Below are 72,089 nucleotides of genomic sequence, written 5' to 3'. Positions count from 1 at the left end.
GATACTGTGAATGAGTTCAAGACTATAACAGAAAACACGAAAACAGTTGCACTCTCATTCAGTGAAATTGTTGGTAGCGTAACTTCCTATCTTCAATTTAGTTAAATGATCAGGTATTTGTTATTTGATCAGTAAGACATCTTTCTAGATTTCCGAATGAAGTATACGAAAATATATGCAACACTTTCCATTCACAAACGACTTCACATAGATCAACAGAGTAGCTACAATATACATATGACTATTATTATTATATAAAGAAAGAAACACGTAAATATTAAGAACAGAAAAGGTAGCAGAGGCTGTACATTGGTGGCGCTCCATATGTGGAATATAAGTTCTAAGTTGTGTACAATGAAATACACGATTTGATAAAATTGTCAACTAACAGAAGGACGCCACAGGCAGTTCATTTCAAACACTACAGTATTCCATCAAATATCGCTGCAGGGCAGATGGTGAATTGAATTGTATAAATAGAAGCAATTCTGAAATGCAGCGTGCTTTGTGAAAGAGTTAGTCTTTACAGTCTCTCCAACAAATTGTGACAACAGACATCATGGAGACTGATTTTACTGAAAATTGTGAAAAGTGTTACTGGCTAGCTTGCTGTTGTATTTACGCCTTAGAATGATTCATTCATTACAGCTGAAGTGAGTGTTATACAAAAAAAAAAAAACCTTGCTAAATTATTGAACACTATTTGTGAATCTACTTTTATAGTTCTTCGGCACATATAAATCATGTTTCTGTGATTTGATGATTATTAATTATACTGAGGGTATATGCGAAAAATAAGATGCCAACGTTTACAATAAGTGCCCATTATCTTTTTTATAATCTTGGGGTAGAAATGTACCTATGGCGCATACCAAACTGGAGGCTGCTGTTACTGTGTCTCAGCATAAATGGCTAGGAAATTGTTTCGACATACTTTTCTGGTTGTGCAATCACCTCTAGCACCTGTATGTAATCTGGAAGGGGAAGTAACCAGAGGCCTGGCACCTTCACTGTGTTCTTTTCTTGTCATCTCAGCTTAGAACTGTCAGTTTGGCTTTCAGAATAAAAATTCTTGTTCTCAAATGTGAAAGAATTAGCAGTGTTGGGGATGGTGCTGCTTCGAAAGTACCTTGACAAGAAGCAGAGACGGGAGAAAGAACTGTATTGACCAAAAAAGGATCACAAAGCTCAAAATTAGAATTAGAAAATAAAAATTAATACAAATGATTTCAGAATAAAAATATGCTAATCCATATACATTTGAATATTTTATTTTAATTACACCAGACAGCTGAAATAGTTAAATAACTGTCTCTTGTGCATGTTGCACAGTATCATACACATCATTTTAATAATCATGCTGGCTGTCCCCTTGCCAATACCAATATTTAGTGTCTGTAGTAGCTGGTTCTTTGTTAGGACAGAATCATTTCTGAAAGAAAGAAAAGAATGCCATGAGACAGTTAAAGAGAAATTTAAAAACATAATTTTCAGCCACTCCTTCCACTGTTATGATTATTTAGAGCCAATAGCTGACTGAAAAGTGCCTATGGCCTAGTCACACAGAGATAATTACTTTATGATAAATATGTATGTGGATATGTGAATAATAATAATAACTGAGAAATACAACAGCTATCTGCTATAGCTTTCTTTTTTTAAAAGTTACTTCCTTATTAATTTTACTGTGTTTGACTTAGCTTGAGTAAACACAAATAATTTACTTGTTTATGGAATAAAGGTAGATGATGGACTATTTTGTTGCTCTGAAGCATTCACTAAAAGAGGAAAAGTTATTGTCCCAATTGGATAAAAGAGTGAACAATATTTTCTGCCTCAGATTTCGCTGAGCTAACTAGGGAAATTAGTGTGCTATCATAATAAATAATAAACCACCAATTTCAGAAAAATGGTACTTCATACAAGTACAATAGAAAATATTTAAGATACCTACAACTACCTACAGTTTGACATAAAAGAGAACAAGTAAAATACACTCCTGGAAATGGAAAAAAGAACACATTGACACCTGTGCGTCAGACCCACCATACTTGCTCCGGACACTGCGAGAGGGCTGTACAAGCAATCATCACACGCACGGCACAGCGGACACACCAGTAACCGCGGTGTTGGCCGTCGAATGGCGCTAGCTGCGCAGCATTTGTGCACCGCCGCCGTCAGTGTCAGCCAGTTTGCCGTGGAATACGGAACTCCATCGCAGTCTTTAACACTGGTAGCATGCCGCGACAGCGTGGACGTGAACCGTATGTGCAGTTGACGGACTTTGAGCGAGGGCGTATAGTGGGCATGCGGGAGGCCGGGTGGACGTACCGCCGAATTGCTCAACACGTGGGGCGTGAGGTCTCCACAGTACATCGATGTTGTCGCCAGTGGTCGGCGGAAGGTGCAAGTGCCCGTCGACCTGGGACCGGACCGCAGCGACGCACGGATGCACGCTAAGACCGTAGGATCCGACGCAGTGCCGTAGGGGACCGCACCGCCACTTCCCAGCAAATTAGGGACACTGTTGCTCCTGGGGTATCGGCGAGGACCATTCGCAACCGTCTCCATGAAGCTGGGCTACGGTCCCGCACACCGTTAGGCCGTCTTCCGCTCACGCCCCAACATCGTGCAGCCCGCCTCCAGTGGTGTCGCGACAGGCGTGAATGGAGGGACGAATGGAGACGTGTCGTCTTCAGCGATGAGAGTCGCTTCTGCCTTGGTGCCAATGATGGTCGTATGCGTGTTTGGCGCTGTGCAGGTGAGCGCCACAATCAGGACTGCATACGACCGAGGCACACAGGGCCAACACCCAGCATCATGGTGTGGGGAGCGATCTCCTACACTGGCCGTACACCTCTGGTGATCGTCGAGGGGACACTGAATAGTGCACGGTACATCCAAACCGTCATCGAACCCATCGTTTTACCATTCCTAGACCGGCAAGGGAACTTGCTGTTCCAACAGGACAATGCACGTCCGCATATATCCCGTGCCACCCAACGTGCTCTAGAAGGTGTAAGTCAACTACCCTGGCCAGCAAGATCTCCGGATCTGTCCCCCATTGAGCATGTTTGGGACTGGATGAAGCGTCTTCTCACACCGTCTGCACGTTCAGCACGAACGCTGGTCCAACTGAGGCGCCAGGTGGAAATGGCATGGCAAGCCGTTCCACAGGACTACATCCAGCATCTCTACCATCGTCTCCATGGGAGAATTGCAGCCTGCATTGCTGCGAAAGGTGGATATACACTGTACTAGTGCCGACATTGTGCATGCTCTGTTGCCTGTGTCTATGTGCCTGTGGTTCTGTTAGTGTGATCATGTGATTTATCTGACCCCAGGAATGTGTCAATAAAGTTTCCCCTTCCTGGGACAATGAATTCACGCTGTTCTTATTTCAATTTCCAGGAGTGTAACTTGATTTTCAAGGAAATTTAAAAACATAGCATTCCAGGCACTCCTTTCACATGCTACAACTACGCTGATAACTAGATTCCTGTTCTGTTTTTATAGCATACAAATACAGCTATTTGTTCTTATCACACAGAGATAATTATTTCATGATAAATATGGGTGGGAGTATGTGGATAATACTAATAACGGTGAAACAACAACTACATTCTATAGCTGGGGAACCATTACTTTAAAAAAATAATAATCTTAGTTTCCTCTTAAACTTACTGCGTTAAACTTAGATTAAGTATGGGTAAATAGTTCACTGGCTTCACTGAGTATCGGTACGTGGCAGACAACATTCTTGTTCTGAAACATTAGTGGGTGGAAAGTTGTTTTGAAAGTGCTGTAGTGTTTAAAAAAAAGGGACATTCGTAATAGAAAACTGAGTGGAACAATGTTTTCTGATATTGACGAAATTGGACACTACTGTTTTGTCAAAAAGTTTGGCAACATGAAAAAATCGTTGTTTCGTCAAAAATAGAAAAAGCTGTCAATGCAAATTATGCACATAAGTGGTCTGGTTTTTCGATTTGATTAAGTCTATCATGGCACTGTCTGTTAAACAAAACGAAATATTCCTTTCCACTTCTGCAGCAATTGTAACACACATCAGATAAACAAGACTATTGTTGTACAAATCATCATTTTAATGTACCTGATTTACATAAAGTACGGGACGAAATTCACGAGTAACTAAAATCGAATGCATATTACTACAAATAAACAGTATTATTTAAGAAAACAAGGAAATATTCTCACCACTCTGTCATATGCTCCACTTTCTCACGAACAAGACTGACGAGACGAAGTACGACTTCCTCTGATAAACAAAATCTGGATATAAATTCGGAATCGGCGTCGTCACTCTTTCTTTTCCTTCCTCATTCTCGTGAACAGTTCAGTCAAAGTCTCGTTGTCGCCGGCTACATCTGTCACTACCCCTGCCATCTTGAAAAGTTATTCCCCGCTTAAGCGGGCAAACCGACCAGAAATCGCCGGTTAAATTATCTCGAGTTCATTCTCATGTTGGGCCTTATTCCGAGTTCGTACAACGCGTTTCTCGTGCTATTCCGAGAATGAACTTAACCGGCTGCTAACCGGAAATTTGTACCCCTGACCCTGGGACAAAGACGAATGAGCGCTCTGAATCAGTAGTGAATAAGAACTATGACTCTGTGCTTAGTTTTACCTGTGGTTCTCTTCCTGGTCAGTTGTGTTTCGCTGGGTCATTCTTATTTGAGGAGCAGTAGCGAAGAACAAGTTGCGTTATTTGTGAATCTGAGACGAAATATCTGGAATATTTTATTATAGAGATGAAAACTTGTTTATACAACTATTTCATTCTTCATATCAATGAAGAAGGTTTTTGGAGGAATTTTTAAAGGTAACCTATGGATGGAAGAGGATGTAGATGAAGATGAAATGCGAGATATGATACTGCGTGAAGAGTTGACAGAGCACTGAAAGACCTGAATCGAAACAAGGCCCCCTGAGTAGCCAACGTACCATTAGAACTACTGACAGCCTTGGGAGAGCAACTCCTGACAAAACTCTACCATCTGGTGAGCAAGATGTATGAAACAGGCGAAATACCCTCAGACTTCAAGAAGAATGCAATAATTCCAATCCCAAAGAAAGCAGGTGTTGACAGATGTGAAAATTGCCGAACAATCAGTTTAATAAGTCACAGCTCCAAAATACTAACTCAAATTCTTTACAGCCGAATGGAAAAACTGATAGATGTCGACCTCGGGGAAGAAAAGTTCGGAGTAGGTATTAAAATCCATGGAAAAGAAATAAAAACATTGAGGTTCGCCGATGACATTGTAATTCTTCAGAGACAGCAAAGGACTTGGAAGAGCAGCTGAACGGAATGGACAGTGTCTTGAAAGGAGGGTATAATAAGAACATCAACAAAAGCAAAACGAGGATAATGGAATGTAGTCGAATTAAGTCGGGTCATGCTGAGGGAATTAGATTAGGAAATGAGACACTTACAGTAGTAAAGGAGTTTTGCTATTTGGGGAGCAAAATAACTGATGATGGTCGAATTAGAGAGGATATAAAATGTAGATTGGCAATGGCAAGAAGAAAAATTTGTTAACATCGAGTATAGATTTAAGTGTCAATAAGTCGTTTCTGAAAGTATTTGTGTGGAGTGTAGCCATGTATGGAAGTGAAACGTGGACGATAAATAGTTTACACAAGAAGCGAGTAGAAGGTTTCGAAATGTGGTGCCACGTAAGAGTGCTGAAGATTAGATGGGTAGATCACATAACTAATGAGGAGGTATTGAATAGAATTGGGGAGAAGTGGAGCTTGTGGCATAATTTGACTAGAAGAAGGGATCGGTTGGTAGGACATGTTCTGAGACATCGAGGGATCACCATTTTAGTATTGGAGGGCAGTGTGGAGGGTAAAAATCGTAGAGGGAGACCAAGAGATGAATACACTAAGCAGATTCAGAAGGATGTAGGCTGCAGTAGGTACTGGGAGATGAAGAAGCTTGCACAGGATATAGTGGCATGGAGAGCTGCATCATACCAGTCCCAGGACTGAAGACCACAACAACAACAACAATAGATGCGCAAGAATAAGATGTTTGTTTGTCAGAGCTATTAATTGAAGGAAATATTTGTCCCTCAGATAACTCATAATATTTATGATTAGTGTTAATTTGATCTCTTTGTTTTTATTATGCCACAAATTACGCAATTGGTTGAGAGGTCCGTAATTTTTATGATGAGGTAAGTCCCCAATTGTCTTCCTACATCGTACTGTCCTATTCGTCAATAATCAGAGTTTAATTTATCAAGAACAATGAGCCGTACTCTGGCTCGCGTTTGTGCCGTTGACAGATTGGCGTCCTGTATTCGGATTGCGACCTCTCGTTTTCTTAGTGCGTTCACTGGCGCCACTACGTTAGCTCGCTTTGTCTGTCCGTGAGTGGCAGCAGTGGCCTTTATCGATAGCATACTGTGGTACTATCTTTGGAGCGACACAAGTATTTCCGGGTCGTCGTGTGTCGGACGGCGCAGCAATGAGGTCGGCATAGCGCCAGTACTCGCCGGGACAGCTGGCGATACATGCACTGCTCGATGGAAGGATGTGGTCGCCAGGTCGAGGTCCGGATTCAGCGAGTTTAAGTAGAATGTATCGTTATATTCGAGTAGTGCAACCTTCACTGGTGTGTGTGTGTGTGTGTGTGTGTGTGTGTGTGTGTGTGTGTGTGTGTCAATCCGTCAAAGTGACTTCATGGAATAGGCTATCAGTCGACAATTCATACTGGGACGTTGGCCTTGCCTGACTTGATCGAGATCGACCGTTGGTTGGTCGGTCGGTCGGTCGCCTCAACGGACGACGTGTATTTGGTCTTCCGACGTCTTCTGGATTCTCTGTGTTTGAGTCGACTTGTAATTCGCCCTTGTTGCTCTACAGTGACTGGTTTTCGTATTGTTTCAGTTTGTGGAATTGTTTTTGCTGATACGTGTGTATTTAGTGTGGTTTTGAATGAGCAGTCATTTTAACGCTGTCTGCGTACTGGATTCGTGGATGCAACTTGTTGTGATTACCTCGGATTATTCTTCCGATTGAACATGTTCTCTTGTATAATGTTTGTCGTTTTACAATGTCAAGAGTGTAGGCCGCCCGTTTTCCTGGTATGGGTTATCCTATCGTGTATTGGGCATCGGACGTTAGGTAGATTTTGCGAGAGGTTGGTCTTGCGTTTAACTGTGACTGGTTTGAGTTGCCATCCTGTTAAATGAGTATAGCACTGGGCTGCCTGTCTCACCTAACTTACGTTTGAGGGAGTTTCCCAGGTCGACCCTTGGAGTACGGTGTGTGGATCACTCCCTTTATTTGGTCTGACTGTGTCAGTTGTTTAAAAATATTTTGTTTAAATTATTCCTATTGCTTGTGGCCTTCAGGCGTCAAATAATTAGAATTCTTCTTAATAACGTCTTCAGCCGTCAATGTTAGTCAATGTTAGTCAATTTTTAAAAAATGATTCTTTTAAAAAATTATTTTGGTATTTTCAACGTGTAGTTGTCTTCCTCACTTGTAACTCAGGCCTTCAGCCGCTAATTGTTCTGAGGTATTGCTTGTGGCCTTCAGCCGACAAATAATTTTGAATTCTTCCGTAATAAGGCCTTCAGCCGTCAGTGTGGCTTGTGTTAGTCAATTTTTTGAAAATGATTGTCTTTAAAAAAATATTTCCTTAAATAAAGTGTACGTGTCTACTGTCCAGCAAACGGTAACTGATTAGACTCCGTCCACACCATTTCCTGCTTTCCCTACGTTTCACGTTTCAAACGACTTTCTTTAAAGTAAAACCCATCACCATCATTGTTAGTAAAGTTTTGAATATTTTGTCGTGTGTGCACACACAGCAGCCAGCCAGTGTGGCCGAGCGGTTCTAGGTGCTTCAGTCTGAACCGCGCGACCGCTGCGGTATCCTTGGGTTCGTTAGGTTTAAGTAGTTCTAAGATCTAGGGGACTGATGCCCTCAGATGTTGAGTCCCATAGTGCTCAGACCCACAGCAACAGATTGTTTCTGACAAACAAAGAAGAAAATTAGAGTATATTGTTTTTCTTTGTCTGCTGCATCTGCTGATTTTGTATTTGCTTTCGAGAACGTCAGTACTTCAGAAGCAATATAGCTCGCTTATATCAGGGCAGACCTCACGTTGCATTCTTACGAGGAAACAGTGCGTAGTTAGAATTATCAGATGTTGTGCTAAGCAAGCAGATTAATTTTTGGTTACAACGTTGGTAATTTTAAATTGTTATTTTTTTCTGGATAGAGCAGTTATTTATTTTTATGGTTACTTCAAGTCAAACATTGTACTTCACATCACGCAACTTTCATAATGCACAGTGGTACTGAGTTTCAGTTATATAGTTTTCACTCCGGACACGCTTTCCGTTGGCAATTTATTGGATGCATCTTCATTACTGAAACTTCTGACTTTCATTAAGTTTAAAGTTTTGTTTCACAGTACTGTTCACATGCGCAACGCAGGGCTAACCGACACCAATTTTTGCTCAGAAGTTGAACTCGATATCTAAAGCAAACGTTACACGAAGAGGAAGTTTTGGAAAACAAAATATTCAGTATTTACACATACGGACAAAATTTATATACACTCACGTTCAATTAAGGATAATTGCAGAATGTAGTGCCACACAACGTGGCACTACACACAACTGGCACTAATAGCATAGGCACATAGGAAACACCCATGACACAGATCTGTAAGTCCACGATATTGGTGATAAGTTGAGAAAACAGTCCCGAAACACATGTGCTACAAAACGCCACTGTTTCCTGCGCATGTACCCCAACATCAATATGTGATATGATCACCATGCACACGTACACAGGCCACACAACGGGTTGGCATACTCTGGATCAGGTGGTCGAGCAGCTGCTGGCGTGTAGCCTCCCATTCTTGCACCAGTGCCTGGCGCAGCTCCTTAGGTGTCCTAAGGGTTTGAAGCGATACGTCGACCGAGAGCATCCCAGACGTGCTCAATGGGGTTTAGGTCTGGAGAACAGGGAGGCCATTCGCCTGATTTCTTCTGTTTCAAGGTACTCCTCCACGATGGCAGCGCGGTGGGGCCGTGTGTTATCATCCATCAGGTGGAAGGTGGGTCCCACTGCACTCCTGAAAAGGTGGACATACTGGTGAAAAATGACGTCCCGATACACCTATTACAGTTCCTCTGTCAAAGACATGCAGGGGTGTCCGTGCACCAATCATAAACCCACCCCACACCATCAAACCACCACCTCCATACAGGTCCCTTTCAAGGACATTAAGGAGTTGGTATCTGGTTCCTGGTACACGCCAGATGAAAACCCGGTGTGAACCACTGTTCATACTTCACCTGGACTAGTCCATGAACATCACCTGGAACTACTGATCCAAAGACCATGTACTGTGTTCTTGACACCAGGCTTTACGGGCTCTCCTGTGACCAGAGGTCAGTGGAATGCACCTTGCAGGTCTCCGGGCGAATAAACCACGTCTGTTCAGTCGTCTACACTGTGTGATTGGAGACAACTGTTCCAGTGGCTGCGGTAAGGTCCCGAGCAAGACTACCTGCAGTACTCCGTGGCCGTCTGCGGGCACTGATGGTGAGATATCGGCCTTCTTGTGGTATTTTACACCGTGGACGTCCCGTACTGTAGCGCCTGGACACGTTTCTTATCTGCTGGATTCGTTGCCATAATCTTGAGATCACACTTTGTGGCACACTGTTGGCCCTAGTATTCTATTCCTCGTAAAGTCATCAATATGTGATCTTTGAGCTATTTTCAACACACAGTCACCATTAGCACGTCTGAAAACGTCTGCACACTTACTCGCTGCACCGTACTCTGACATGCACCAATACGCCTCTGCGTATGTGTACTACTGCCAGCAGGTCAAATGCACCACATGGTCATAGAGGTGATTTAAACCCGCAAACCGCCCACCAGAAACTTGTTTCATCATGTACCAGCATTAGTTTAAATTTATGAGCATGAGCGTATGAAGCTTAGGCTTTCAAGGACCACAAGCGACGAAACTGTGCACCTGTGACATTTGTGTACATAAGAAATGTCTCTCTTTATCTACTGTAACATCTCTACAAATTTGTATACATAAAGAGAAGTGCGTTAGAAATATTTAAAGCTAGATTTTCACAGGGGCGGGGACTGTCATTAATTTTTCAGACATTCATAAAGAAACTAACGACACTGTTGCCACCTGGCGTGTCCGAGGAAAAGTTGTAGTAATGAAGGATGGTAAGAATATAAATGCAGGTGAGAGGCAAGAGTAACTACAGCATTACTCAAGGTACGCAAATAATTTACTTAGCAGGTGAATGACAAAAGGTCAGACAGCCCTTGGACAGTCGAGACAACAACAAAATAAAGACTTAAAGCTGCAGTACCTACGTTCTGTAGAAGGTAAGGTCTCAGTGTTAACACACGATACACATGAAAGTAAGAGGTACAAGTGAAGCTTCGAACTCACGCTGTGTCTTTGTCCCTTCATCGTGTGTAACGGATACGACCAAATTCGGGTTTCCAGAGGGTCTGCAGCAATGTTACTTCTTTGTTAAGTTGCGAAGTACTGTGCCCTTTCCGTTTGACCTGATAAATCATTGTAGGTTAAAGGTAAAATCGGTACACAATTTGCTATTCACGACCGTAATTGACGTTCAGAGTATCTGACAACCACGTGGAGGACTGTCTTCCAGTCCCATACTAGGGTAACTTTTCTCAGGAGACGACAGAATACTCTCAGCGGCGTGAGTACAACTGAGGACCTGGTTAATGACGACGTATTGGCTGCAGATTCGATATACGGCATAACTGCCTCAACAATAATAGTCACCCACATTTTCAGCTTCCAACAAATAATCGGTATGCATGCGACACAATGCGCTACCTAACATACTGACGCAAAAAGGTATTTCAATACTATGGAGCTGTGCGACATAAACAAAAGTTGGCAGGCGTTTTTCTAGATTTGAAAGGTAATGCCTATTTCAATTTCGGTCCAGTCACATAAGAGTGGCGCTAGGAATGCCACTATCAGGATGCAAATCAGGTTTGCTGTTTATACACGCCGTAACGGTCGTGAGCGTTAGTTACCTTTGGGATTGGACGTGGTGAGTTGCTTTTCGTCAGGAGCGCCTTTGACGCTACAAAGACGTCATTATCAAGACCTGACTGAGTCTGAACGAGGTCGTGTAATATGGCTACGGGAAACTACAGGGTGGCGCACGAAATGTGTTACCATTTTGTTTTTGAATATAAACTTTATTGTCAATACAATCTGAAAGGATTTGTTCTAACTTCCTTCAAACGAACACTGAAGTTAGTGATTACCCTACTGCACATGTCTTCCGTAATTTCACTGCAAGCTTGAAGAATAAGTCTTCTGAGCTTCATTAAATCACGTGGACGTTACGGGAAGATTTTTTCCTTTAGGTACCCCCAAAGAAAAAAGTCACATGGATTGAGGTCTGGACTATTGGGGGGCCAATTAGGTCCGTCATTGAAGCGACTTGGAGACCTGAGTGAAATGATCCGCATGTCGAAATTTTCGTGTAAAAACTCCAGCACAGTGTTTGCAGTATGTGGCCTTGCTCCATCTTGCATGAAGCACTGCGTGTTGAAGGGCAGTAGCAAGAAGCTGTGAAAGGAAGATATTGCGAAGCATGCTCACAAATTCTTCAAAGAAAAAGGGCCCAATAAGTCCGTGACTGAAAATTTGCTGCCCACGCTGTAATCCTCGGAGCATAATGTTGTCGTTCATGAAGCACTTGTGGGTTTTCAGTGGCTCAAAAGCGTACATTTTGTTTAACCACACCGTCTAAATGAAAATGCGCCTCGTCTGAAAACCAAACGTTGTTGAGAGTTTCTTCCCTATACTCCGCCCACTGAGCAAACAGTAGTCTCTGCTGCTTGTGTTCTTCAGCGAGCTTCTGTGTACAGGTCATCTTGTATGGGTACATATGGATGTCACTTTGAACGGAGCGTCTGGATATTCCCAGTTGCACTGCTGCCTTCCTACACGATTTGCTGGGACTTCTCTGTACAGCAACTCGTACCGCTTCAAAATTCTCCGGCGAACAAACAGCCTTAGACCGAGGTCGCTTCGCTTCCAATACTGTTCCTTCCTGTACAAATTTATCGTACAACCTGTGGATGGTCTTCTTGCAAGAGACCGATCGTGTGTTTAACTGTTGTCGAAAACGCCTCTGAGTCACAACAAGGCATTTCGTTTCATGAAAAAGTAACACAATTGCCGATCGTTGCTGTGTCGTCAGTTTTTCATTGTCATCCATTGCTGCTTACTAGTCCCCTAGCGGCAGTATCCTGAATTACACGTCAATTCGTAACTCATTTGTTTTTGCAAGCTCTGCTGGTACTGCTGCAGAGATCCCAGCGAGATATCTACTGCGTGTCGTAAATTGTGGAAGAAACAATTGGTAACACGTTTAGTGCGCCACCATGTAGATGCTACTTCTGCTATATTGCCGAAAGACTTGACAGGAATGTAGCCACTGTACATGATTGCTGACAGCTGTGCTCACGAGAATGCACGGTCGCAAGAAGTATATGTTCCGGACGACGACATGGCACTACCGAGAGAGAACACCCTCGTGTTCGGAGTATGGCTAGGTCGCAGCGCAGTGCATCCGCACCGGTTTGAGCAACAGTTGTCACCGCAGTGACACAACGAACTGTTAACAAACCGGTTACTTCAATGACAGCTCCGAACCAGACGCCCCGTAGCGTGCATTCCACTGCCCCCAAACTACCACCATTTGCGATTGCAGTTGTGTGAAGCGAGAGCTTACTGGAGGGCAGGGTTTAGGTCTGTTGTGTTTCTGATGAAATCTGGTTGAGCCTCGGTGCCAGTGACTGCCGTGTGTAGGATACAAGACCAGCTGAGGGCGTGCAACCAACCTGTCGGCGTGCTGGACACACTGGACCCACACCTGGAGTTATGGTCTGGGGTGCGATTCCGTATAAGAGCAGGAGCACTCTCGCGGCTATCCAACGCACTCTGACTGCAAATCAGTTCGTCAGTCTGGTGATCAGACCTGCTGTGCTAGCAATCCTTGAACAGCACAATGATCGCTCACATACCGCTGTTGTGACCCAACGTGCTCTCCACAGTGTCGACATGTTGCCTTGGCCTACTTTGTCACTCCATCTCGCAAGTGACATTCGGCACCTGTACAACACAATGCATACATGTCCGCATGCTTGCACTCGACATTCTGGCTTGCTACTGGTTATTGGTTCAAATGGCTCTGAGCACTATGGGACTCAACATCTATGGTCATCAGTCCCCTAGAACTTAGAACTACTTAAACCTAACTAACCTAAGGACATCACACAACACCCAGCCATCACGAGGCAGAGAAAATCCCTGACCCCGCCGGGAATCGAACCCGGGAATCCGGTCGCGGGAAGCGAGACGCTGCCGCACGACCACGAGCTGCGGGCACTGGTTATTAATGCACCAGCATTTCACGTTTGTAATGGGTTACCTCGTGCTTACATTAAACTGTGATTTTACGACATTAATCACTTAAAAATGTTACCCATTGTATTGTATGTTAACCAGGGCCTAGAAACGAAGGAGAGGATCCGTCCCCGGCGCAGCCGCAGTGATCCACAACCCCACCCCACGACGACTACCTCAGTCCGATCCACCCCTCCGCCGACCCACACCGAACCAGTCTTCCAGGTCTATTATGCGATTCGTCCCCCGGTGCCGACCCCCCCCCCCCCCCCCCCCCCACCGCGAATGTCACACACCAGACGAATGTAACCCATATGTTAGCATGATGGAGTAATGGTGGTGTACGCGTACGTGGAGAACTTGTTTGCGCAGCAATCACCAACATAGTGGAACTGAGGCGGAGTAAGGGGAACCAGCCCGCATTCGCCGAGGCAGATGGTAAACCGCCTAAAAACCATCCACAAGCTGGCCGGTTCACCGGACTTCGACACAAGTCCTCCGGGCGGATTCGCGCCAGGGACCAGGCGCTCCTTCCCACCCGGAAAGCCGTAAATGTTACCCATACAAATATATTTGAGAAATTTCGTTACTCTACATTAATTATTTTTTTGTGTTGCGATTGTTTTTCCTGCAGAGTACGTCGCACATAAAAAGGGGATTCTTTCGCGGCTCATAGCTCGGGTTCTATTGGTGATAGCAGGATGGGGTCAGGTAGTTTGGATAGCCCTTGAGCTAGGGAGCATTTGTGTACGCAACAGAACAATCGTCTTACAGTTGCGATCTTGGCAGTACACTATCAAAGTATAAATATTACACATTTACTCCTTAGGCAAATGGAGCAAATCGGCTGGATCTTAGTGGGCCTTACGGAGCTTATGGAGGCACCATTATATCATGGGCGGTTCGTAAGAAAAGACAAAAAAATTTATTTACCATTTTTCAGTACCAGAACCGAGTCCAGGATTCCAAAAGGCGGCTAGGAACAGCACATTACTGGAATTATTACTATGTGTTCGTAAGATCCCGACTTCGAACAGTCCTGTAACTTTTATTGATATCTTTATACGTTTACGAGATGAAAAGGCTTGAATTTACCGTACATGTACACATAAAATACGCAAGTAAAATCTGGTACGAGGGGAATTCTAAATACACTACTGGCCACTAAAATTGCTACACCAATAAGAAATGAAGATGATAAACGGGTATTCATTGGACAAATACATTATACTAGAACTGACATGTGATTACATTTTCACGCAATTTCGGTGCATAGATCCTGAGAAATCAGTTCCAAGAACGACCACCTCTGGCCGTAATAACAGCCTTGATACGCCTGGGCATTGTGTTATACAGAGCTTGGATGGCGTGTACAGGTACAGCTGCCCATGCAGCTTCAACGCGATACCACCGTTCATCAAGAGTAGTGACTGGCGTATTGTGACGAGCCAGTTGCTCGGCCACCATTGACCAGACGTTTTCAATTTGAGAGATATCTATAGAATGTGCTGGCCAGGGCAGCAGTCGAACATTTTCTTTATCCAAAAAGACCCGTACAGGACCTGTAACATGTGGTCGTGCATTATCCTGCTGAAATGTAGGGTTTCGCAGGGGTCGAACGAAGTGTAGTGCCACGGGTCGTAACACATCTGAAATGTAACGTCCACTGTTCAAAGTGCCGTCAATGCGAACAAGAGGTGAGCGAGACGTGTAACCGATGGCACCTCATACCATCGCTCCGGTGATACGCCAGTATGGCGATGACAAATACACTCTTCAAATGATTCAAATGGCTCTGAGCACTATGGGTCTTAACATCTGTGGTCATCAGTCCCATAGAACTTAGAACTACTTAAACCTAACTAACCTAAGGGCATCACACACATCCATGCCCGAGGCAGGATTCGAACCTGCGACCGTAGCAGTCGCGCGGTTCCGGACTGAAATACACGCTTCCCATGTGCGTTCACCACGATGTCGCCAAACACGGATGCGACCATCATGATGCTGTAAACAGAACCTGGATTCATCCTGTTTGCCATTCGTGCACCCAGGTTCATCGTTGAGTACACCATCGCAGGCGCTCCTGTCTGTGATGCAGCGTTAAGGGTAACCGCAGCCATGGTCTCCAAGCTGATAGCCCATGCTGCTGTAAACGTCGTCGAACTGTTCGTGCAGATGGTTGTTGTCTTGCAAACGACCACATCTGTTGACTGAGGGATCGAGATGTGGCTGCCCGATCCATTACAGCGATGCGGATAAGATGCCTGTCTTCTCGACTGCTAGTGATACGAGGCAGCTGGGATCCCGCACGGCGTTCCGTATTACCCTCCTGGACCCACCGATTCCATATTCTGCTAACAGTCATTGGATCTAGCTAGACCAACGTGAGCAGCAACGTCGCGATACGATAAACCGCAATCGCGATAGGCTACAATCCGACCTTTATCAAAGTCGGAAACGTGATGGTACACATTTCTCCTCCTTACACGAGGCATCACAACAACGTTTCACAAGGCAACGCCGGTCATCTGCGGTTTGTGTATGAGAAATCGGTTGGAAACTTTCCTCATGGCACCGGCGCCAACCTTGTGTGAATGCTCTGAAAAGTTAATAATTTACATATCACAGCATCTTCTTCCTATCGATTAAATTTCGCGTCTGTAGCACGTTATTTTCGTAGTGTAGCAATTTTAATGGCCAGTAGTGTAATAAATAACGGCAGGAAATTGATCAGTATTCTCTAGGTATTTATCCAGAACTGCCATATCCCCATTTTTAAAATTGTGTACTCATTATCGAGAAACGCCCCTAAACCGTGGTTTTCTGGTACAAAAATCGTGCCACAGAGACAGAGGCTACAGGAATGACAACGAGAAGGAGAGAGGTAGTGACGGTGAGAAGATACAGCAGCAGTAGGAAGGAATGAATGAGATAGCAACAGTAAGATAATGCAAGAGGGAGACAGCGACAAGGAGAGGAGACTTCACTAGTAGGACAGAACGAAGGAGACTGTGGCAGTGAGACAGGAGACAGTGACAGACAGAGAGAGACAGAGAGATAGTGACTATCAGTTGGGCTGCATACGTGAGTGAGAATGGGTAAGTGGGAGTGGATGGGTATGTGCGAGGTGACAGCAAATGGACTAGGAGGTATGAGCGAGATACAGTTAGAGCAGCTTGAGGGTGTGAGAGATGAGTTGCTTGTTAAAAAGACCGCGAGTATGTCGTTATGACAAAAATTTTGGGAGAAATTTTAAAAGGTGCTGATTAAGGTAGAACGAGGCTATTTTTCCGTTGGTACTTCATTCAGTAGGTGAAGAAGCTGCTTGCCGACAACACAGCGTGATCCGCTAGGATACCGCGTGGACTTGCATTACATTTTATGCAGTCTCAGTTGTTACAAGATCAGGACCGATACAGTTCTAGGAACATTTTGGAAACCTTAGGACTGGAGACACATAGTCACAGAAAGTACACTAGTATTGCATAGGTTTGTCACATACTGCACCGTAACTAATCAGCTAACGGTCCCATGACACAACTGATCACATATTCCTCGATGGCAGTGCTTGATATTGCATGATACTTGCTCTCCGCAAAGCCTTGGCAGGCATCCTCAATTTGAAATTGGCACCTGTCTTTTGTGGAAGACGCCTACGACCGTTCGTGTGAGCAAACATCACCACAAAAATTTCTGCTTATTGATTAACTTTAAGTTGAAAGTTTGAATCACTTAATTGGAATGGTAACGGAAACACGGTGTTGCTGTGAGAAACAAAGTTACAAATTTTCTATAAGAACAACATTTATTTCCTAAAATTCATGAAAATACTTCTTAGTCACTTATTTAGTACAGTTATGGAATGCTGGCTCTTCATCCGTGTAATACAAAACCGAAATAGCAATTTTATCCAATGGAAGGGCATCCAGGTGTGTTCTGAGTATAAAACTACTGCGTGAAGCCATGTAGCGGCTCACATGGAGCCGTTACAATATGTAAAAAGAGAGGTGTCGATACTGTGATCTTGTGGGGGAAGTTTTTGAAATTTAGACCTCTTAAGACGTCATTTTAACGCTTATATCAGCATTTTAGACGTGGAAATACAACATTTGTTTCACATCGTTTCAACCATAGCAAAAGGTGTATCACATCTCAAAATGTGCGGTTCTGATTTTTTTTTCATCAGGGGTATCGGCACGGCGTACCAGACTACTGGTGCGTATCGTCACAAATCAAGCACTGCTTGACGGCATCCCATCAAGTTACCAACGAAACAGCGTATAAAGGTGTCAGTAAATGGTGGAATGGAGTTACAGATAGTAACAGTAATCAGAAAAAAAGGTTTCCCTTGTCTGTGCACAGATAAAAATTGCGATTATGGGAAGCACTCCATACGATTCCACTGAGCAATTGATGTTTGCGTAAGTTATGTCTGTAATGTTCGGCTATTTTAGCGTGTTAGCCTTAGGCTCGATTCGGGCGTACGCGACTTGGTTAATCTGATCAGGTTAAACAAATAAATAAAACATTAGTACTACCTAAAACCACATCAGTAAATATGCGTCTCACAATGAGCAATTATGTAACCCAAGCGAATCCGGCAATGCTTCACAATTGCTAAATATGTATGGGAGTCGGATATACGTCCTCATGTCTTTTCCCCTCATCTCTCTGTCTCTCTCCTCCTTTCCCTTACCTCTCTTCAACCCCCCCCCCCCCTCCCCCGTCTTTCTTACGATCTTCTCCTCCCTCATCTGTATGTCTGTTTCCCCGTCCCTCCTCTCTCACCGGCCGCTGTGGCCGAGCGGTTCTAGGCGCTTCAGTCTGGAACCGCTTGACCGCTACGGTCGCAGGTTCGAATCCTGCCTCGGATATGGATGTGTGTGATGTCGTTAGGTTAGTTACATTTAAGTGAATAATGACCTTTTGCTATTGTGAGCTACTCCCCATATTCCGTAATGGTCCAACGTCTGGAGCAATATTTTGTGATCAACACAATCAGATGCCTTAGCTAAATCAAAAAATATGCCAAGGCCATTATTCACAATGTTGATAATGGCTGTGATGTGGGGTATGACTGGGGTACAGTCAAGTGGGGGGAGGGGGGGGGGGTGCCCCAGGGATCAGTGTTGGGGCCACTACTGTTCCTTACTTACATAAATGATATGCCCTGTAGTATTACGGGTAACTCTAAAATATTTCTGTTTGCTGATGACACTAGCTTGATAGTAAAGGATGTTGTGTGCAACATTGGCTCGGTTTCAAATAGTGCAGTACATGAACTCACTTCATGGCTTGTAGTAAGTAAACTAACGCTAAATCACAGTAAGACTCAGTTTTTACAGCTTCTAAGACACAATTAAACAAAATCTGACATTTCAATTTCTCCGAATGGGCACATGATTAATGAAACTGAACAGTTCAAATTTCTAGGTGTTCAGATAGTAAGCTGTCGTGGAAAGCCCACGTTCAGGATCTTGTTCAAAGACTTAATACTGTCATTTTTACTATTCGAACGGTATCAGAAGTGAGTGATCGTTCGACACGAAAGTTAATCTACTTTGCTTGTTTTCATTTGCTATTGTCGCATGGTATTATATTTTGGGGTAACTCTTCTCATTCTAAAAGGATATTTTTGGGCCAGAAACGGGCGGTTCGGGCAATAAGTGGTGTTAGTTCACGAACCTCTTGTCGACCTCTGTTCACGAGTCTGGGTATTATGACATTGGCCTCTCAACACGAATATTCCTTATTGTCGTTTCTTGTTATCAATATTAGTTTATTCTTGGAAATAAACTAAAGCAGCTTTCACTTGATTAATACTCGGCAGAAATCAAATCTGCATCTCGATAGGACTTCCATAACTCTTGAGCAAAAATGTGTGCAGTATACTGCTGCATCCCTTTTCAATAAGCTGCCACTCGAATTCAAGAATCTTAGCAGTAATCCGCGGGCTTCCAAATCGAAACTGGAGAGGTTCCTCATGGGTCACTCCTTCTATTCTGCCGACGACTTCCTTGAAAAATTAAGATGATTATTATTTTACTGCTGATCGCGTTTACTTAACCTCATGGACTGACTTTTTTAAAGTTCATGAACATTTATTTTTATCTGTTATTACGTTTATGTTGTAATTTCATGTACTGACACGTTCCATGACCTTGCAGATTTGCTCCTCAATTAGGTCCTACGGAACTTGACGAGTAAATAAAAAAAAATAGTTCTATGCTCTAGAGGCCTGATGACCTCAGATGTTAAGTCCCATAGTGCTCAGAGCCTCCTCTCTCTCCATTTCCTCGCCCCCCCCCCCTCCACCCTTTTCCCCATCGCTCTGGCCTTGAGACTAGTTTATTGTTTTTGCCAACGAAAACTTGATTGGAACTTGAAGTCGCTTAAAATGAATGTGTAAACTGGTTGCGATCGTTGTGTTGTAGGGTATGAGAGACCTCGCGAGCTGCTGGATTTTTGAGAATAGTAGCTTCAGAGACAGTATTTCGCATAGTTTAAATCTGCAACCGCTTTGCATTACAAAGTTTCGAACAATTCACATTCAACAGTAGTGTTCTAATCCTAAGCCGACAAGAAAAGTCATAAATACAGCCTTCCTGTTTTCTATTAAAACAAATTGCGAGGAACAAAACAGTATAGGACCTAGCTCCATGTGCAGTTTTTGTTTAAATTTATATACAGGGTGTTTCAAAAATGACCGGTATATTTGAAACGGCAATAAAAACTAAACGAGCAGCGATAGAAATACACCATTTGTTGCAATATGCTTGGGACAACAGTACATTTTCAGGCGGACAAACTTTCGAAATTACAGTAGTTACAATTTTCAACAACGGATGGCGCTGCAAGTGATGTGAAAGATATAGAAGACAACGCAGTCTGTGGGTGCGCCATTCTGTACGTCGTCTTTCTGCTGTAAGCGTGTGCTGTTCACAACGTGCAAGTGTGCTGTGGACAACATGGTTTATTCCTTAGAACAGAGGATTTTTCTGGTGTTGGAATTCCACCGCCTAGAACACAGTGTCGTTGCAACAAGACGAAGTTTTCAACGGAGGTTTAATGTAACTAAAGGATCGAAAAGCGATACAATAAAGGATCTGTTTGAAAAATTTCAACGGACTGGGAACGTGACGGATGAACGCGCGGGAAAGGTAGGGCGACCGCGTGCGGCAACCACAGAGGGCAACGAGCAGCTAGTGCAGCAGGTGATCCAACAGCGGCCTCGGGTTTCCGTTCGTCGTGTTGCAGCTGCGGTCCAAATGACGCCAATGTCCACGTATCGTCCCATGCGCCAGAGTTTACACCTCTATCCATACAAAATTCAAACGCGGTAACCCCTCAACGCCGCTACTATTGCTGCACGAGAGACATTCGCTAACGATATAGTGCACAGGATTGATGACGGCGATATGCATGTGGGCAGCATTTGGTTCACTGCCGAAGCTTATTTTTACCTGGACGGCTTCGTCAATAAACAGAACTGGCGCATATGGGGAGCCGAAAAGCCCCATGTTGCAGTCCCATCGTTCCTGCATCCTCAAAAAGTACTGGTCTGGGCCGCCATTTCTTCCAAAGGAATCATTGCCCCATTTTTCAGATCCGAAACGATTACTGCATCACGCTATCTGGACATTCTTCGTGAATTTGTGGCGGTACAAACTGCCTTAGACGACACTGCGAAAACCTCGTGGTTTATGCAAGATGGTGCCTGGCCACATCGCACGGCCGACGTCTTTAATTTCCTGAATGAATATTTCGATGATCGTGTGATTGCTTTGGGCTGTCCGAAACATACAGGAGGCGGCGTGGATTGGCGTCCCTATTCGCCAGACATGAACCCCTGTGACTTCTTTCTGTGGGGACACTTGAAAGACCAGGTGTACCGCCAGAATCCAGAAACAATTTAACAGCTGAAGCAGTACATCTCATCTGCATGTGAAGCCATTCCGCCAGACACGTTGTCAAAGGTTTCGGGTAATTGCATTCAGAGACTACGCCATATTATTGTTACGCATGGTGGATATGTGGAAAATATCGTACTATAGAGTTTCCCGGACCGCAGCGCCGTCTGTTGTTGACAATTGTAACTACTGTAATTTCGAAAGTTTGTCTGCCTGAAAATGTACTGTTGTCCCAAGCATATTGCAACAAACGGTGTATTTCTATCGCTGCTTGTTTAGTTTGTATTGACGTTTCAAATATACCGGTCATTTTTGAAACAGCCTGTATAAGGAGAAAGAATATATAGACCGATTAGCCAAAACAGTATGATCACCTGTTCAATGGCGTTGAAACGTCCCCTTAGAAAAATTAATGAATTACTGTGCAGATAAACCTCTTACATTATTTGATTTTCAAACAGCTGAGCAGAAATGAACATACTCAGACATTTCGCTCTTTACCTATTCTGATCAACACTAAACTGACACAAAATATTTTTAGCGCAACGCATCTGACTTTCAATAATCCCTACAAAAGAATGGCCCTGACTAAAATTAACCTATACGTTTCACAAAAACACTTACCTCACAAAAATCTTCGTTACTCGAACTACTGCAATACAACGAGCGCCACTACTACCAGCTAAATAAAAGATTCAAACTACTGAACCACTAACTACTGATAGGCATAGTTAGCAAATGAAAGATTTTGATAGAGGACAAGCAATGTATTTACCTTAATAGTGTTCAAAAGTCATAATATATATAGCAGTTCATGGCATCCAGTCTTACAAATTTACTGTCTCTGATGGACACACGTCCAGATCACCCGCTCTCAATACTCCGCCATCTCACTCCCCACATCCACCACTGCTGGCGGCTCACCTCCAACTGCGTAACGCTTCGCGCTGTTAACATCCAGCTGCCCAACACTGCAATAGCGACTATTCCAACAATGCCACCCAGTCACAGACTGCACACAGCACAGCCAGTGACTTTCATACAGAGCGCTACGTGACGTTACCAATATAAAAACCTAAACAGCCTACTTACAGCGTGTTGTTCTACTTTTCAAACACAGTACGACATAGGTTCTGTTAGGCATGGATTCTACAAGTCCTTGACAGGGTTCCAGAAGTATCTGGCACTAGACGTGTACGCACAGGTCAAACATTTGCCGCTAATTACACGATGGTGGTTTAGGGCCACGCAACATACGCACCATACGTGTTCCAGTTGGTACAGCTCAGGCGCACTTGCTGGCCAAGACATCAATGTGCGTTCACCGTAATGCCCCTCAAACCACTGTAGCACGATTCTGACCTTGCAACACAGACACTTATTCTGATGGAAGATGTCACTGTCGTACACGGAGACTTCAAGAATGAAGCGATGCAGGTGTTACGCAATAATATTCACGTAGTTCAGTGCTGTCGTGATGCCTTCGGTTACCACCACGGGTCCCGTGGAAGCCCAACTCAATGCAATCCGTATCATAACTAGGCCCTCACTAGCGGGCATCTGTGGTGCGGTGCATGTTTCGTGCAGCCACTCGCCTGGATGGCGGTGCGTAAGGACCCAAACATCGACCAGGTGTAACAAGAAACGCGATTCATTCGACAGGCGACACCTTTCTATTGATCCACGGTGAAAACTCAGTAATGCTGTGCCCACTACAGTCACAACTGACGAAGTCGTTGGGTGGACACAGGAACACATAGGGGTCGTGTGATGTGAAGCTACGTCGCCTTTGAACGGTGTGCTCCGAAGCACTTGTGGCTGCAACGATATTGTACTCTTTCGTCAAATCTGCCACAGATCGCTGCCTATCCGGGATTACGCAGGGGGGCACCTCCGGCCTCTACTTTTTGTGATGAGACGTGGTCGTCCAATAACATACAGCCTACTCGTTATTTCACCATCCTTTAACCACTTTCTTCTCACTACAGTAGTACGCCAACAGGCGATCTGCTTCACCGTTTCAGAGATTGTCGCTTCCAGCCGCAACGACACAACGTCAAAGCCGCTTGTGTCCGTGGATTTCCGCTTTTGTGGCCCGTATCTTCGCTGTAATGACTGCATATTCGTCTCTTCAGCTTACATTTTTTCCTTATTGCGTCAAATGCACGCAACGTCATCAAGAGGCAATGAACCTCGCGGTAGACAGTGGTCATAGTGTCTTGGTGTATCGGCGTATGGCAGAAACAATCTAATGTTTGAATGCCCTGCCAAAGCAGAGAATGAAAACGAAACCGCACTTTGTTTTCTGCACAGTATTTTCTTTCTACAGTCAGTCTTAACAGAAAACATTTAAATTGTTGTATAAAAAACGTATAGCCGTCTGAATGTTTATTAGACTATCGTCAAAATTTGAAGTAAGTCGGTCAAGAAATTTCGAGATTTTTTCTTATGAGTATTCCCTATTATAAGTTACATATATATTTATACAGGGTGTTCATTTTAACTGAAAAAATTGAAATATCTCGGAAACTACACATCGAATCAAAAAAAAGTTGTAATTCCAATTTCTTTGTCTCGGAAAGGGGACACCCAATGATACCACACTCGACCCCCGACCACATCCCGTGCGTGGTTGCTGGGAGAAATTTTAAAATCTTCAATGGGAAGTCCTGTTTTTTTTATTGCAGACTCCGATTCTACGGCAAAATCTACATAAGTCTTGTCTGAAGCATTTTCTTCGTTTCGCCACAGATGGCGCTTTAATTGGAGGAGTAGAAATCGGTGCACAATCATAATTTACGACATGCTACTCAATGGCCCTTGAATACCCAGTGGCACGTGGGACCCCACCTCTATGCTGTGAGGTAAAACAGGCCAGTATTTCATAACTTCTAACTGGAAACCTCATTCTCAACGTTGTGTTCCTCCGACTTATCGAACAGGGGACTACTCGACATGCCACTGTGGTCGCGACTCGAGGCGAACGCTACTTGCTTTTCCAATTGGAGTAAATATTCGAAAGTAGTACGGACAACTTCAATACACTTAGTGCCTCAAATGGTTCAAATGGCTCTTAGCACTATGGGACTTACCATCTGAGGTCATCAGTCCCAAATAAAATGTTCAAATGTACCTACGTTCTGTATATTAACTTAAAAAACCTACCTGTTACCAACTGTTCGTCTAAAATTGTGTCATGTTTGTGACTATTACAAAGCCATCTATCACAAAGCGAAAAAAGAGGTCCAACTAAAACATTCATATTTCTTTACGTACTACACGAATATGTAACAAAAAACGGGGTTCCTATTAAAAAAAAAAACCGCAGTTGATATCCGTTTGACTTATGGCAGCACCACCTAGCGGGCCAACCATACCTCCATCTGGTGTCCCCCTTCAAGCTAGACAAGTTACATTCTTTGTGGTTTTTTCGTTTGACGCTTATTTCGTGAGATATTTGGCCCGGTCACTATTAATGGACCACCCAGTATATATATCGATGTCCATCCGAACTTCTGTTACAATATTGTGTAAATATTTGGGCAGTTATTTACGGGACAGGTCAATTTTTTTTCAAGCGGAAAGCAGGTCTCATAATGACTGTTATTTCCCTCAGCCTTCAGGCCCAGCAAAAAGGCGATGAAGGTAAAAATCTTCACATAGCTTCTTGGTGCCAGGGCGAACCGTGGAACACTTTGATCCGTTCAAAGCAGGGATGCCGGCAAAGGCAGTCATCCTCCGTCTGGGCCACAGCTACAACAGCGACATGGATTTCAAAACAATCTAAGACCGGCGACTGTCCTACTTCACAAACGATAGTGAGAGTCCAATTTTAAATCTGACCCCTTCGCTCTATCTCTCTCTCTCTCTCTCTCTCTCTCTCTCTCTCTCTCTATCACACACACACACACACACACACACACACACACACACACACACACAGGCACGCACTCACACGCAGTTGCCTTGATTCTTGGAGTCAGCTCTACAGAGGCCCAGCGGCAGTCCAACATTCTACTAACGGTTCCCGACGCCCAACCTGTACTCCAGAGGAACGCCAACCTTGGCCGAAAGGATCACAGCTCGGTGCTGACGCCGCGTGAAGCCGGGGATTTCCGTTCGTGAGACCTTGCAGCAGCTTTCTTTGTTAAGGTCGCGCCGGACACCTGCAAGCGTGGCCGGAGAAGGATCGGACGCTCGGTATAACATTGCCGATCGTTAAAATTACACGCCCAAGGAGGATAACAAATGTTACTTACACAGTGTAGTTGAAGGAGAACATGATTAAATTTGCACGTGATTTGGGGGAAAACAGGGTGCAGAATTTGGAAGAGAGGGTAGCCATCACCGGCATTTACCCGGCTGCACATCGAGCCGATCTGAGCTTAAATGAAACAACAAGTTCACTGTTACCAGTCACCGTTTAATTTATTTCCACGACACGTTACGAAGGTTTAAACCTCCATCATCGGGTGGATTTACGTTAGTAAGTATTACATTTGTGTGTGTGTGTGTGTGTTGTGTTACGATTTTTGGAGGAACTTGTGACACTGACTAGTGGAGGAAACAAGACACTATTTCACAATATGGTTTAGGATTATTTTTGACAAAAAAATTAAACTGATATCTAATGGTAAACATTAAATAAGTAAAGTACAGTACCTTCAGTGGTCACAGGTTCCTTTTGCTGTCGTAACACATCACATGTATACTGCCACATTTGTAAACAAATATGGCGTCAGGAATCATCTGGGTGTAAGGATCGTATAGCAGAAGAGAAGACATAATCGCAAAGTGCAAAGAGTATACATCGTAACAATATTATTACAGAATAATTGCTTTAAGCATTTGGCGGTGTTTGTTTTGAGGTGTCAAATATATGTGTGTGTACGTCAGGTGGTATATAAATCCAATTCTGACAAGTTAAAACCGCTAAACATTCGTACTCGTTTATACAATCAGGTGAAATGTTAAAATGGCTTAAACTTCATACTTGTTGATAACAATTAGATGAAATGTTACAGACTTAAATTACAATGATCATATTGGCTACAACAGTAAAGTCATACATACATTACACTCTTTGATTGGGATTAATAAACAGATGTGAAGTGAGGGGCTGGAGGCAGAAGGAGAGGTAGAGAGAGAGAAAAAGTGTGTGTGTGTGTGTGTGTGTGTGTGTGTGCGTGTGTGTCTGTGTGTGTATAGGAGGGAGAGGGAGAAAGAGAGAGAGAGAGAGAGAGAGAGAGAGAGAGAGAGAGGGAGAGGGAGAGGGAGAGAAAGAAAGAAAGAGAGAGAGAGAGAGAGAGAGAGAGAGAGGAAAGAGTGATTATGAGAGCAAACATTTACATGGCAAGGAGTCTTAAGATTGCATGTAGCATATATTAGCTGCCTAAAGGTTGGGGTAATACATCGGTTAATGCTATAAAATATGCAGATAGATATATACTTGTGCCAGTAGTTGATGTACATACAGTTTTTAGCTGACAAGGGGTACAAGCTGTTGGTGTGATGAATTATCTATGAATGAGGTCAATCTCTTGTGCTCTTGGTAGCTGTCAATATTTATGGTAAATATTAGGTGTGTGTGTGTGTGTGTGTGTGTGTGTGTGTGTGTGTGTGTGTGTGTGTGTGTGCATTTTTAAGAGTGTAGGCAGTTGCTGAAAACGGAGATGATACTATTGTAAATATTGTCATTTTTGTCATTTAAGATGGATTCTGGTTGTTTCATTTGATGTTTCTATATTTGGAGTGTTTCAAGGATGTCTAGTTTTCTGCCTTTTGGTTGGATGTGTAGGATGCTAATATTGGTGTTGTTAACATGGTGTTTTGTTTCATGCACGTGGGTAGCTATTGCTGATGTGTGATATTTTTTGTTTTTTAGTGCTGCCATGTGTTCCTTGAACCTAATGTCAAATGATCTGCCTGTCTGGCCTATGTAGAAGCAGTCACAGTCCAAACATGCAATTTTGTACACACCTGTGTGATGAAGTGGGTTTCGTGTGCCGATGTTGTGGGGTAATTTCTGTCCAATCTTGTTGTCTGTTGTAAAGGATATGCTTATGCCTTTCCGTTTGAATACATTGGCAATCTGGTATGAAATGTTACCCAGAAAGGGGATTGTCTGGAAGATGTTATTTTCTTTTTGTTTTTTGTGTTGTGATTCCTTTGCCATTATTGAGTGTTTTAGGGTGTCTACTATGGAACTGTTATAACCATTTTCAATAGCTGTTTGTTTTGTTTTCTGAGCTTGGTTGACAGATACAACTACGGTATTCCACGTAGCTTCAATTCTCTGCCAGAGTCCGTCAAGCTGTGTCGTGCCAGTCGCTCAGCAACTCGGGAACAGACTGGTGTACTCGAACTTGGTAATTATTGCTTTAGTGGGTATTAGACTGTGGTGCAAGGCATATTTCTGTCCCTAACGTTTGGACTTCTAACGCTGGAAACATAATGAGAAATCTCACGGCGTCTGGAACTAGTTACGAATGCCTCTGTTCGTTGTAGCTTGTTCTTCGACTCTTTGGTCACATTTCGTCATCATACGCACAGCTATTCTGGCCGTGTACAGGCAAGCACGGAGATATCTTCTCTACTGTCCTATCAACGTACATGGCCCTTCAAATTTCACCTCGATTTCAACGCTCTTGTCTGAACAAAATGGCAGAAATGCCCGTTCCTATCACATCAAAACCTTTTGTGTCCCAATCCATCGTTCAGCCACGTTTTCAAAATCTTCCTCAGTAGCAGGGTCTCGACTCTGAAATAACCTCCGGTATTATATTAGAGAACTAAATAACATGTCCAGCATCAGAAGACAGTTGGTGACACATCGGTATCTACTAAAGCAACAATGATTACCATTGGTCCTGTACGCATTCGTTACCCTTGTACATCCCTCTTTTCAACCAGATCTTTCTCATTTCCCAATATTCTTAGCTCTCGCAGTTCCCTTTAATTTCCTTCCCCCAGATCTCGCTGTATCAGAAAACATCTATTCTTCTACACCTGCGAATTATTTTTATATGTGCCACTATCATTACTGTTATTGTTGTGATTTCTGTTATAATTACTGTTATCAGTATTAGTGACAGCAACAGCCGTAATAGTACAAGTACTGCCAGTGTTAGTTTTAATAGCCGGCCGTTGTGGCCGTGCGGTTCTAGGCGCTCAGTCTGGAACCACATGACCGCTACGGTCGCAGGTTCGAATCCTGTCTCGGGCATGGATGTGTGTGATGTCCTTAGGTTAGTTAGGTTTAAGTAGTTCTAAGTTCTAGGGGACTGATGACCTCAGAATTTAAGTTCCACAGTGCTCATAGCCATTTGAACCATTTTGATTAGCTTTAATAGATCATAGTCAGTTTTATTTACTCGCATTGCCAATATAGACACTCAAATCATTTTAATACTATTTGTCATATCAAAATTCTTATTTATTAGGCTACTATGATGTAAAAACCATTGTATAAAACCCTTGTCTGATGTAAGAGAGGGCCCTGACGGTCCTAATCACATCAGTTTAAATAAATAAATATAACGACTCAGAAAGCGCTTGTAATCTCAAACAAGCTCAACAAGCTGAACAATTTATATGTTACATGTAAACTGAAGGTGGACGGGAGAGAAAGGAAAGGAACGACAGTACTGATGTCAGCTACATTTGGACATTATGCGGAGTCAGCAGCGACGAGTGAAAACGTGCAGCGGACCGGAATTCTAACCCAGGATCTTCTACTTACTAGGCGTTACTGTGTTAACCATTGCGCCATCTGGGGCACAGTTTTATCGCATCTGTACAGACCATCCCGGCACGCCTCACGGCCTATCGACACAGTAGTCCCTGCCTGTTTCCACCATGTTCGCTACTCTGAGCTTCCCACAGCAGGTCGGATGCATCTGAACATCCGCAAGAGCCAAAGAAACTGGTACCTCTGCCTAATATCCTGTAGAGCCCCCACGAGCACGCAGAAGTGTCGCACCACGACGTGGCAGGGACTCGACTAATGTCTGAAGTAGTTCTAGAGGGAAGTGACACCACGAATCCTGCACGGCTCTCCATAACACCATAAGAGTAAGAGGGGCTGGAGATCCCTTCTGACAAGCACGTTACAAGGCATCCCAGATATACTTGTGTCTGTGGAGTTTGGTCGCCAGCGGAAGTGTTTAAACTCAGAAGACTGTTCCTGGAGCCATTCTACAGAAATTCTGGACGTATGGGGTGTCTCATTGTCCTGCTTGAATTACCCAAGTCTGTCGGAATGCACAATGGACATGAGCGGATGCATTTTATCAGACAGGATACTTACGTACGTGTGACCTGTCAGTCACATCTAGACATATCAGGGGTCTTCTATCACTGCAGCTGCACACGCCCCACACAAATACAGAGCCTCCACCAGCTTGAACAGTTCCCTGCAGACATGCAGGGTCCATGGATTCCTGAGGTCGTCTCCACACCCGTACACGTCCATCCGCTCGACACATTTTGAAAAGAACTCGTCCGACCAGGCAACATGTTTGCAGTCAACAGTTCAATGTCGATGTCGACGGGCCCAGGCGAGGCGTAAAGCTTTGTGTCGTCATCATGGGTACTTCAGTGGACCTCCCGCTCCGAAAGCCCATATCGACGGTGTTTCGTTGAATGGTTCGCACGCACGCACTTGTTGATGGCCCAGCACTAAAATCTGCTGCGGGGCTGCGGGGGGGGGGGGGGGGGGGGGGGGGGGGGGGGTTTGCGCTTCTCTCGCGTTGAACGATTCTCTTCAGTCGCGAATTGTCCCGTTCTTGAAGGATCTTCTTCCGGTCGCAGCGATGTCGATGATATAATTTTTTTACGGATCCCTGATATTCACGGTACCCTCGTGAAATGGTCTTACGGGAAGATCCCCACTTCATCGCTACCTCGAAGATGATGTGTCCCAGCGCTTGTGCGCCGATTATAACACCACGTTCAAACTCATTTAAATCTTAATCACGTGCCATTGTAGCAACAATAACCGATCTAAAAACCCACCAGACACTTGTTGTCTTACATAGGCGTTGCCTACCGCAGCATCGTATTCTACCTGTTTGTATATGTCAGTATTTGAATAAGCATGACTATACCAGTTTCTTTGGCGCTTCACTGTGTATGTATCCACAGGGCCAGCAAGAGGACATTTTTCCACACAAGCGACACATCATTTGAGGCCCCCGTCCTCCTCTCAGAAAGTAGTTGCCATTTCTTGGTCTCTTTCCTAAATCTAGATGTAACGTTCGTGGGAATGAGTTTTATCCTCTTTTAATACAAGGGGCAATCCTCCGCAACTGACCCACCTATCTATTAAACTGAGCTGAAGGAATCAAAATATTATACTTCCTTTTTTTTAGTTTAACAATGGAATTTTTTACCTCTGTAATTTACCAATTATTTCATTCTCCACAGGTAAAACTAGTACAAAAATACTATCTGATTTTATACTTACCCGTTAAACATGAGAGATTGAGACACATTATCTAAATTTTAATTCTACATCTACATCTAGATTTATGCTCCACAAGCCACCAAACGATGTGTGGCGGAGGGCCCTTTACGTGCCACTGTCATTACCTGCCATTCCTGTTCCAGTCGCGTGTGGTTTGCGGGAAGAACGGCTGCCAGAAAGCCTCCGTGCGCGCTCGAATCTCTCAAATTTTACATTCGTGATCTCCTCTGGAGGTATAAGTTGGAGGAAGCAATACATTCGATACCTCATCCAGAAACTTACCCTCTCGAAACCTGGCGAGCAAGCTACACCGCGATGCAGAGCGCCCCTCTTGCAGAGTCTGGCATTTGAGTTTGCTAAACATCTCCGTAACGCTATCACGCTTACCAAATAACCCTGTGACGAAACGCGCCGCTCTTCTTTGGATCTTCTCTATCTCCTCTGTCAACGCGACCTGGTACGGATCCCACACTGATGAGCAATACACAAGTATAGGTCGAACGAGTGTTTTGTAAGCTACCTCCTACCGACTACATTCCCAATGAATCTGAACCTGGCACCCGCCTTATCAACAACTAATTTTATATGATCATTCCACTTCAAATCGTTCCGTACGCATACTCCCAGATATTTTACAGAAGTAACTGGTACCAGTGTTTGTTCCGCTATCATATAATCATACAATAAAGCATCCTTCTTTCTATGTATTCGCAATACTATACATTTGTCTATGTTAAGGGTCAGTTGCCACTCCCTGCACCAAGTGCCTATCCGCTGCAGATCTTCCTGCATTTCGTTGTAGCTGAGAAAGAAAGCACAAATAAGCGTATGTTTAGAAAGATAAGTATCCTATACATAAATTCATCTCAGGACGACACATGGAACACAAGTTGTAAAATGTAATGTTTTACAGCAGTCTCTACATAAAACGGACGGGCTGACAGGCCGTGTTCGATAATAAAAGTTTCCCGTATCGTTTCGTCTCTGGCAGGGGGAGACATCCTAGGAGATGAAGCGGAGAACTGCACTCAGAACTCGAGGGAACACCAGATGTACACTGAGGTGACAAATGTCCTGGGATACCTCCTAATATCGTGTCGGACCTCCTTTTTCCCAGTGCAGCAACTCGATGTGTCCTGGACTCAACAAGGCGCTGGAAGTCCCCTACAGAATCATTGAGTTATGCTCCCTCTACAGCTGACCATCGTCGCGGAAGTGTTATGGGTGCAGGATTTTGTGCGTGAACGGATCTCCCGATTATGTCCCATAAATGTTCTGTGGGATTCATTTCTGGTGGCCAAATAGTTCGCTCGAATTGTCCAGAATGTTCTTCAAACCAATCACAAACAATTGTGGCCCGGTGACATGGCGCCATTGTTTTCCACAACATTTCCATCGTTTTTTAGCAACATGAAGTCCATGAATGGCTGCAAGTAGTCTCCAAGTAGCCGGATAACCGGGACTCAGTCCATTACGTGTCAACACAGCCCACACCATTATGGAAGCACCATCAGCTTTGCGCAATGCCTTGTTGACAATTTGGCTCCATGGCTTCGTTGGGTCTGCGCCACACTCGAACCCTACCATCAGCTGTTACGAAATGAAAGCGGGATGCATTTGACTAGGCCACGGTTTTCCAGCAGTCTAGGGTCAAGCGATATTGTCACGAGCCAAAGCAGGCGATGGCCTCTGTTAGCAAAGGCACTCCCGTCGGTCGTTGCTGCCACAGCCCATTAATGCCAAATTTCGTCGCACTGTTCTAACGGATAAGTTCGTCGTAAGTCCCACATAGATTGCTGCGTTTATTTCACAAAGTGATGCTTGTCTGTTAACACTGACAACTCCACGCAAATGTCGCTGCTTTCGGTCGTTAAGTGAAGGCCCTCGGCAGCTGCGTTGTTCGTGGCGAGAGGTAATTCCTCAGATTAGGTATATTGGGCACACTCTTGAATATTGAATATCGAATTCCCTAACGATTTCCAAAATGTCACATGCGTCGTGCTCTAACTACTACTGCGCGTTCATAGTGTGTTAATTCCCATCTTGCGGCCATAATCAAGGCAGAGACCTTTTCACATGGATCACATGAGTACAGATGACAGTTACGCCAATGCATTTCCCTTCTATACCTTGTGTATGCGATACAGCCGCCACGTGTTTATGTGTACACCGCAGTCCCATGCCTTTTCGTATAGGCAGTATAGAGGGCACCACAATCCGTCACGTGACCCCGGCTAAGGAACACTCACTGCTAATGCCAACATTCTCGGCTGAAAGTAATTGATCGTCATTCTGTCAGTGCAAAGTCGACATCTATATTTTATCTACGAGTGTTGAATGAAAAGTAATGCCTCCACCTTCGTTAATTGGAATAGGAATATTTTAATTAATCAAACGCAGAACTAATCCGTAGAATGTGATCTTTAACTACCAATATTCACTTTTCCACATTATCACCAGCCAATTGGATACATTTCTGCCAACGACGAACAGGTTTTCTGAAGCCGTCACGGAAGAAGTCGACACTCTGTTTCCGCAACCACACTCTCACAGTTCCCTCAACGTCTTCATCAGGAGCATAATGATGTCCCCGCAGATCGTCTTTCATTATTGGAAACAGATGGAAGTCAGACGGTGCTAAATCTTGAGTGTATGGAGGATGTCGTACGGTGGTGAGATTCAGTCTCTGGAGTTCTGCTGTGGTGGCATGTGAAGTGTGTGGTTTGGCATTCTCATGCTGCAGGAAAACATTTCCGTTTTTATTTCGGACCTTTATTAGCCATCACAACTGAATGGAGAAAGGCGTCACCTTCATTCTCGTAAAGCGAGAGGAGTTCCTGGCCAATTTAAAGTATGCTCTCTTTCATTTCAGGAGTCAGCATCCGGGGTACTCATCGTCCACAGAACTTCCGATAGCCAAGTAAAACAATTATGTGAGCCACACGTTCTTGTGAAATGCCGATTGTGCTTGCAGTTTCTCTCTGAGTGATACGACGATCATCCTGAATCAATCTGTATACATTTTGCTTGTCAAACTCGATGGTTGCTGTCACAGGACGCCCCACTCTTTGTTTGTCACGTAAGTCAGATGTTCCCGCCTCAGAATCTTTAAACTTAACGTCCAACGACGCACAGAACTCACATCAACACAATCATCATAAACTGCTTTCATTCTCTGATGAATCTCCTTTGGGGTGACGCCTTCTTCTGTCAAGAATTCAATGCCTGCACGTTGCTTAAATCGCATTGACCGACCGTATGCGCAGGATTCCATACTTCACGCTGTAGCAACGCAACCGTTCATTGCTAAGGCTTACCGCCAACTGGAGCTGTAGAGAAGAGGTTACGGAACAAGCCAGTACTTATCGCAGACAAATCCTGTCAACTGTTGAAGAGTTACGAGGGTGGAGGCATTGCTTTTCAATCAACACTCGTAATTTGACAATTTTCTCTTTTCAGTTAAAATTATTACGGTATTTATTAATCTCAACAGCCTCTTTATTCATGCGGGCATGATAATGTGATGTTTTCCACAAGACGCTCATATCACTGTATTTTATTTCATGATTATCCCCTCTGCAGCAGTGTTGCATTTCTTGTTAAGATAGGCCTTGGGTGAAATTTGAGCCAAATGAGATGGTGTGTTTATCGAAAAGTTATTTCAAATACTAAAAATTTGGATAATAACCAACGGCCTTGCGGCAGTGGTGAGACCGATACCCGTCAGATCACCAAAGGTAAGGGCTGTCGGACTTGGCTAACTCTTGGATGACCGTCCGGTCTGCTGAGCGCTGTTGGCAAGCAGGGTGCAGTCAGCCCTTGTGAGGAAGTTACTTAACTTAGAAGTAGCGGCTCCGGTCACGAAAACTGAGAGCGATGTGCTGACTACACGCCTGTTCATATCCGTATCTAGTGAAGCCTTTATGCTGAGGATGACATGGCGGTCGGTCAGTGCCGTTAGGGTCTTCAGAGACCTGTTCGTACGTGGAGAGAAGAGAGAGAGAGAGAGAGAGAGAGAGAGAGAGAGAGAGAGAGAGAGAGAGAGAGAGACAGAGAGTGAGAAAATTTGATATTATGAGGGTTGGAACTTAAGTGGGGCAACTATTTATTCACAACCCACCCATAACTTTGCACGACAATGCGCGGGCGCGCCGGCCGGAATGGCCGTGCGGTTCTAGGCGCTACAGTCTGGAACCGAGCGACCGCTACGGTCGCAGGTTCGAATCCCGCCTTGGGCATGGATGTGTGTGATGTCCTTAGGTTAGTTAGGTTTAAGTAGTTCTAAGTTCTAGGCGACTGATGACTCAGAAGTTAAGTCGCATTGCGCTCAGACCCATTTGAACCAATGCACGGGCGCATACAGCGCAAGCTGTGGCTGCTCTGTTCGGTCGATGGGACTGGGAAGTACTGCACCATCGACCATACTCCCTGGACTTTAAGTCCTTGTGACTTTGATTTGATTCCGAAGATGAAGGAACCACTTCGTGGCATTCGCTTCAGAACTGTTCCAGAGATTCGACAGGGAGTACTATCAACAGAACAGGCTCTGCTAAAGGTATACTACTCCTTGCACATCACGAGGCGTTGTGTGCAACGCTGGTGACTTCTTTGAAGGGCAGTAACAGGTGCAAACATGTAATTCTTTTGTATCGGTTGTGGATAAATAGTTGCTACTATTTAAGTTCCAACCCTCGTAATTGATTCTCAAGTCAATGGCGGTTTGTAACCACATATGCGCAATTGTCACGCAAGTCTCGCCTGTGGACCCACGTTCACTGTGACGACTTATCTTCCATTACAGCGTACTTTCATCCGTGTCAGTCTTCCATAGTAATTATGGTACGGAATGTATACAGATTTAGCGCTAGAGCGCCTCTGGCGCCCAAGCAGCCACTTTTGTCGCTTGGGCCACAAAACCGGTCGTGCGTATCCACGCGAAGGCCGGTTCGTGACGTCATCAGACGGCTGTTTAACATCGCCGAGTCGCGTCGATGTGTGTTACGGAGTTTGTAATGGCAAGAGTTGGTGCCAGTTGCTTTATGTAACACTAAAACCGACAAACCGTGCAACTTCAATCCTTTGTGTTACCTGTTAAATGTCTTTATGCAGACCCAAGTGATAAATGAAAATTTGACCCAAATCCGGCATTTGAACCCGAGTCACCTGCTCGCTAAGCAGATGTGCTAACTACTACGCCACCCTGACACAGGGGTTGGATTTGCACAATTGCACGGACTACCCTACCACACCTCCCTCCTCAGTCCAAATTCCCATTCATGTCTCAGTCCGCCTGGTATTCGTCCTAGACTCGAACAGCCGGGTTCCACTTCGGGCGTTGTACAAATTTTCATTGGTCGCTTCAGTCTGCGTGTATACGTTATAGATGTCTGGGAATTGAAAAAGTTTCTGGAATCATATAGATTCATTTGATTATCTATTAAATGAGTTTTTGTGTATTTTAATTTCTATACCAGCTCTGTACATCCTAGCATAGCAGTTAATAAAACCATAAATGGTTATTAGTTGGTAAATGGTTATCTGGAAAGTGATTTGAAAATAGAAACTCGTGGCAGTTAGGGAATGTGAAACTGAATAGACTTATTGTAAGTTTCGTGTGTCACAAAATTTTGCTGAGTCGCCACCCAATTTTATTAAAATTTTCAACCATAATGGCTATGTTTGTGAACCGTGACTGTGTGGGATAATTATTTATTGCAAGTTTCTGCTACCAGCCTCTTTTTATTTTATGCTTAATCTAACAAAATGCAACGCGTTTCGAACTTGTTCTGTTCATTTTCAAGCGTTTATACATACATACAGAAATGTTACTTAATAAATCCATAAATGATAATGTCTTCTGCTGGTTTTCTTCTTTGTTGTTGACATAGCCTGTATCGGATGCAGATAGATATGCATCAGTTAGGTGTTACGAAAATAGTGCTAAAGGCTTTTATATGACAGTTGATCACTTATAATTTCATCATCTTGCTGCCTCACTTGCATCACTGATGTAATGACTGAGCTGTTGACTGACATTACATTATTGCACATTATATTTTGTCAATGATTGCCGTATTTTCGATTTCTAGATATACACTCCCCCCCAAACGCCACACCAGCAGCTACAGTAATAAACAATGGACAAAGTGTTCTAGATTAATCTAGTTTAAGAATGTTTATTTTTAAGTAACATTTGTCTATGTATGTATATATTTATAAACCCTTGAAGATGAGCAGAACATGTTCGAACTGCGTTGCATTATGTTAGATTAAGTATAAAATAAAAAGTGACTAGTAGCAGAAACTTGAAATAAATAAAGAGCTGAATTAATCACTAAACTGTTAAGCGTAACTAATGTGTTACTATTAATAAAAAGATCCAAGTAAATATACGGAAGGAGCATTAAGTATAAACGTTAAATTACATAATTCAGAACAAGCAGGAACTTAAGCTTCAACTAACAGAATAAGATAATCAGACAGGAGCCTTTGTGCTTCAGAGACGCCAGGTGGGATGTAAAAAATAATCTTACAAAAGGGGACGGGTTTGTCTGACAAACAGTCGTCACAGTTTAACAAAGTATATTAAAATAGCGCATCACACTAAAAATTCGCAAAGTAATTCTATACCATAGTTGCCTGTTATTTAATTAATTAACTCACTGTTATATTCGCACTGAGCGCTGAGGTACATTGCGATGATAATTGAAAAGGAAATCTTAGACGCGCGTGGGAAAAGTTCACACAAACGTACACGATTCAACAACACAAGATGGAGGTAAAAAGAATGTTGCCCATCACAGTAAGTCAAAGGCTCAGAGGTTTATGCCTGTCGCTATGAGCGAATTATTGTGTATAACAATACTATGGAACACTTTCCAACAACAGAAATTAATCTGCACTACCTTGCACATCAAACTAGGGTGCTTTGGTGTGCTACATCCGCAACTACTTTGAATATTCATGAACAAAGCAAGACGAAAAGTAGAGGAAATAAAATACATAAACAAGAGAAAAGTTGACACATTTATTCCAGTTAAAACAGAAGTCAGACAACTAAATTTTAAACTTGCGCTGGAGTAACGAACTTCCTAAACCAAGTGTTGTGGTTACACGAAGCAAAGACTGGAAAAACTTGCTGCATACAAAAAAATATACTCGTCAACACACGTTGAAAAATATAAGAATTCGTCAACCGAACTTGAAAATGAAGTAGCAAATGAAATGTGTACATCATTTAGAACAGCTACACACCATCACACCCACCAGCGTCAAGTCGCTCTTAAGTGTACCATCTTCACTCACCAAAGGCTCACTCCCCAGTGACGAGAACACGCCATCCCTGCAGCGAACTTCCCCCAGGTAACCAGAAGAGACCAGTGGGGTCGATGAGAAACTTCTTTCACTACACTGTTGCTACCACAGCCGACAGCGAGATGCTTCACTGTTACAATATGAAAGACAAATTCAACACACACACACACACACTTAATCACTCATTCATACAGATGACAAGGAGAAAGGAAATTTGGGTGCGCAAAATGTAGGTAATGTACATAGCATTAGGTGCTTACTGCAAAAGTGGATACTTTAATGTAATTGTGTACGACTGAGTGGGGACAAACATGGGATGCAAAACTAAATTACAAATGACTGAGCACGACAGCAGCAATAGAAGTTACACCACTAGCCATTAAATTGCTACACCAAGAAGAAATGCAGATGATAAACGGGTATTCATTGGACAAATATATTATACTAGAACTGACATGTGATTTCATTTTCATGCAATTTGGGTGCATAGATCCTGAGAAATCCATACCCAGAACAACCATCTCTGGCCGTAATAACGGCCTTCTTACGCCCGGGCATTGAGTCAAACATGGCGTGGATGACGTGTATAGGTACAGCTGCCCATGCAGCTTCAACATGATATCACAGTTCATCAAGAGTAGTGACTAGTGTATTGTGACGAGCCAGTTGCTGGGCTACCATTGACCAGACGTTTTCAGTTGGTGAGAGATCTGGAGAATGTGCTGGCCAGGGCAGCAGTCGAACATTTTCTGTATCCAGAAAGGCCCGTACAGGACCTGCCACATGTGGTCGTGCATTATCCTGCTGAAATGTAGGGTTTCGCAGGGATCTAATGAACGGTAGAGCCACGGGTCGTAACACATCTGAAATGTAACGTCCATTGTTCAAAGTGACCGAGACTTGTAACCAATGGCACCCCATACCATCACGCCGGGTGAAACGCCAGTATGGCGATGACGAATACATGCTCCCAATGTACGTTCTCCGAGATGTCGCCAAACACGGATGCGCCCACCATGATGAACAGAACCTGGATTGATCCGAAAAAATAACGTTTTGCCATTCGTGCACCCAGGTTCGCCGTTGAGTACACCATCGGAGGAGCTCCTGTCTGTGATGCAGGGTCAAGGGTAACCGCAGCCATGGCCTCCGAGCTGATAGTCCATGCTGCTGCAAACGTCGTCGAACTGTTCGTGCAGATTGTTGTTGTCTTGCAAAAGTCCCCATCTGTTGACTCAGGGATCGAGACGTGGCCGCAAGATCCGTTACAGCCATGCGCATAAGATGCCTTTCATCTCGACTGCTAGTGATATGAGGTCGTTGGGATCCAGCACGGCGTTACGTATACCCTCCTGAACCCACCGATTCCATATTCTGCTAACAGTCATTCGATCTCGACCAAAGCGAGCAGCAATGTCGCGATACGATAAACCGCAATCGCGATAGGCTACAATCCGACCTTTATCAAAGTCAGAAACGTGATGTTACACATTTATCCTCCTTATACGAGGCATCGTAACAACGTTTCACCAGACAAAGCCGGTCAACTGCTGTTTGTGTATAAGAAATCGGTTGGAAACTTTCCACATGTCAGTACGTTGTAGGTGTCGCCGCCGGTGCCAACCTTGTGTGAATGCTCTGAAAAGCTATTCATTTGCATATCACAGCATCTTCTTCCTGTCGGTTAAATTTCGCCTCCGTAGCACGTCATCTTCGAGGTGTAGCAATTTTAATGGCCAGTAGTATAAGTAGTATGGAACTAATCTAGCAGAAACGTTTCAACCACAGTATCGGAGAAATGAATTTGGTGGCTCCCTGGGCGCCGTGCATAATATGCTACTGCTGATTTATCCATGTTTCTCAGTTAGGACATGCCTCTGACGATGTCTCCAGCACTGGAAGACGAAATGTTAGGCAGAGAAATATACCTTGGACCACGGCCTAATGGGATGCAAATAGCGGCCATGAAACCGTGCACCGTGTGATAATGAACAGGTGTTTTTCAGTGGTTGAGAAACCTGCAAAACGTACTAGCCAGAGCAACAGCCGAACATCCATATCACCTCATATCGTTACAATGAGGAATGCCTTCTGGCAACTACCATATTTTTAGGTTTCCAGAAAGCCTTCGACATCGTTACTCACAAGCGTATTCTAATCAAATTGAGTGCCTACGGAGGATCGCCTCAGTTGTTCTACTGGATTCTTGATTTCCTGTCAGAAAGGTCACAGTTCGTAGTAACAGACGGAAAGTCACCTAGTAAAACAGAAGTAATATCCGGCGTTCCCCAAGGAAGTGTTATAGGCCCTCTATTGATCTATATTAACGACATAGGAAACAATCTGAGTAGTTGTCTTAGATTGTTTGCAGATGATGCTGTCATTTACCGTCTTGTAAAGTCATCAGATGATCAAAACGACTTTCAAAATGATTTAGATATCTGTATGGTGCGAAAAGTGGCAATTGACCCTGATAAAGGAAAGTGCGAAGTTATTCACATGAGTACAAGAAAAAAATCAGCTAAATTTCGATTACGCGATAAGTCACAAGAATCTGAAAGCTCTAAATTCAATTAAATACTTAGGGATTACAATTACAGATAACCTAAATTGGAACGATCACATAGATAATATTGTGGGTATACCAAACCAAAGACTGCGATTCATTGGCAGAACACTTACAACTTTCAACAGATCTACCAAAGAGTCTGCTTACACTACGCTTGTTAGCCCTATTCTGGAGTACTGCCGTGCGGTGTGGGATCCGCATCAGGTGGGACTGACGGATGATATCGAAAAAGTACAAAGAAGGGCAGCTCGTTTTGTACTATCGCGAAATAGGGGAGATAGTGTCACAGACATGATTACGTGAATTGGAGTGGTAGTCATTAAAACAAAGGCGTTTTTCGTTGCGGCGGGATCTTCTCATGAAATTTCAATCACCAGTTTTCTCCTCCGATTGCGAAAACATTCTGTTGGCACCCACACACATAGGGAGAAATGATCATCACGATAAAATAAGAGAAATCAGGGCTCGCACAAAAAATTTAAGTGCTCGTTTTTCCTGCGTGCAGTTCGAGAGTGGAACGGTAGAGAGGCAGAAAGAAGGTGGTTCATTGAACTGTATGCCAGGCATTTTATTGTGAATAGCAGAATAATCACGCAGATGTAGATGTAGAACCTCGTGACATAAATGCGTCCACTACTATGCTGTACGCAATCATAAGAAAAAAGAACGTTTGCCATTCCTAAGTTGTAAGGTGTACCACTGTCTGCACACCTCTCTCTGCTGTTGCTTCAAGGTCCCAATGCTTATGGCCAGAAGTACTCCAGACATCGTCATCTTGTCAGTGTGGATACTCGTCTGTCACATTTGAGCAGTTTGAAAGGGGTCTCGCTGTGCATCTCCATTTGGTCATCTGTTCGAGTCGTGCAAAATCCAGACTTATAGAGCATTTGAATACGACAGTGGCTCGATGTTTGACTGCATGGGAACGTGAGGGCAGGCATACTCATCGTTAAGGTTCCAGCCGACCACCTCCGACCACGACCAGGCCGCACCAAGCTCATTCTGCTTTCACATTTGCACCTGTCATCTCGGAACAAATGATGGAGTCTCTGCTACATTCTATGCCATCCCACACCATTATATGGAGACTAGCACCAGCCGGGCTGGGGAATTACTGTCCCACGTGTAGTCTGGCGTTAACACCACAGCGCAACACAAACGTTTGGAATGGTGTCATGAGTGGGAAGCAAGGACTGCTGATGAATGGTGCCGCATTGCGTTCAGAGATGAATCATGGTTCTACACTGCCGTGGATCACCACCCACCATCAGCGAGTGTAATGGCTACCTGGGGAGAGGTATAGTTCTTCCAATATTTTGGAGAGGCCAAGTAATGTTGCTCCTGGCATCAGTTCGTCAGGATACTTCATGTGTGACTTCAGGTCACAACTGATAGTTACTGCGGGAACTCTGATGGCACAACGGTATATCACAAACATTCTGCGCCCTCGTGTGTTACCCCTCATACTACAGCATTGTAGTGCCCATTTTCAACAAGACAGCGCTCGACCACACATGGCACTTGTTTCTGTGCTCTGCGTGATGTTTATTTCTGCGAGATCCCCTTGTCTCTCTCTGACGGGGAATGTGTACGACCAGCTCGGGTGTTCCAGTGGCAGTATCTAGGATACAAAGGAACTGTTAGACCAATTGTGTGCCTGCTTGTCCCAGGAGAGTATGCAACAGGTGTATGATACCCTTCCCTAACGAGTCCGCAGCTCGTGGTCTAGTGGCTGCCGTTGCTATCTCTGGCTCACGTGTTCCCGGGTTCGACTCCCGGTTGGATTGGCATTTTCTCTGCCCGGGACAGGTGGTGGTGTTGTCCTCATCCTTTCACCATCATTCTGGATAGTGGCTAGATTGGACTGTGTTAAAAAAATTGGACTGTGTAAAACTTGGAACTTTGTACGGGCGCTGATGACCGCGCAGTTGAGCTCCCCACAAACCAAACAGCATCAACGTCTTCCCTACCGAATCAGAGCTTGCATCCAGGGCAGAGAGAGCGCCACATCATACAGTTGTGTACATACTGCAAAGTTCGTTATAAAGTTGTCTTAGTTTTCTTTCACTGCAATGGCATCACATGCTCTCTCAAACACTAAAGTTTCATCTTGTTTTCTCCTCCGCTCTTGGGTGCTTCACTTTTTTATTTGTCAGGCAGTTTATTTTATTACATTAATTAACTAAATAGGATGGCTGAAACAGATGGAAGTCGTGGATGCAATAGTTACAGGTGGTTAGCCGTGCAGTTCTTGTCATTGTTTTTGAGTGGTTTATTTTCATGAACCACTGGTTACACCTGGAGGACAACTGAGTTGTAAGAACGTTGAGATTTTTAGAGTGTTGGGAAAGCAGTGTGAACAGAATACTGTTGCAAGTGGAGGGAGTGGGGAAGCGGTCTGGTATATCGGCAGTGCAGAGGTTATGAAGAGAAATGGGTGGTTAGGTAGAAATGAAGCAGTCAGAAGGACATATTTAATTGGATGTCAATGTGTCTGGATACTGAAGAGGAGAATGCAGTGGAATACACAGGTGTAGTCTTTTGCGAGGTCAGAGAATACTAAATATGTCTATTTTCTGTTAGTAAGTTGAAAGGATTGTGTGAGGTATAGGTGTTGGTCATTACAGGAGAAGCTGGACTGAAGCCAGGACTCTCCTCAACAGAGTGTACCGCAAGTCTCTAGAGGAACGGAAGGTTCCAAATGATTGGAAAAGAGCACAGGTAGTCCCAGTCTTCAGGAAGGGTCGTCGAGCAGATGCTCTAACCTATAGACCTATACCTCTGACGTCGATCTGTTGTAGAATTTTAGAACATGTCTTTTGCTCGAGTATCATGTCGTTTTTGGAAACCCAGAATCTACTATGTAGGAATCAACATGGATCCCGGAAACAGCGATCGTGTGAGACCCACTCGCTTTATTTGTTCATGAGACCCAGAAAATATTAGATGCAGACTCCTATGTAGAAGCTATTTTCCTAGACTTCCGGAAGGCGTTCGATACAGTTCCGCACTGTCTCCTGATAAACAAAGTAAGAGCCTACGGACTATCAGACCAGCTGTGTGGCTGTATTGAAGAATTTTTAGCAAACAGAACACAGTATGTTGTTATCAATGGAGAGACGTCTACAGACGTTCAAGTAACCTCTGGCGTGCCATAGGGGAGTGTTATCGGACCAGTGCTTTTCACAATATATATAAATTGTTGTGGTTGGCAGGAAAGCCAACCGTGTTTTTCTAGAGGAGGCCGAAATGCACGCGTCTCAGCTCACGCAGGCTGGCGTGAGCTAAAACGCGTGCATTTCTGCCTCCTTTAGTACCAAGGGGTTGGCTTTCCTGCCAACCACAACATTGGCGACGAGGCAAACCGCGTTCGTATCGATATTGCCCTGATTTACTTGTGTAATAGCTTCGCCACAATCTCTGTCCGAATTTTATCGCTTACAGAATCAGCAGACGCAGGGCTTACTGGATGCCCTTGGACAGCTCGTCCAGGGTCAACGTGCGATGCAAAACGATGCGGCAGCAGCCGCTTCACCGCTAACACAGCCACAACACGCTGTTGCACCAACTTCTCGACCTTTCGATGCTGCACTGGAAAGCTGGACGGAGTGATCACGCCCATTTGGAATCCATCTCGCCGCCTACAGAATTCAAGGTAACGAGCGGCAGCTTTTTTTCCTTTCTTCCGTAGGTGTGACCACGTACCGTGTGATAGTAAAATTATTTCCCCGACGCGACGTAGCAACTCTGTCCTAGGAAGAAATTTTGTGTGCATTAGATGCATATTTCAAAGAATCAGTCAATGTAGTTGCCAAACGGTATACCTTCTTTCGTACAAAACGTACGGCAGGTCAGACTAATCGAGAGTGGGTTGCAACCTTGCAAGGCCTTACTAGGGATTGTACTTTTGAGTGTCAATGTGGACTCCCTTATTCAGATACTATGGTACGTGATGCAATTGCACAGAACGTTTCTGATGTTCGTATAAGGGAACGAATTTTGAAACTAGTCAATCCCTCTCTTCAACAAGTGATGGACATATTGGATCGGCAGGACACACTTAACTTTGATCAGGAATCATTTGAAACTTCACCAGCAGTGTGTCAGGTTCACCGGCCCGCCGGGCGAGGTGCACGGAACAGTAAACAGCCCTCGCGCCCGGCCGTGCCGCTGTCGCCAGGCTCTCAGACACGTGTCCCCCGCCAGCAAGCAAATGCAGTGATCAAATCATGCCCGCGGTGTGCTACTAAACATTCGCGTGAGAATTTCCCGTCACGCCAAGCTATTTGCTTTTATTGTAATAAAAAAGGACATGTTCAGAGTGTTTGCCAGAAAAAGCTCGGATCGGAAGCTCAAAACTGTTCCAGGCCCTTTGCTTCGCGCCGGAATTGGAATCGAACCAAGGACCCTCAGGCTCTCGAAACTTCGCCCATGGAAATTCATGTAGTTCATTCCACTCCGCCCAGTGCCACTTTCTCTAACAGTGACTGTGTTCGTCCCAAAAATAGTGTGCGTTGACATCGCCGGAACTCCCGTCAAGTCGCAAGTGATTATGTACCAGTGTCAGTTCACGTTGCACGAGACAGTCGCACTTGTCGTCATCAGTACAATAAACTTTTTGTAGACTTGGACATTAACGGCAAAGTGATACCATTCCAGCTCGATACTGGAGCTGCAGTTTCACTGATCAATCAAGACACTTACAAACTGCTGGGCACACCTCCGTTGCGTGCCTCAAATGTTAAATTATGTAGTTATTCCGGTCAAGATATCCCTGTGTTAGGACAGTGCAACCTTCTTGCAACATACAAAGGACAAACAAAACTTGTGTCATTTTACGTCCTTCGGTCTTCTTCTGCAGTGAACTTGTTTGGTTTCGATTTATTTCAGTTGTTTAACTTGTCTATAGTAAATTAGGTCCTCTCAGTGAACCAGACTGTGCCTTCAGACAGTGTTTCTCGTCTATGTGAAGAATTTGCAGACATTTTTGCACCGGGCCTCTGTTGCGCTAAGAACTATAAAGCACATTTGGAACTGAAAGGAAACGCGCAACCGAAATTTTTCAGAGCGCGCAATGTTCCCCACGCATTGCGTGATGAGGTCGCAAAAACATTAAACGATTTGGAATCACAAGGTGTAATTGAACGTGTGGAGGCTTCTCTCTGGGCATCACCCTTCGTAATTTTCCCAAAACCTTCCGGAAAATTGAGACTTTGTGTGGACTTCAAGGCAACGGTGAATCCACATCTAGTGATTGCAACTTTTCCTTTACCCCGCCCGGAAGATCTTTTTGACAAACTGTGCCCGAGTAAATATTTTTCGAAGTTGGACCTAGCAGATGCGTACTTGCAAATACCGGTGGACGAAGAATCCCAGCGCGTTTTGGTGGTTAACACGCATCTTGGTTTTTATCGATTCAAACTACTGCCATTCGGGTGTGCGTCCGCTCCTGCATTGTTTCAGCAATATCTACAAACTGTTTGTGCGTCGGTCCCTACTGCAGCAAATTATCTGGACGATATTGTGATCTCTGGAAAGACGGAAGAAGAACATTTGGCCAATCTCCGAACATTATTTCAGGTCTTGCGACAAAATGGTCTTCGTTTGCGGAAGGACAAATGTGTGTTTTTTGCTCGGGCTTGCCGTACTTGGGACATGTACTCAATGCCCAAGGCATACATGCCAGTCCCATGCACCTTCGTGCCATACAAGACTTGCCTTCGCCGCAGAATTTGAAGCAGCTACAGAATGTGCTGGGAAAAATAAATTACTGTAACAAATATATTCCGCATGCCTCTTTCATTTCAGCTCCGCTTCATCGCTTACGCCGTAAAGGTGTTCCGTTCGTCTGGACGACGGAATGCGAACGCGCCTTTCGCCGGTTGAAATCGGCGTTGCTTTCCAATACTTGCCTTACGCCATTCGATCGCCGGAAGCCCCTTTTGTTGATGGTGGATGCATCGGATTTCGGGATCGGTGCTGTGCTTGCGCACAAAGATGGATCGCACGATCGCCCTATTGCCTTTCCGTCCAAATTGCTCTCGTCTGCTCAAAGAAATTATTCACAGCATTGGCTCTCGTATTTGGTGTTACAAAGTTTCATGATTTCTTGTATGGTCGTCACTTTACCATAATCACAGACCACAAACCTTTGACATCGCTTTTTCATCCGACCAAGCCTGTACCTCCACGTACAGCGCAGAAATTCATTCGCTGGTCTATTTTCCTCTCGCAGTACCGCTACGATATCTTGTATTGGTCCACTGCTAAGCACGGAAACGCCGGTCCGTTGTTCCGCTTGCCTGTTGCTGAGGATAGGGCATTCGATTCCTCCGAACTTGCTTGCATGTTCATTGATGCGGAAACCGATGACGTGGTCGCTCGCCGGCTGAGTTGCTCCACGGCCGTCATCATCGAACCTTGATGTCTTTGCTACATCCGCCGCATCAGGTTCCTGTGCAGCGGCAGACACCTGCTCTTGCTCCAGGCGACGTTGTCTACTATCGCCACTATCGAGGTTCACGGCGTTGGCTCGAAGGGCGCATTCTTCGCTGCCTCGGACGCGCTATGTATCTGGTTTTGGGGGCCTCTGGTGAGGTGCGTCGGCATCTCAATCAGCTGCGCCTCTGTGGTCGCACGGGATCCGCCGCTCGCCGTCTGCTATCAGCGACGGTGCCGTCTGGTCAGCACCCCGGGGACTCATACTGGCTCGCCTCAGCCCCAGGTGTTACCGACGCTGCCTTCCATTTTGCCCCATGGCGACGCGCCGCCGTCACCGCCGCCGCCGCCGCCTATTCTCCCGCCGGCCACGCCCGCAGTGGACGCGTCGCTGCAGCCGCCGGGCGCCTCCCTCGGTCACGCGCCGCCGATCGCTCCCCGTGACCAGTTGTCCTCCGACATGGAACTCATGCCCGCTCCGGACCATGCGTCGTCTTCGCCCGTCGGGTGCCCCGGCCCGATGGAGGTCGACCCTTCGGCCCCTCCTGTCTCTCTAAGGGCGCATACACCGCATGTTGGCGTGCACCCTGGAGCAGGTTTTCAGGTGTTTCCTAGCTCCCCGCGGTCCGAATGGCAGGGTGCGGATGGCACAGTCTCGCCTGTTGTTAGGCTCCCCACCTCGTCGCATACGTCAAAATGCGGTCCTCCCCACGGCGGACGGAAGCCTTATGCCACAACCGTACGCCTATTTGCGGGGGACGAATGTGGTGTCACCGCCAGACACCACACTTGCTAGGTGGTAGCCTTTAAATCGGCCGCGGGCCGGTAGTATACGTCGAACCCGCGTGTCGCCACTATCAGTGATTGCAGACTGAGCGCCGCCACACGGCAGGTCTAGAGAGACTTCCTAGCACTCGCCCAGGTTGTACAGCCGACTTTGCTAGCGATGGTTCACTGACTTCTACGCTCTCATTTGCCGAGACGATAGTTAGCATAGCCTTCAACTACGTTATTTGCTACGACCTAGCAAGGCGCCAGTATCCGTACTATTGATATTGTGAATCATGTACCATGAAGAGCGACGTTCTCCATTAATGGATTAAAGTTAAGTATTCCACCAGCTACGTCCGTTTTCCTCAATTCCAATTCCCTTGCCATGTTCCAGACCTCCCGCCAGCCTGCGTGAGCCAAAATGCGTGCGTTTCGGCCTCCTTTCGTACCAAGGGGTTGGCTCTCCTGACAACCACAACATAAATGACCTAGTAGATAGTGTCGGAAGTTCCATGGGGCTTTTCGCGGATGATGCTGTAGTATACAGAGAAGTTGCAGCATTAGAAAATTGTAGCGAAATGCAGGAAGATCTGCAGCGGATAGACACTTGCTGCAGGGAATGGCAACTGATCCTTAACATAGACAAATGTAATGTATTGCGAATACATAGAAAGAAGGATCCTTTATTGTATGAGTATATGATAGCGGAACAAAACACTGGTAGCAATTACTTCTGTAAAATATCTGGGAATATGCGTGCGGAACGATTTCAAGTGGAATGATCCTATAAAATTAATTGTTGGTAAGGCGGGTACCAGGTTGAGATTCATTGGGAGAGTCCTTAGAAAATGTAGTCCATCAACAAAGGAGGTGGCTTACAAAACACTCGTTCGACCTATACTTGGGTGTTGCTCACCAGTTTGGGATCCGTACCAGATCAGGTTCACGGAGCAGATAGAGAAGATCCAAAGAAAAGCGGCGCGTTTCGTCACAGGGTTATTTGGTAAGCGCGATAGCGTTACGGAGATGTTTAGCAAACTCAAGTGGCAGACTCTGCAAGAGAGGCGCTTTGCATCGCGGTGTAGCTTGCTCGCCAGGTTTCGAGAGGGTGCGTTTCTGGATGAGGTATTGAATATATTGCTTCCCCCTACTTATACCTCCCGAGGAGATCACGAATGTAAAATTAGAGAGATTCGAGCGCGCACGGGGGCTTTCAGACAGTCGTTCTTCCCGCGAACCATTCGCGACTGGAACAGAAAAGGGAGGTAATGACAGTGGCACGTAAAGTGCCCTCCGCCACACACCGTTGTGTGGCTTGCGGAGTATAAATGTAGATATAGATGTAGAAGGTATAGGTACTGGTTCATGCGTCTATAGATGGTGCTTGCGGAGGGTGTATTCGAAGACCTTGCTAAACATTGGGGTGAGGCTGATAGGTCGATAGGAAATCGTATTACTAGGAGGTTGCTTGGTTTGAGGAACAGTAGGATTTTCTAAGTTTTCCACACTCAGGGTAGTAACATGTGGCGTGGATCAGTACTGTAAAGAGTTCCTACGGTTACTGGAAAGGAATCATGACATTCTTTTAACTATCTGTCGATAATGCGGTTGTCACCGGAGGAACATTATTTTTTCGTGTAATACACGTTTTACATGCGCTGCTGCGATGGGTGAGTTCATCTGTGTCTGCGGCTTGAGCAAGTGGTCGGACATTGACAGATATATCTTCATGGATTGCATGGAATAGAGAGTAGTTGAAATAAGTGTCAGCACGAATTGTGAAGATGCCAGAGAGGGGGATGCAAAGTAATTAGTTTTGCTCAGTTTGCCAGGTAGTGGCTTTGAAGAAGGGGGTAGTGAAGCATGGAGTTTTTGCCTGTTGTCTGTCGATAGCTTTCCAATACCTGTGGAAGTTAATGGGAAGTGTGGCGGTTAGTCTGGTGCACCGATACACGTCAGTCCTTTACTAGATTGGCACATCTCATATTTCGTTAATAACTGATTTGAATTCATTGCAGTCTGTGTCCTATCGTGTCGGTAATAAATACTTAACACTGCTCATAAGTAACCTCAGTGATGGCAAGGATTAAGCTGGCTGCAACTGTATTAATTCCTTGTCTTTTCTGGTGGGAGCTTTGCATGTGATACCTTTTGTAGTTCTGCTAAGGCCATGATGATCCAGGGAAGAAAGAGAGCGAGAGTGCAGTGACTCTGAGTCTGGTCAAGCTTCCATGTAGAGTTCTGGCTCGTCTTTCAGAGGTTAAAGCGAGAGAATGGGGAATGGGAAGGAATACCCACTCGCACCAGGCACAATGCGAAGGGCCAAGCACTGTTTAGCTCGGGCGCCTCAGACTCGCCTTTTGCAGTCAGGAGGACATATTTAATTGGTTGTCAATATGTCTGGAGACTGAAGAGGAGAATGCAGTGGAATACAAAGCTATAGTCTTTTCGAGGTCAGAGAATACGAAAGTTGTGGATTTTCTGTTAGCAAGTTTTCTCATAATACATTCTGTGTAATATCTGGGCCCGGCACCTATCCATGAAGTCATACAAGTTTGCACCTGGGCTCGTGCTGAATCTTGGCTGTTAACAAAGCGTGCCATTCCGTAAAAGCACATTTCGAAAGAACTTTGTTTTTCACTGATGGGCCGCCTTCCTAGATTGCAATTGAGTGGCAAGTCCCTCGCAGATACAGATCTGTGTGTACCGAGAGAAGCAACTCAGCAGCTGCAGCTAGTTCTGGAATCGTTTTGTGTGCTTGTAAAAGCGATGGTCTGACATTCTGGAGCCGCTCCACGTGGTGTGATCACCCACCTGTCTAAAATGTTGTAAGAGGGCACCTCACTGTGCGTAACCTTAAAAAATAGCAACAGAGAGAAATCAGAGGGCCAGTGTCCAAGAAATTCAGACGTGGAGACAAGAGAATTCCCTGAAATAAAAACTTAAGTAAAGAGTGGGAGTGTAACAGAATGATTTAAGAACATCGGCAGGTAGGAATTTTAAACTTTTCAACATTTCGCGGCCCTGTCAGCAACTGTATAAATATTAATTTTAAATTAACAACGGCCTCAGATGCAATGTTTACCTAGATTTACCTGGGTTTCAGTTGGGATAACCCAACCATCTTCAGAACAAAAGGAACTATGATTTGTCCATAATGGACAACGTCAAAAACTAAAAACTATAATATAGTGGCCGAGGCTGTTTCCCAGATAATTTATTGCAATATGACGATATATTACTATAGATATATATTACTATATCTCAACTGAAACCTAGGTAAATCTAGGTAAACATTGCAACTGAGGCTCTTGTTAATTTAAAATTAAGATTTAATAACAGAATAAACTGGAGTTAGATGATTGGTTAACACTGTTAAACCTCTGCCTGGTTAGCTAATTTCTTAACAACAGTATCGTTGGCCAGTATTTTGCAGAGCCTATTCATAAGCACGCAGGCATTGTTCCAGCATTTTGGAGGCGACAGAGAAGTCTTTTCGGTTTGGTGCACCCAGTGTAGTGATTCTGAGTAAAACAGTCTGGAGATCTAGAGAGAGGCACTTGGTCCTGAGAAGGTGACTTCGCTTTCAGATTTAGAGAAGGCACGATGCCGCAATCAGCAGCTGATGTGTTGTGGAGAGCAGCAGACCGTTGTACTCACAGCTTTCTACTCTGCATGGTGCAGAGTTTGGTGAAAACTGCAGCTTAGGCGAGAGGAATATGAGACTATCATTTGTTATAGGGCCAGATGGTTTCAGAGAATATTACACTTCTCTTGAGTGACTGAGAGCTTATTAACAACTCGACCAGTGATTTTGTTTGCGTGTATTACTTTTCCGTTCTTTGGACATAATTAGTCAGTCACTTTGTGTCTACCAAAAATGCATCTTTCCATTACTGTTTTGTAAGCTGCTGGTCTTTCTGATTCGCTTAACATATCCAACCTTTCTCAGGTCATGTAAGTGTTAGATTAGAAGTATTTCACGTTTAGCAATTGCTAGTTTTTCTGTTCCCTTTTTCTATATCGAGCAGATCTTGTGATTAATTGTTGTGCAGGTAGGGTTTTAATAAATTAGGGTTAATGAGGACCATCATTTTATTTCATAGTAAGGTGATCTTATTTTTAGTATCTATTGTTAGGAGCAACACACAAGTCTCTTGATTAGTAGGACCCCCCTCTTCTTATCATTAAACCATTGTGCTACAGTTTTTATTAAAGCATATGAGCCGATGGGGAGCAACGTGATTACCGGTCAGTCCAGCCAATTTGGATCATTTTGAAACCCGCAGGGGTTGTCAAAAGCTCAGTTGATGCCTGTGCAGGATTTAGATCACTGAGGACATTCTAATCTGCTGTTATAAATCACTGTGTAAAATTCAGAATCATGTACAGATTCGCTGTCCGTAATTTTCTCAGAAATGATTCAAAATTGGTTGTCATTGAGCACGATTCGTTTCAGTGAAGTTTTAATGAGGTTTTGATTCTAACTTTGATACACAACGGAAATTGATCAAACGTTGAGTTTCTTTTGCATGTGATTAATTAATATATTCCTCTTGCTGTGTTCTGATTCTGTCTTGTTTTGTATTAATCCATCTTGATGTTACGAACGGTGTTGTTATTATCATTGCACTATTTTGGAGGGATAATTGTTTCAATCGGTTATTAAGGTCACTGAACGGATTTAATGTGTGAGGTAACGGAATTAGTGGCATCTTTTTTACTTTTGGAATTTTTTACTGTTCAATTGTCAGGTATGTTTAAATTTTAGAGCTTTACTAGACAATGCCTAAGTTTACCTGGGCAAAAGGAAACAGTTTAGCTAGAATGGGTGTAGAGGGACAGCATACTTGTAATTTGGGGAGCGTAGATAGTGAGGCGCAACACTCGATTCTCATATTTCCTAGGGCCAACCTCTTCTTATCTTTAATCCATTGCGCTAAATCATATGAGAGACGGTGGAGCGGTTTGACTATCGGTCGGTCCAGACGATGGGGATCATTCTGACACACATAGGGATATGTCAGATGCACAGCTTACGCGTTACAGCATGTTTGGTGCCAGTCCAGGCATTTTTAGGGTTTAGCAAATTTTTGACATGTCTCTGTAATTCCCAGTTGCGTGAGAATGTATCTCATTTCAGAGTCTGCAGTAACGAGCAGTATACCCAGGTACCTGTTAAGGTTTTGAAGATAAGGGTAAGGATAAGCGGTTCTTAGCCACTGGGAGTACCTTACAAGGGTTGTTGCCGAGCGGGAATGACCTTTTGGTGGCTGAGTGAAATTCTGCCTCTGGCCAGGGGAAGTAGATTATCTGCACTATGTGGGAAATGGAGGGAGATTCGTATGGCATGATAAGGTTGGAGGAAGGTGTCATTTGAAATGAAGGCATGGACTTCGTGTTGGGACTAGGTATACGTAAACAGGGGTTTAATTGTTTTAAAGAAAACTGTGTTGTGGAACAAGATATCGTGTTGCTGTCACATGATGTTAATGGTTTGGGAGTGGTCTGTGTGACTAGACAGGTTTTAGACTAAGTTTTTGAAGCGATTGAAAATGAAATCGCTTTGACAGTGGATGGAGGTGGCTTGAGTGCTTAGATGGAATATGGAGTGGCCAGCAAGGGTGCTTTGATCTAGCGTCTGTGGTTATTGGAATAGATGGATGTTTTGAAGTAACATCGTCAGAAATCTTGTAATATCTTCAGCAGTGGAGGTGGACAGAAGAGGTTGTTGTATATCTACATTTATACTCCTCAAGCCACCCAACGGTGTGTGGCGGAGGGCACCTTACGTACCACTGTCATTACCTCTCTTTCCTGTTCCAGTCGCGTATGGTTCGCGGGAGGAACGACTGCCGTAAAGCCTCCGTGCGCGCTCGAATTTCTCTAATTTTACATTCGTGATCTCCTTGGGAGGTATAAGTAGGGGGAAGAAATATATTCGATACCTCATCCAGAAACGCACCCTCTCTAAACTTGGACAGCAAGCTACACCGCGATGGAGAGCGCCTCTCTCGAAGAGGTGCCACTTGAGTTTGCTTAACATCTCCGTAACGCTATCACGCTTACCAAATAACCCTGTGACGAAACGCGCCGCACTTCTTTCGATCTTCTCTATCTCCTCTGTCAACCCGACCTGGTACGGATCCCACACTGATGAGCAATACTCAAGTACAAGTCTAACGAGTGTTTTGTAAACCACCTCCTTTGTTGATGGACTACATTTTCTAAGGACTCTCCCAATGAATCTCAACCTGGTACCCGCCTTACCAACAATTAATTTTATAGGATCATTCCACTTCAAATCGTTCCGCAAGGCATACTCCCAGATATTTTACAGAAGTAATTGCTACCAGTGTTTGTTCCGCTATCATGTACTCATACAATAAAGGATTCTTGTCTATGTGAAGGGTGAGTTGCCTCTCCTTGCAGCAAGTGCCTATCCGCTGCAGATCTTCCTGCATTTCGCTACAATTTTCTAATGCTGCAACTTCTCTGTATACTACAGCATCATCTGCGAATAGCCGCATCGTACTTCCGACACTATCTACTAGGTTATATATATATTTGTGAAAAACAATGGTCCGATAACACTCCCCTGTGGCACGCCAGAGGTTACTTTAACGTCTGTACAGTCTCTCCATTGAGAACAACATGATGTTTTCTGTTTGCTAAAAACTCTTCAATCCAGCCACACAGCTGGTGTGATATTCCGTAGGCTGTTACTTGGGATGAACAAGATTATTGATGTGATGTGCTGGCACGTTTTCTTCTTGTTAGTAGGTTGAGGGCAGAATAGTTGGTATTGGTGTTCTTGCAAGTGTTGCAGGTGGAGGGGAAGCGCAGTAAGGGCGGTGTTTAGGAAACGGAGAGGCTTTACAGTGAGGTCAGGTGGGTGGACTTTTCGAGTCAGATATGAGGTGACCACTATAACAGAGAGTCTTGTAGCAGCGACAGGACTGGGGTGCGATTTGTATCAGCTCCGTGGCCGCAGCAATATCTCAAGACTCCCTCATTAAATAGATAATCTGCAGTAGAGGTAGATTCAGCAAAAATACGGCTGAGTTAAGTAAGGTCGAGGGTTTCTGTTGTCACTGAGGCCTTTATGGATTTCTAAATTGGGGTGTGAGTTCAATTCAGATTCGACTCCCCCGTCTGGGATCTCTGTGATAAAAGCAGTGATGGTGAGAGAACAGTGGGGAAGTCAGGGTCGTTCGGCAGTAGGGTTGGTGGTGAGAGATGCCAGGGTGGCTTTCGGATTAATGGAATGTGAGGTCGATATGGAAGTTGGGTATTGCGAGGTTCATTAGGACTGAGTCTTTCTTAGGGATTATTTGTTTTATTTGAAGGTTTGAGAGGTATTTTTCTTTCTCTGGAGTTGTGGATTTGGGTTTCTGGAATTTTGTGTCTGGCTGGAAGAGGACAAAGACGGCAGGGGAGAGTTTTCCACGAGGAGGGATTGCGTCTATGAGCACAAGTTCAGTTTGGAGATTTTTGAGTGTGCACTAAGAGTGGTTTTGGTGTTTTGGCTTTTGGTGGTTTCTTAGTGATTACTGGAGGGACACATGTGAGATACGCGTTGTTGAGAGTTATCTTTGTGTTGTGTACATAGTTCCGCGTAGTCAGCGCGTACACAACTTTCCCACTAGAGCGCGCCCCGCTAAGCACAACAGCGCAGGCGCAGCACTCGTCCATCTCCGCGCTGCGAGATGGCGGACCAAATTCTGCTTCCGCCGATCTGCGTATTAATATGTAACGCAACCAGTGAGATTGCTGCTAACGTAGCTAACACTGGACGCGGACAAGTACCATCAACAGTCGCTGACTACTCGAAAGATTGAACAGAGCCCTATCTTTCCCGAATTCTGACTTAAATTGCTCGAACACTTCGTGTCGTGCTCAAACACAGCCCTAATAAGGACGAGCGGAGAAACGGACGCAGGTCACCACAGGGAGACACAGCAGAATGCATTCAGGTATAGCGTCAGGGCGCGCTTTTGTCAGCTAAGGGGCAATGGGGGCGGTGTTACCTCCCATTAAGGTGACACCATAGCTCTTCTACCTAGCAGGCAACTCTCCCACCAAATCATGGCCTGTTTTTTAAGATCGGTTGGATATCCACCGAAATTCGCAAAAGACAGGAGTGAGGAAGACTGTTTCGTCATATGTCTATCTTTTCCCCCAAGTCTTCCGAGCAAGTAAACCGTTCCAAAAGACGTTCTCAGAGTCGTTTTTTACCACCAGGTGCAGAGTCGACCGCCGGACCCCACTATAGTTGGATGGGAACAATTTGCCACCAACAGCCTGAAAGATATGTCCTGAGAACTTGTAAAAAACAGTGACGTTTCAGAAAACCTTTTATTGATACATAACCAACAAGGGTTCATAAAATATCGTTCTTGTGCAACACAGCTAGCTCTTTATTCCCATGACGTAATGAGTGCTGTCGACAAGGGATCTCAGATCTATTACAAATTCCTAAATTTCGAGAAGGATTTCAATACTGTTCCTCGCAAGCGACTATTAATCAAATTGATTTCCTCTCAGAGAGGTCACAGTTCGTAGTGATAGATACATCATCGAGTAGAACAGAAGTGATATCTGGCATTCCGCAAGGTAGTGTCATAGGCCCTCTAACCGGCCGGTGTGGCCATGCGGTTCTAGGCGCTTCAGTCTGGAACCGCGTGACCGCTACGGTCGCAGGTTCGAATCCTGCCTCGGGCATGGATGTGTGTGATGTCCTTAGGTTAGTTAGGTTTAAGTAGTTCTAAGTTCTAGGGGACTGATGACCACAGATGTTAAGTCCCATAGTGCTCAGAGCCATTTGAACCATAATCCCTCTGCTGTTCCTGATTTACGTAAATGATCTAGGTGATAATCTAAGCAGCCCCCTTAGATTGTTTGCAGATGACGGTGTAATTTACAGTCTAGTAAAATCATCAGACGATCAATTCCAATTACAAAATGATTTAGAGAGAATTTATGTATGGTGCGAAAAGTGGCAATCGGCACTAAACAAAGCAAAGTGCGAGGCCACTCACATGGGTACTAAAAGAAATCCGATAACTTTAGGGTATACGATAAATCGCACAAATCTAAGGGCCAACAATTCGACTAAATACCTAGGAATTACAATTACAAGCCAGTTAAATTGGAAAGACCACATAGATAATATTGTGGGGAAGGCGAAACAAAGGCTGCGCTTTGTTGGCAGAACACTTACAAAATGCGACAAAACCACTAAAGAGACAGCCTACATTACACTTGTCCGTCCTCTGCTGAAATATTGCTGCGTGGTATGGGGTCGTTACCAGGTAGGGTTGACGGAGGGTATCGAAAAAGTGCAAAGAAGGGCAGCTCGTTTGGTGTTATAGCACAATAGGGGTGAGAATGTCACTGATATGATACGCGAGATGCGGTGGCAGTCACTGAAACATAGGCAGTTTTCTTTGCGGTGAGATCTATTCACGAAATTTTAATCACTAACTTTCTCTTCCGAATGTGAAAATATTTTGTTGACGCTCACCTACGTGGGGAGAAATGATCATCATAATAAAATAAGAGAAATCAGACCTCGAACGGAAAGATTTAGGTGTTCCTTTTTCCGACGCGCCATTCGAGAGTGGAATGGTAGAGAAGTAGTATGAAAATGGTTTTATGAACACTCTGCCAGGCACTTAAGTGTGAATTGCAGAGTAACCATGTATATGTAGTGTAGATGTAGTTTTTCCAAGCGAAACGACTGGCTGCCTAAAAACGTGCATTGATGTCGTAGACCCAAGGCCCAGAATTCTCATAACAGAGCAGGCCGACGGACAACGGATTGAAGGCCACATTTTTTTCAATCCATAGTGGGAGCAAAACAACAGATAATATTGGCGGAAGATAGCAAAAATCTTGTCGTTTTCGGACAAAGTTTTTCAGTGTGAAATGTCGCTCAGAGCAGACGCGGGGACCTCACTGTCTTTACTCTTAGCAGTATGCTCACTTCACTTTAGAACCTTTCGTCACGCTCAACTTCAAACTTCACAAGGAGAGAGAGTGCAACCGGTCGTAGGCTTTCAGATGGAGACAGGCGAAGGCGATATCTACCGCTAGATTAGTAGCAGCTGGAATTCTGGTGACCTCCACCTCCACGTTTGCAGTCATCTCGTCCGCTCACAATCACGCTAAGATCGCACAGTAGCCTCAGTGGATGAGGTCGCAATAGAGTCAGGGTGTTGCTAGACTCTAGTAAATTCATGCAGGCTCGTCATAACTGAATTCAGAGCCATAGAGCACGTCTCCTTCTGTTTCTTTTTATCGATCATGCAATCACTGCATTCACGCGATTCCGTATCATTTAATAAAAATGTTAGGAAGTGGTTTATCATTGTTGTGCATAACCTTAGCAGATAGCCTTACCAGATCCATATTGTATTTCATTTTGCAATCGAATTCACGTATACGTTGAATATCATCCAAGTGTGTGCAAAGAAATGTATAATGTTTTTTATTAATCCGTGGTGGACACAGAATGATTTGTAATAAAATCCAGATTTACCTGGACCATGCATTTAATTTCGTAACCGGTAGATGCCTCTCGTGAAATTAATCAGTGTGATAATAGTAGAAAATTCGTACTTGAAAGTCAATGCCAGGACCACCTTGTCATTGAACCTGTGGTACATTCAACCCCATTGCCTAACTTCAGGAAGTATTTGGATTTCAAGTAGCGAACTGCCTCTCGCTAGGTCCAGCTGATGCAAATATGGAAACTCACACGCGATATTTCACACAAGGTGGTCATCGTGCATGCAACAGTGAATTTAATGTTTGCCTCACAGAATGAAAATTCAGGAGTCTAATCAGAAAAATGCTTGTAGTGAAGCATTACGAGTGTTGATGTATATGAGCTTTCTGTCAGTATAGCTACATGTGCAAATGAACTTGTAAAGGAATATTTAGTACTTTTTTATGACAAAAAGTCTGTCGGCTGTTTGTATTGCTTTTTCGTTTTTTGTTCTTTTTGTTAAACCGAAACACTGACAGTCGACGCCTTTTTATTCACAAAATATTTCTGTCAGTGTCTCTGTCTGCTTCATGAAACAGTCATGGATTGCATAAACAATAAGCATTACCTTGCGCACGTCTGTCTCCAAATCGACTGTTGGGCAGCTTGGTACAACCACATCTATACTCCGTAAGCCACGTTACGGTGTGCGGCGGAGTGTAGCTAGGCTGTAGCGGTACACAAGAATAGAGCAAAACCTTCTCCGAGATTAGCAATCCGTCATACGAGTAGGTTTCCAAAGAAAAATCTAGCGAAAAGGAGACGTACCTTCAAGAATGCCCTTCTCGCTCTCTTTTCGTCGGACACTGAAAATAACTCTTTACACGAAACGTCTGGTGGGTCAGCAAACATCACTACCGGTTTTTTAATCACCGGAGTATTTTACCGAGGCAGACAGAACGGGAAAAAGAAAACCCTCAGCGATATATGGCTCCCATTCATTGGTGGAAAGAACAGATTCAAAACCCAGTTTTAGCTCACAAAGAGCGCGTGGCACAAGAAACGCACAAGAAAGATACTCATCTGTGCCAAGAGGCTATGCCGTGTACAGGAAGGACGACTTGGATGGTAAGAAAGGAGAAGGTTGTGTCGCCTTGATCGTGAGCGACACGTAACACTCCAAAACTATCACCTTCGCCGTTTACTTTCAAGTAGTTACTGTAACCCTTTATTCGTCGCTTAATATAACGACGCCAGTACCTATTCAACCTCTTTCATGAATGCTGTCTCTAACGTTCCTGGTTCCTAGCAACGTCACACGCTGCCTCTATTGTTTCTTAAGCCACTATCCATCAATGACACTAATTCTATTCTCCACCGACTGATATATAGAACAACAGTCTACAGTATTACATATTGCACCTATTGTTCGACGTTTTCGTTGAAGCTGACACCTTGCGCTGTTCTTACCACTTACTGTCAACGTTAGTTCCTTAGCCTGCCGACCTTCCTAAGTAACATATATCAATGACGTCGACTCATAAGCAGCTCATGCTGCTGTCCATAACATTAACACTTTTTGTAAACTGCGCTTTTATCCTGCATCGCATTTTGTACTGTTGGCACTTCCGTATCAGTAATAAGTCCCAAAATACACTCTAAAACAAAAAAGCGACGCATCACCAAGGAATTAACCAAATGAGACGGAAATCGGTAGATGTGACGTACATGCACGGACAAACAGATAATAACAATTTCTTAAAGATTGCACATTGTTTTCTAGAGGAAGAGCTTAACAAAATAAGCAAGACAATAACACGTTGGTCCATCTCTGACTCTTATGCAAGTATTTATTCGACTTGGCATTGTCTGAAAGTGTTGAATGTCTTCAAGCGAGATATCTTGACAAATTCTGTCCAACCGGCATGCTACATCGTCAGAATCAGGAGATGGTTGAAGGGCCCTGCCAATTATGCTCCAAACGTTCTCAATTGGAGAGAGATGCGGTAGCATTGCTGGAGAAGATAGGGTTTGGCAAGTTCGAAAACCAACAGTAGAACCTCTCGCCGTGTACGGGCGGGCATTATCTTGCAGAAGTACAAGCCAAGGATGGCTTAGCCACGAAGAGGAACAAAATGGACCGTAGAAAACCGTCGACGTACCGCTGTCCTGTAAGGATGGGGCGGATGACAACCGAAGGCGTCCTGCTATGGAAAGAAATGGTACATCAGACCGTCACTACTGGTTGTCAGGCCTTATGGAGAGCGACAGTCAGGTTGGTGCCACCGTTGTCCGAGGAGTCTCCAGACACGTCTTCGGCATGGAATCTTTTTGAGTGGAATGGAAATGTCTTCAGTGATGAGTTCCACTTCGAAATGAGCTACGAAAAAATGGTTCAAATGGCTCTGGACACTATGGGACTTAATGAGGTCATCAGTCCCCTACACTTAGAACTACTTAAACCTGATTAACCTAAGGACATCTCACACATCCTGTGACCGCAGAAGCAGCGCGGTTCCGGACTGATGCGCTTAGAACAGCTCGACCGCAGCGGTCGGCAGAGCTCCGATGACCAGCGAAGAAATAAAGTATGAAACTCTTCTGAAGTTAGTCGGACTCAAGGTGAGCTATTGCTCATATCATACACCCTTACTCACTCAAGTAATAAATTGAAAAGTGTGAAAAGTCCCATGCTTCTTCACTGAGCGTAGTGGGAATGATGTGGGAGACCCGCACCGCCATACGGCAAGGTCCTAATGGAGATGGTTCACCGTTGACTTCCTCCGACCGTAATGGGAATGAATGATGGCGATGAAGATGACACAACAACACCCAGTCATGTCGGGGCAGCTGAAAATCCCTAACCCCACCATGAATCGAACCCCGGATCCCGTGCTCGGGAAGCGAGAACGTTACTGCGGACCATGTAATAAAAGTTAGACGTTATTTAAAACAAACGTGAAAGTTCTTACTAGCAAATAATAACAGAAGATAGCTCATTATGATTAAAGGAGCGATTTTTTAACTATTTAGCAGTGTTGAGAAGCAAATCTACACTAACGGGACGAATATAATGAAGAAAGGTAAGGAAAAGGAAACCCTTCAGTATTTGCACTTTTACTGTATAAATCGCGTATTTCTATATTTGTGTAGTCTTCTACTGACATGATGTTTTTCCGTAAAATTCTGAGTGTGAAGGTAAGATTTTTCATTGTTACTGCTGTGTAATCTTTTAGCTGTGTAGCCAATATATTGTGACACGAATGTAATATGACGGAGTAACTTACTGATTATGAAAAGTAATTGCGCAACTCTACGATTGTAGAATGGTACAGAATTTTCTAAAAGCAATACTTGAGAATCTAATAGGAAGAACGAACTAGATTGATGGATAATTTTTCAACAATCAAATTTTTAATATTAATTGACATATAGAACAACCATACACACTTGCTGCTACTAAGTTGAATTTGTATATTGAAGTGGAATTTTTCATTGTACCCTATTCTTGCCATGGCAACGGCCTTGCCGCATTGGATTCACTGGTTCCAGTCATATCACCGAAGTTAAGAGCTGTCGGGCGTGGCCGGCACTTGGATGGGTGACCATCCAGGCCCCCATGTGCCCTTTTTCGGGGTGCACTCAGCCTTGTGATGCCAACTGAGATGTTACTCGACCGAATAGTAGCGGCTCCAGTCAAAGGAAACTGTCATAACCACCGCGAGAGCGGTGTGCTGACAACTAGCCTCTCCTATCCACATCCTAAGCTGAAGAGACAAGGCGGTAGGATGGTCCCGATGGGCCACTTGTGGCCTCAAGACGGACTGCTGCTATTGTTGTCATTACCCTAACGTTAATTCTCATCTGTAACACATCTTCATTCGTCATCGGGGCTCAATTTGATGCAGTACTCATCACTGAAGACAATTCTACTCCACTCAATTAGATTCCATGCCGAAGACGTGTATAGAGACGCCACAGAAGTAGTGGGATACCAACATTAGTGTCGCACGCTATACGGCCCGACAACCAGGAGCGATGGTCTGTGGTGCCATTTCGTTTCATAGCAGGACCTCTTTGGTTGTCATCTGCGGCACCCTTACAGAACAGTGGTAGATAGACTTTATTCTATGGTTCGTTTTATTGCCCTTCGTGGCAAACCATCCTGAGCTTATGTTTCAGCAAGATAATGCCGGCTCGCATTCTGCCAGAGATTATAGTCTTCGTGCTTAGGTTTGAGCAAGATAACGCCAGCTCGCATTCTGCGAGAGTTTCTAGTGCCTGTCTTCGTGCTTACAGCTCACCAAGATAACGCCCGCACGCATTCTGTGAGAGTTTCTAGTGTTTATCTTCATGCTTAGGTTCCATTATTGGCAGGAACCTCTAACCAGCTCGGGATTTTGACGATGTAACACACTCATTGGGCAGATTTTGTCACGATATCCCTCAGGAGGACAGTTTATAACTGTTGTCAGTCAATAATTGCTTGCTTAAGGACCAGTGGTACATAAACTCGTTACTGACTTACTCAATCTGTGACCCTGTTTCTCCTTAATAACTTATTCAATTTTTATGGAATTTTAATCATTTGTTTATGTGCACATCTAGATCATATCTACCGATTTCCGTCAAGCTCAGATAATTCGTTCGTGGTGCATAGCTCCTTTTATCATTGAGTGTACACAGAATCATCGTCATTAGATACCGAGCGAGGTGGCGCAGTGGTTAGCACACTGGACTCGCATTCGGGAGGACGACGGTTCAATCCCGTCTCCGGCCATCCTGATTTAGGTTTTCCGTGATTTCCCTAAATCGCTTCAGGCAAATGCCAGGATGGTTCCTTTGAAAGGGCACGGCCGATTTCCTTCCCCATCCTTCCCTCACCCGAGCTTCCGCTCCGTCCCTAATAACCTCGTTGTCGACGGGACGTTAAACACCAATCTCCCCCTCCTCCCCTCCATCGTAATTAGATCGCTAAAACGACATTCGACAGCATTAGCAGTGAAGGTAGAAAGACGGCGAGTAGGTTGGAGTTGTTCAGCGATGGGACTGATGGCGAGAGGTGCTACGCTGGCTTTGAGATCAACGGAATTCCCAGTTCGACCGACTCTTGATCATTACCGTTACAACTTTGAATTGCTCTTCGTACATCTTTGTGAACTTTCATGGAGAACAGGTTTACAGAGCGATTCACTTATTACTACCAAATTATGTTTCTTTATGGACTTACTCTTATATGCTTCTGTAACGTCTTTTTATTAATAGACTTCCTCTGAGCTTTTAATATAATTATACTTAAGTAATTGCCTATTCTGAGGCTTGCGGTTACAGCAGAGCTATGAATAGCGCGTAATTATCCCAACGGAAACGTCACAATAAGAGCGGTGCGTTGCTCGTGTATCTGCCACTCTGTGGGCCACTTGACAGACAGGCATCCAGAGTTTCTTAAGGAACTTTCTCGTCCACTTGTTCCTACCAGATATTTAATACCCACAATATTCTCCTTAGGCCGAGAAGTCGCTTCCTTGAATAGAAGCCAAACTAAGCACTCCAGCTCAGCAACAGTGTCATTCTCTGGCATTCCCTTTTGCTTGCCTCCTTTTACAGACAGTGCTCCGTAGGGAGATGGTAAAGATCTAAGTTTGAGTGGCCACATCCCAATTTCTCGTAGAAAAAGGATACCAACAGCCGTAATTCTTCCTAATCATTTTTGTTAGATAAGCAGCTGTACGTGCGGAACTGGTTCACATCGCAGCTCCGAGAATTTTATGAGGCAGCTATTAAATACCTTGTGTCACAGTGGGAAAAGTGTCTCAACGGCCAGGGTCAATACTTCTAACATACAGGTACTGTAATTATGCCTCTGGTTATTTTCTTTTTCAACACCCCTTATATAAGAATATCAAAATTTAGAAAGATTGTAACCACAGAAAATATTGTACATACATTTAATATATGACACTTACAGGATGTCCAACTCAAACCTCACTGATTTCAAAGACCCAGGAAAAAAACCACAGTAGTTACAATGAAAAATGCACCACACTATAGAGCATCTCAAAGAATTTATTTATCATCAATACACCTCTACATGTGAACCATTTTTAGCACAAAGAATATCGAGTATATATTCAATTTCTTGAAAAGTTCTTTGTATCATTTCCTCTGTTATTGTTGAAATCACATTAGTGATGTCGCTACATAGGAATATCGTCCACTTTAGGCACAAACATGCGGTCCTTCACGAATCCCCACATGAAGAAATCAAGCGGCGTAATGTCGGGTGAACGTGGTGGCCAGGCAACGGATCCTTCGCGTCCAGTGTAACGACTGGGAAATTTCCTATCCAGGAACTTGAGAACAGCTATTGACCAATGTGGCTGAGCTCCATCTTGTTGAAAAATGATGTTGGGTTGCAAGTCTGTTATCTGAGGTTACACAAACTGCTCCAACATGTCCAGATACACTGACCCATTCACTGTTTGTTCCGCAAAGAACAACGGTCCAACAATCCTGTCGTACATTAACCCACACCAGACGTTTAGTTTAGGGCTAACACGAACATGTTCAATGACAACGTGCGGATTTTGCGAACCCCAAATCCGAACATTATGCCTATTAACCTTTCCTGATAGATGAAAGGTTGCCTCTTATGAGAATAAACATCTTTCCAGGAAGCTGGCATCCATATCAATACGCTGCAGCATATCCGCAGCAAATCGTTGCCGGCGTGGTTTGTCGTTAGGCGTCAGATGTTGCAGAATTTGCACTTTGTAAGCACACACATGAAGACGCTGGTGAATTACATGATGCAATGTTGATCGAGGTACATCAAACTGCCTAGATTATTGACGAATTGACATATGTGAGCTTCTGAGAAACGTTTGTCTGATGCCCTCCACTGTCTCTTCTGAAACTCCGTAGTGTGCACTGCCAGAACACTTCCTGTTGCCAGAACTTCCTATACCATTCCTTAATTGTTTTCACATCAGTTGGATCACATTCAAATACACAATGATAATTTCTTTGCTCAGTAATCGGCGACTTTGTTTCTGCAAACCACACTACTGCTTGCGTGCGCTGCTGTGGAGTCGCCATTTTCACTTCATGCGACCATGCTGCACTCTAGCGACGAAACTTGGCGCTTCTGACACGGGAATATAAATTCTTTGATGTGAACCACAATGTGGTGCATTTTTCACTGTCTTATCTACTGTGGTTTTTCTCTCCTGGGTCCTTGAAATCAGGGAGCTTTGACTGGGACATCCTGTATTGTGAAGCTCTGTTGTAGTTTTACAAATAATACAACGTCCTTGTATCTCCTAGCTTGACACGAAACGTTCGTGTAATAACCTGCAGCGGACATGGGTAGAGAAATGAAAAAAAATGCTCTGGTTTCCAACAGAGGACACAAAAGTGATAATCCACGACACAAGTCACTAAGCTACTACTTGGACCGAAATTATTGCGGTCTATAAGACATCTAAATCACATCCAAAACTTTGATGGTTGTTTTCTCAGAAACTATCGAGTTTCTATGGATAAATCGAGACGCGAGTTCACTTATTTTGACCTCTCTTCCACTGACCGAAGTTTCTGGGAAGTCGGGCTATGGTACCTGCCGCGTTCTCCAAGTCAGACCATTCCAGATTACTCTTAGAAAGTTGGAAGAATGAGGCGAGAACACTGCCTTTCATTTTCAGCAAACGTTAATGTAGCTATCTATAAATTTTAATCGTTTAGTTATGATTTTAGCATACGTGACCTGGATCTGGAGGTCAGGCCACTAGATTTAAAAAGACTGGTGAATTTGTTAGACCTTACTTTTCATGAGAGATGCCAAAATAAGAACGATGACAACATCTTACATACTGAAATGGCTCAATGGCTAGAATGTGAGACAGACAGAACGTGCCTGCTACAGTCTTAGAGAAATTTTATTATGTCTCGAATATATTAAGCCTTACAGAACTAGGTGTCGCAGTGGATACTGGACAGCAGTCAGTGCTGCGTTGTAGGTTGCCTAGCCAACAGCTTCTAGGGAAACAAAATTTTGCTATTCATTATTTCACGTACCGATTTTTAAAAATTTAAAATTCTCTCGTATGCGACTAATTAAGAGGTGTAATGTGACATTAAAGGTTTAATACAGTAAAGCACTCCGTCTTCAGGCCACGAGTGGCCTACCGGGACCACCCGACCACCTTGTCGTCATCAGAGGAGGATGTGGAGAGGAGGGGCGTGGGGTCAGCACACCGCTCTCCCGGTCGTTATGATGGTATTCTTGACCGAAGCCGCTACTATTCGGTCGAGTAGCTCCTCAATTGGCATCACGAGGCTGAGTGCACCCCGAAAAATGGCAACAGCGCATTGCGGCGTGGATGGTCACCCATGCAAGTGCCGACCACGCCCGACAGCACTTAACTTCGGTGATCTCGCGGGAAGCGGTGTAATCACTGCAGCAAAGCCGTTGCCTTTAATACAGTTACGTAAGTATTAAAATTAGAAACTGCGTATATTTCTTGAGGTAGCGGAACTCAGGGCGCGCAATTACCCAGACGATATTAATCCAATATTTGAGGGTGAAAGCACTTAGCGATTTCCAAACAACAGTATGTATAATTTCAAATATTTTAGAAATTTAACTCGTTTGTGTAGTAATTAGACATTTGAAACTGTTATACACGGAAGTCTGATTCCTTAAAGACTCTCTTGAAGGGGTTGGGAGGAATGGTGGTTAAATTTTATACTTCCTACCTTATTTCGTTTGCATTCGATTGTGTGCACAGACGGGTTCATGGTTTAGGCATGACTTTGTGGTCCTTTTACCTTAACATTCCTTCGGAATTCGTCTGTAGCGTATGCATATCTACACGGTCTTCCTAACGGAAGATATTAGATGAAGTTCATCAAGAAGGCATCTGGATGGTTAGTGGCCCTTGCAGACTCAACCCCCACATCCAGCCCTTGTGTTGAGGCTGGGGACCCACCATTATCAGTGCAGCGGCAGCTCTTCAAGGAGCATAAAATTTGACACCACTGTCACGTAGTCGCCTGCATAGCATTCAGTCACTCACAGTGAAGACTGGGTAATAGCGAACACTTAAGGGAGAAGTTAAATGAAACAAAATCAGATAAACTTACGAATACTATTTATTACTGAAACTTACCTGAAACAAATCATTCTTAAGTTCGCATAATCAGCGTAGATAAATTTTCACCAAAAATCAAATATTAACAAAAAACAAAACCTTGGTGTCCGGGATTGCCCCACAGAGAGTGAGGTAATTGCAGATAGTGTGTGAGGCAATCACGGACGTAGTCTGATCATCACGTAAGTTACAGATAAATCCTCTCCATGTACTTTCACCGCTCGTGCAGTTTTCGTGGGCCCATGAAATACATTTGTAGCGTTTTATCCTATCTTCAGTCGGAGGATCTTTACGCTTTTTTTTCACAAATTAGGCAGTAATAAGGGTAATATTCCATCGCAGCTCCTTCACCAATCTTTTTCTTTCTATGTCGTATGTCCTTCTCTTGAACCCTCATCAATATTGTTATCTACAAATGCTTGAAGGTTCTACACACCCTTCCTGTCTTTAGTGGAGCGTACAGTCTTTTTTCACTTTCTTAATCCGTTCCATATTGTTTTTTTTTTATTTATTCTTTTTCTTTTAAAATATCTTTCGTAGGAGAACTAATTATTACAGCTGAACGTCGTTTTCTGACATTTTGCTTACTTTTCGTACGTGGCAGTTTGGGAACATTAGGAATAACAGTATCTGCAACTGGAGTAGATTTGTCCAAAACAGCTACAGGTGTTATTGGCCATTGTTGTACATTTAATGTCGATACTAGGGCTATCTGTGTGTCAATGTTCTTTGCACATTTGATGTCAATGTTATCTGAGCATCAGCTACCACTGATGTCACCTCTACGAAATGTACATTAAATTTAGTTGCATCTATTGGCCAAAAACCAGCTGCCCTGAAACCGTTCGCTGCTTTCTCTATATTGCTGATGAGATTGGAGGCTTTCGTGAAAAGTTCGACAGCTTCACACTGTGTAATTTGTCGGCCTACATATTAAGTAAAGTGCATGTCGCATCCTCTGTTATATAAAGCCTTGAGAGGCGCAAAATATGCCAGGTCCAGTGGTCGCATACGATGTGATACATGCGATGGGAGGGATGACAATATTATTCCATGCTGGCGATGAAGCAGACAGCTTACAAGACTAACGTGACTTTCATGATTGACTAAAACATGTAGAACTGGTCCTGCAACTTTTGGCTTACCATAGGAGATGAAGTGGTGTAGCCTATCTGAGAATAGGTTCTTGTTAATCTAACCTGAATCGGTAACTGCTGCTATCATATCAGCATTGTCTCCACGCAGTAAGTGAAAATTCATTCCCTTCCTCTTAAAAATAACAAAACGGAGGAACTTACTCTCCTGAAGCAGTAAATGCGCAAACAGCTGTTGCTGTAGTGCCTTTTTCACCACTTGCCGTGCTCAGATGTTTCTAGTACTTTGGTGCTAAAATCCTTGAATTTCCTTGGACATTAGATACGCCTGTCTCGTCAACATTTTAAATACAATTATCATGAAAATGGTGTTTTGTTTGCAAAGCTCGCAAGTTATTGAAGAACATTTTCATTTCCGTATCAATAAAAACTGTAATTCTATTGATGGAAATGGACTCAGGTTTCCGCAGTGAAAAATTAGGATTCCTTTTTTTTTTAAACCCACAGGAGCAGTCTTTTCCTGCTATTTAGGATACTTTGTCAAAATTATGCTTCAAATTATTTACTTTAGCAAATAGTTGCCAGGAGAAAGAAAACTGGCGTTCTACGGATCTGAGCGTGGAATGTCAGATCCCTTAATCGGGCAGGTAGGTTAGAAAATTTAAAAAGGGAAATGGATAGGTTAAAATTAGATATAGTGGTAATTAGTGAAGTTCGGTGGCAGGAGGAGCAAGACTTCTGGTCAGGTGAATACAGGGTTATAAACACAAAATCAAATAGGGGTAATGCAGGAGTAGGTTTAATAATGAATAGGAAAATAGGAATGCGGGTAAGCTACTACAAACAGCATAGTGAACGCATTATTGTGGCTAAGATAGATACGAAGCCCACACCTGCTACAGTAGTACAAGTTTACATGCCAACAAGTTCTGCAGATGATGAAGAAATTGAAGAAATGTATGATGAAATAAAAGAAATTATTCAGATAGTGAGGGGTGACGAAAATTTAATGGTCATGGGTGACTGGAATTCGTCAGTAGGAAAAGGGAGACAAGGAAACGTAGTAGGTAAATATGGATTGGGGGTAAGAAATGAAAGAGGAAGCCGTCTGGTAGAATTTTGCACAGAGCACAACTTAATCATAGCTAACACTTGGTTCAAGAATTATAAAAGAAGGTTGTACACATGGAAGAAGCCTGGAGATACTGACAGGTTTCACATAGATTATATAATGGTAAGACAGAGATTTAGGAACCAGGTTTTAAATTGTAAGACATTTCCAGGGGCAGATGTGGACTCTGACCACAATCTATTGGTTATGAACTGTAGATTAAAACTGAAGAAACTGCAAAAATGTGGAATTTATGGAGATGGGACCTGGATAAACTGAAAGAACCAGAGGTTGTACAGAGTTTCAGGGAGAGCATAAGGGAACAATTGACAGGAATGGGGGAAAGAAACACAGTAGAATAAGAATGGGTAGCTCTGAGGGATGAAGTAGTGAAGGCAGCGGAGGATCAAGTAGGTAAAAAGACGAGGGTAGTAGAAATCCTTGGGTAACAGAAGAAATATTGAATTTAATTGATGAAAGGAGAAAATATAAAAATGCAGCAACTGAAGCAGGCAAAAAGGAATACAAACGTCTCAAAAATGAGATCGGCAGGAAGTGCAAAATGGCTAAGCAGAGATGGCTAGTTGACAAATGTAAGGATGTAGAGGCTTATCTCACTAGGGGTAATTTAGATACTGCCTACAGGAAAATTAAAGAGACCTGTGCAGAAAAGAGAACCACTTGTATGAATATCAAGAGCTCAGATGGGAACCCAGTTCTAAGCAAAGAAGGGAAAGCAGAAAGGTGGAAGGTGCGTATAGAGGGTTTAAACAAGGGCGATGTACTTGAGGACAATATTATGGAAATGGAAGAGGATGTAGATAAAGATGAAATTGGAGACATGATACTGCGTGGAGAGTTTGACAGAGCAATGAAAGACCTGAGTCGAAACAAGGCCCCGGGAGTAGACAAAATTCCATTAGAACTACAGACAGCCTTTGGAGAGCCACTCCGGACAAAACTCTACCATCTGGTGAGCAAGATGTATGAGACAGGCGAAATACCCTCAGACTTCACGAAGAATATAATAATTCCAATTCCAAAGAAAGCAGGTGTTGACAGATGTGAAAATTACCGAACTATCAGTTTAATAAGTAACGGCTGCAAGATACTAATGCGAATTCATTACAGACGGATGGAAAAACTAGGCAGAAGCCGACCTCGGGGAAGATCAGTTTGGATTCCGTAGAAATATTGGAACACGTGAGGCAGTACTGACCCTACGACTTATCTTAGAAGCTAGATTAAGGAAAGGCAAACCTACGTTTCTGGCATTTGTAGACTTAGAGAAAGCTTTTGACAATGTGACTGGAACACTCTCTTTGAAATTCTGAAGGTGGCAGGGGTAAAATACAGGGAGCGAAGGGCTATTTACAATTTGTACAGAAACCAGGTGACAGTTATAAGAGTCGAAGGACATGAAAGGGTAGCAGTTGTTGGGAAGGGAGTGAGACAGGTTTGTAGCCTGTCCCCAATGTTATTCAATCTGTATATTGAGCAAGCAGTGAAGGAAACAAAAGAAAAATTCGGAGTAGGTATTAAAATCCATGGGGAAGAAATAGAAACTTTGAGGTTCGCCGATGACATTGTAAGGACTTAGAAGAGCAGTTGAACGGAATGGATAGCGTCTTGAAAGAAGGATATAAGATGAACATCAACAAAAGCAAAACGAGGATAATGGAATGTAGTCGAATTAAGTCGGGTGATGCTGAGGGAATTAGATTAGGAAATGATATGCTTAAAGTAGTAAAGGAGTTTTGCTATTTGGGGAGCAAAATAACTGATGATGGTCGAAGTAGAAAGGATTTAAAATGTAGACTAGCAATGGCAAGGTAAGCGTTTCTGAAGAAGAGAAATTTGTTAACATCGAGTATAGATTTAAGTGTCAGGAAGTCACTTCCGAAAGTATTTGTATGGACTGTAGCCATGTATGGGAGTGAAACATTGACGATAAATAGTTTGGACAAGAAGAGAATAGAAGCTTTCGAAATGTGGTGCTACAGACGAATGCTGAAGATTAGATGGGTAGATCATATAACTAATGAGGAGGTATTGAATAGGATTGGGGAGCAGAGAAGTTTGTGGCACAACTTGACTAGAAGAAGGGATCGGTTAGTAGGACATGTTCTGAGGCATCAAGGGATCACCAATTTAGTATTGGAGGGCAGCGTGGAGGGAAAAAATCTTAGAGGGAGACCAGGCGATGAATACACTAAACAGATACAGAAGGATGTAGGTTGCAGTAGGTACTGGGAGATGAAGGAGCTTGC

Source organism: Schistocerca gregaria, chromosome 3 (assembly GCF_023897955.1).
Source record: "Schistocerca gregaria isolate iqSchGreg1 chromosome 3, iqSchGreg1.2, whole genome shotgun sequence".
In the NCBI taxonomy this organism is placed as follows: domain Eukaryota; kingdom Metazoa; phylum Arthropoda; class Insecta; order Orthoptera; family Acrididae; genus Schistocerca; species Schistocerca gregaria.
The sequence above is the reverse complement of the archived record's forward strand: the minus strand, read 5'-3'. Positions refer to the sequence as shown.